Genomic DNA, 72,089 nt, shown 5'->3' on the forward strand with positions numbered 1-72,089 from the left:
TGGAGACAATACAGCCTGCTAGTCCAGATTTTCCAACATATTTGAACACCCAAGGATAAATAAAAGGATGTATAGCACTCACTGTGAAGCCTTTCAGATATGTATTTTTATCTTTCGGTACTTTAACATAACAAATTGTGATACCTAGCAGAAGCAGCATGGCTCAGGAACGGCAAGTTGCCCCGAACCAGCAGCAGGGTACATGTGACTCAGCTGTCAACAGATGACACTCAGTTTCATTTAGAATTTATCAACATATTGCTGTCCACTGCTGTACAAAGAGCATGGGTCAGTATTATATTTTGAATTCCAGATGGAGCAGACTGGGGTTCCCATGAGATTTCAAGCAGAAGATTTTACCTGAGTGTTTCATGAGTGAGCTGTAACTTGAGGAGAATAATCACAGCTTCCTCAGCCAACCACAAGTCTTGATAAGTTTGATGAAGCACCTTATCTTATGTTTCTCATAACACACTGAATGATTATGACAATAAAGATATGAGATAGTGCATGATTACTTGATATTGTGTCTTAACGTGTATTTAATAGATATACAAAAGGACACAAATCTCTTGGTTAAAATGAAATTTTTTAGCTAAAGCACTCAAATGATGGCAAGAACCCAACGTTCATCAGCCAACCATATTTTACACAAAATGAAATGCATTAAGGTGTGCCACAGTTTTTACTGCTGTAGTGAAAGCAATAGCAAGATAGCAGCTGTAGGCAGGTTATCTGTATCATTTCATAACCTTTTATTTCATATTGGAGGCTGATTAAGCAATCAGGACAAATGACTTGATGCTGCAACAGTGTGAACACCTAAGAAACTGTAGACAAAACTAGGAATGACAAGATGTTTTACATGAAGATTCTTTTATGTTAAAAACTGACATTTCTGAAGATACTTAAAGTGCTGATTGGGAGAGTTGTTTTTAAGAAATTATGGACCAGCCAGCCTATAGTTGCCTACAGATTAAACCAGCAAAGAACCTGGCAGGCTGATACTCGGAAAGTAGTAAGTCAGTGAGATTTGGACTGCAGCTAGACCTGCAAATATTCAGCCCCGATTGCATTAGGATGTCTTTTGCAAACTGACCTACTCTGGGATTTTTTTGCTGTATCTTAACGTATCTTAACACATCTTACATAAATCGGAATAGAAGTCATTGCTTTCACATGAAGATTTATGGTCACTAAGTCCTGGGAACCAGAACCACAAGCAACAATGAGCAATTGAAAAAATTAAAATGTTACAAAGGAGATGACTTGTTTCCCAATTGGATGATAACCAGAGATCCACTCATATTCATTCAAAGCCTTCTCAGAAGTATTTGTTCCCTCTTGACTGGCCCATACAACTCATCAGAAACTGTACAAAATGGGCTTTTTATTGCTTGCCACTTCAATTCATGAAGCTGAAAGATCTGAGACAGAGAAAGTGACTGCTGCATGCACTGATGGGCCTTAGCCTTAATTAAGGCCTTCGTCATATGAATCAATGATCTGATGCAGAGGCTGGTCAAGTGATTAAATCAGTAATTCGCCCTTGAAGAAATCTAGGAAGACCAGTTTCCACAGCCTGAGCTGTTCCTTATATCAAAGTTATTCTTCTGAAAGGCACCACAGACACCTCATTAGTAGCTGCAGGGAAGTATCCAGCCTCACAGGCTCTCCTTCGCTCCCCAGGATGATCACAGCTCTTACTAAATAACTCTGTTGTGTGCTTTACCACTATGGCTAACGTGTGAAGTGACGGCCCAGTCTGGGTGTGCACAGAGCCCTCGTGTCACAGCACTTCGAACACAAACCACCCGGATGGACCTTCTCTTTGCCTTAGTCCAGTCACAGCAAGTGTGAGGCTGAGCTAAAGGACACGCCTTCATGCCATGCAAGTGACAAGAAACAAAGAGGCTTGGGCATATTTGGGGAGTGCTTTTTGATTTACCCAAGTGATGACAAGGGATGATAACTCTGCAAAGCCGTTCTGTTGCCATAGTCACTACTGGTGTTGACACTCCTGCAATCGGAGCAGGAACTTCTGGGTATATAAATAACAAAAATATGTGGGGCCTGATTCTCCTGCAGCTTCCACCAAAGGCACTGCCGTTACTGTCATGCGTTATTTCAGATTAACAAAAAGCTTAGGAGGAGAATTAGACCCAAAAGCGGAGAGTGTGATAAATACATCAAAATTTTCAGGCACTTAATCTTTTAGTAAATGCTACCAACTAAATATGCAGCTCTTCAAAAGTCAAAGAGTCAGAGAATAAAGCAAAAGTTTTCACTCAGGAAAGACACTTGGAAGTTCCATGAAGAAAGTGTAACTGGTGGCACAGATTCCAGGAACGGAGCTCTACCCATTTACACTAGAAGAGGACTGGACCCAGTATCTGGGTCTGTGTTCAGCTCAAGCTTCCTCTCACAAACTTTCATCATCCCAGTTCTGCTGGTTCAAGAGGATCCCTTTTTCAGAAACCTGATACTTCCCAACATGAAGCTTTCATTGAGGGCACAGGGAGGGAGAGGAGATTTGTCTTTTCCTTCGTCTCCCCCAGTAGCACACTTTGGTATTTTGCCTTGGAAAGAAATTTTTTGAAAAATTTTGGAGAGACTCCTGCTGCTTAGAAGATCATACAATTCATTTTATTAGCAGAAACTATGAGCAACTAGCACAATTTCCTACAAGAAGCTGGCAACAGGCATCCCAACAACAGCAGTCTTTCTCAGGGAGCACTAGAGATAAAAGATCTGTCTTGCTAGACATATTCTTTCCCTGATTGTAAAATGGACAAAGAAAAGTGAACTAGAAAAAAAAAAAAACAGTTTTGACAAGTACTATGCTCAAATTGGCAGTTTTCAGAGAGAAAGACTATAATGCTACTTCACAAAATTCTGTCTGATGTGACAATTTGTAATTCCCATGACATATAAAGAGGCTGTTTAAGCATTTGTAGATATATACTCCTTTAGACGGTTATAAATCACATGGAAGCTTTCATACATTAAAGAAAACATTAAAGCAATGGAGTTAAGCCACTGTAGCACAGTCGTGGAATCAGAATCAAGACCAAGTGGGTCTAAATTTAATAGGATTCTCAAAGTTGTGTTATATGATAGACTGATAAGCAAGCTTGGAAAATATATCTACACAGTAAGTAATTTGGCAGAACAGGAGCAGGCACAACTAGAGGCCTGTGTTCAAAGGCACCTAAAGAACCGATCACTACTTTGGACCCCACCAGTCTCTGGAGCGATTTGCAGAGCTTTCAGTATATACCTGGAGCCAAAATTCAGATTTAGTTTCATCTCAAAGGAGTCTAGGTCATACGCTCCAAAATCTCCATAAAACCAAACCGACACACATAAACATTCCAAAGATACACTGCTTCTCCAAATCAGATCATGAATGTAGGCACAGTCAGAGACGAGATGCAATTACTGTAGAGTAAGCAAAAAAAGTGGCTAAAAATATTTGCACACAGAGTAGTTAATAATAGTTCACTATACGCCTGAAGACTGTATTGAATAGAGATCCATGAAAAACTGTTCTGGATTTAATGCTGTTTGATATTTTCATTAGCAGCTTATATGAAGAAACAGAGAAGATGCTTGCTTTAGTTAGCCAATGACACAAAAGAGGAAAGGTCTACAAATATGCTGGATGTCAACAAACTGGAGAACTGATCTGAAAAATTAGCCTGAAATTCATAATGGACACCTAATTGAAATCATTATCTACAGAACTATGGGACATGGACCTACTGGTTCAGTACCAGTTCTGGAGAAAAGCATTAAGCAACTTTATCACAGGCTAAACATAATTTTTTTTTAAAGTCACCTTATGGCAAACAATTAAAAGTAATGTCAGGATGTACAAGTAGGAACACAATGTAAAAGCAGGTGAAGCTGGTAAGGCTGCACCAGGTCTGGAACAGAAATGCCCATCTTCAATCCACACATGTTCCCATACACACCATCCTCTGTTGTCATTGTGGTAAGTAGGTACTTTTAACCTGCCTAACAAACGTTAGCAGTAACAATAAAGCAAAACAAAAGTAACAAAACTGACCCGCACAAACCAGTAACAATAATAATTGATGACTGCATTATTTCTGCAAAGCTACTAACCATCACAAGAGGGCAAGTAAGGAAATGACTTTACCTGTCAGCATTGGTCAACTTCCCTCCTGCCAGACGCTCATCAGCCTGCTGTGGTAGCACCTATAATAATGGCCGTGTCTTTCAATGTATTTTCTCCTTCCTTCTCTAATCTTACTCATTATGTACACAATTCTTGGCACGATTTTTCCTAAAAGAAATTGAAACTGTAGTGTCCAAGAACCCCCAACACCGTTCCTAAATCTTGTCTTTTCCTAGGCTACACATTTCTGGGGGATACTTCATGACTTTATGCGAATGCCAGAAACTCTGCAAACGATTTCTTAAGCTATGACTAGCTATTTTAGACAACTGCAGCGGAGGCTTCAATGCATGCTGCTCACCAAAGCAAGCCCTGCCTCCGTCCGGGGGCTTGGCACTCCAGGATCAGGGCCAGTTTGGGCAGGTGTTGGGCCTTGAGGAGAGCTCTTTGAGACTGCTAGGAAGACTCAGCAGCCACTCTCCCTTTTTCTCTCTGGAGAAGCTTTTAAGGTCCCTTGGTCAGTGCAGCTGCATTGTAGCCATGCTCAGTCCTGGCTGGTGTGCCCCCATGATTTGCACCTCAACCCTCACACCCTGAGTTGACTCCTGGGCTTGACCATGGACGGGCCTCATCACCTACAACCTCTGGACCATGTCTGACCCTGGCTACCACATCCAAGCACAGACTGAACCTACCATTCACTTGCTGACCTGACCTGTCTGCTTGATCTCAGACCTGCCATGTCACTATGGGCTAGTCAGGCACTCTGGACTCTTGGCTGAAGATGTTATCATCACGAGAACTGCTCTGCTTCCATTTCCAGGTGCTGCAGGATGGCACCCTTGCTGGTGCGGACACTGCCTCTGTGTTTACCACACTTGGCTCCTGGCTTCCCTTCCTGCTGAAACCTGTGATACTGTGTTTTGTTTGCTACAGTGATTATAACCACCACATATATGGGAAGACTCGGAGAAATGGGATGAAAGGCTCACGGTTAGGGAGTAGTGTATGGAGAACCTGTACAGTAAAGTGTATTATCAATATGAAAAATGCCCACTCTGGTAAAAACAGAGGGTAATTTTTGTGTGAAAAAGTGTTCAGATTTTTAAATATCAACTTCAGGTGAGCATGAACTCAATTTCAAATGGTGTCTTCTGCAGAAGAAATATTTAATGTGACACAGAATTATGATAGATATGACTATTGCTGAGTACCTCATAATTTTTCCTCAAGGTTCACTTCTTTCACAAGCCCCTCTGATGCACAGTAGAAGGATTGCAACTTTGGAAAAAGATGACACTTTTGATAAATAAGTTCCATATATACTGTAAATTGCCACTAGCTTACACTGTCAATTTCCCAGCTGTGGTCTGGAAATCACCAACCCAGGGAGCCCTCCTAACGCTACACAGACTGGAAGACATTCTATTAAACGGTGAAAGGGAGGGTGTTTGGAGGAAAATTGAGGGGTCCTATGAGGATTTTCCTCTGTGTGTGAAGTGGCTGACTGGATGAGAATGCAGATAAGTCAACAGACATAGGTTTACAGCATTCTATAATTACAATTTCTTCAAACAATGCAAGCTGGTGTTACCTCTCTATATGTAGTAAATAAATAAAAAAAACCCAACCCACAACTCTCTGGCCCTGCCTATGTTAACAGACATACGGCATCTCCTAATTTCCTGTGCACTAATGCTGGGTAAGTATGCATTCAGCATACCATAGCATGGTTTCTACCTAGCTAGTAGCTTGTAGGGCTTCCTTGAATTGAAACTCTGAAAGCTTTCCTGTTTGAAGGTCAATGAATGAGAGGGTGTGAATCACTTTTCGTTCTGCTTTCTGACTTTTCAGACTATTTTCAGTATGCCCTCTCCATACCTTTTACTCATTCAGGCACTGCAACACCTAGAGAATTACAAAGAAAGCTCAGAATAGTTCATCTTTTATTTTCTAACTCCCAAGTTACAGTTGTCTTCAACCTGCTGTGACAAACATCAAAACCAGATTTTTATTAAACAATCTGATTTTAAAGGTAAGATTTAAAGGTGATATGGGCAAATGTTTGTGAGGAACCACTTCCCTCTTATCTGAAGTTAGGCATCTAAATACTTCAGGAGTTTTGACTGTGCCAGCCTTTTGTGTTTTGCCAGCAAGCTACATCAGACAGAACAGAAAGCAGATATGACAAGTAACCGGATTTCTCCAAACTGTTAACGGGGTGGTATCTGTTCACTACACTTTAATTTCTGTTTCCTGGGGTTATTAATGTATTGCAGTTAGCTTCTAAGTAGTTCTAAGAACAAACATTACTCAGGCTGGCATGTAATTATTAATATTTAACAGCTGTAATTTTTGATGATAAAACATTATTAAAATAGCGGAAGCATTCACAATGGCTAATCTCTCTCTTCCCTCTGTAGTCAGTGCAGATAGATCCTCTAGAAAGTGATTTAAAGCAGAAAGTTAACCATATTGTCTTTTACGGATGAATCAAATTCAGGTTTAAACTACAGCCAGACTTGGGCCCTGCCTTTCTCTACTGACTACAGAAGGAGCTAAAGAAGGTTATTTTCCCAGTTTGAAGTAAAACCGAACCAATTTTCTGTTCTGTAATTTTACATCTTAGCTAGGCTTCTTCTAATTGTCTGAAATTAACGGCATATTGTGGAGAAAACTGCTCGTTCTCAGAATGATAAGCCCAATGTTTGTGCTCCATGCCAAGGAATGGTATGCAGGGAGGCCCTTGCTTATACTTACTGCCATAACAACCAAGGTCAGCCAATTTCGTTATTTGCCCCTTAGAGGGTCGGAAACGGAAAAACGTAGAGGGGTCACATCAGTGGGGAGGAGTGGACAGGACAGGTGACCCAAACCTGACCAACTGGGGTATTCCATCCCATCTGCCCCATGCTCAGTATAAAAGCTGAGGGATCAAAGGGTCAGCCCCTTCCTGCGATGGCCGACGTCCAGAGAGGACTCTGTCTGTTCATATGCCTTTGATCCCAAACCGTGTGTTCCTGACTCCAGAGCTGGAATCCAGTTCCCATCCGTTGCTGAGTCCAGTCTGGGACTTCCCCAGTGCCTGCTGGTGATGTGACTGTCATCCTGGGAGCTTGATACGGTTTTGTATATATTGTATCTATTTCATTATTTTCTTCTTTATTTTTATTTTAATATTAATTCTTCATTAAAGTAGTTTAGTTCATTCTAAACTTCTAAATCTCCTTATCTCTTTCTCTTCCTCTCTCCTCTTTTGGGGGCGGAGGGGGAGGGAAGGGCCATCTGTCAGTCTGGTTTTGGTAAATTCGGCCGAAACCACGACAGATTTATTGGCGCCCAACATAGGGCTCGATGACTGTGGTCTGATAAGATTGCCTGAATAGTTTGAATTCCAGCTTGCTGGGGGAGAACCAACAGCTTACATCATGTACAGAATATTGTATATGGTATTTTTAGAGAGCTTTGTATGAAGTTCATTGACGCAGTGGTGTTAAACTGGCCGAATACATGGAAAGGTTTATCTGTTTTTTGTGTTTGGATGTGGTGGGTCAAGCGTGCTGTATTCGTGTGGATGTGCCTCCAGATGTATAATGTGGTCACTTGGATTGCTATGATACCTGCGCATCTTGGGCATCATGTGATGGATTCTGTTGCTAATCACACTTTCGATTTTTGCTGGGGAAAGTTTACCTTGCCTCTTAGTGATTATCCCAAAGCGATACCAACGGAATTAGGGGATGAGAAACCTGTGGGCTCTTTGGAGAATGATTGTGATTATTGTTATGGTCACTTAATCGTGATAGTGCTGTCGATTTCACCGAACGTAATGCAGGCAGTATTTGCTACGGAATACCAGTGCAGAAGTGAGCGTTGCGTGGCAGGCACTATTGCTGCTCAGACACAAACAGAACCAGCCCCAGCTCCGGCTCCGGCTCCAGCCCAAGCCCCGGCCCCGGCCCAAACCAAGCCAGCGGCATCGGTCGCTCCCCCGCCCGCAGCGGCACCGGCCGAGGCCACGCCGACACCGGTGCCAACGGCATCGGCTGCCCCCCCACAGCCACCGGCACAAGCCGAGGCTCCGGCCCCGGCGACAGCCACGCCCCCGGCCACGCCGACACCGGCCCCAGCGGCAGCGGTCGCCCCCCCACCGGCTCCGGCTCCGGCCCGGCCCGCACCTCCACCAACACCGGCTCCGGATCCGGCCCCGGCCCCGGCCCGGCCCCGGTCACTCCGCAGCCGGCGGTAAAAGTGACTCCGCCGCCCGCACCCCTCACATCTCCATCGCCAGCCCCTCCCCCGCCCGCAGCTGCACCGGCCGCTCCGGCCCCGACAGCCAGCGCTGTCACCGCTCCAGCCCCCAAACCGAGCCCTGCCGCTCCCCCAGCGCCAGCAGAACCCGCACAAGTTGCTCCGGTGACCAGGAAGAAGAAAAAGAGGTCGGCTCGGTCCCCTGCCCCTTACGACAAGGACATGCCCAAGCTAGAGAGCTCGGGAGAGGGTTCCTCTGATGAAGATCCAGGAGAGGGTCCTTCTGGTGTAGATAATGGAAAGCACCCCCTTCCAACACAGTCAACCTACCCTTCTCAGGTAGATAGGGGAGAGGGTCCTTCTCACCCAGCCTCGATACAGGATGATGCCTCAGATGTAGATGTAATTATTAACTCTTTTTCCTTAAAGGATTTGCGAAATCTGAGGAAGGATTTTACTCATCATGATGGGGAGCCACTTCTCTCTTGGTTGCTCCGATGCTGGGACAGTGGAGCTAATTCCATAGACTTAGATGGTAGAGAGGCCAACCAGCTGGGAAATCTGGCCAAAGAGGGAGGTACTGATAAAGCGATTGGGAATAAGGCAGAGGTTCTCAGTCTCTGGAGGCGACTGTTATCAGCTGTAAAGAGCAGATATCCCTTTAAGGATGATATCCAGTGCCGTCCGAGGCAATGGAGCAGCATGGAGAAAGGTATTAAGTACCTGAGAGAACTGGCTATTCGAGAAGTGATTTATGGCGATTGGCAAGTGACTATAAATCCTGATGAAATGTCATGTCAACGACCTTTGTTGAAAAAGTTTGTGCAGAGTGCACCATCAGTGTACTCCCACACTTTGTCAACAATGGTCTGGGGAGCATCTGATGCTGATACACCAACTGTAAATGAGGTTGCTGATAGGGTACGACAGTGTGAAGATAGTCTCTCTCGTCGCATCGGTGTTGCAGCAATAGAAAACCTGACTAAGATAGTGGCTGAACAAACTGAGAAGATGGCTGAACAAAATAAGACACAAACTGAGGCAACAGAGAATATAAGCAAGACACAAACTAAGACACAGACTGAAACAATAGAGAACATAGCTAAGACACAGAATGAGACAATGGAGAAAATGACCAAGGCAATAGTTGAGCAAAACGAGACAATTTTTCACTTGAAAAACTTTCTGAGATTGGGAAAGAATCTTACTCTTCCCCAGCTCAGACCCAAGTTGCAGCTCAGGCTCAAGTCCCTGCTCAGACCCAAGTTGCAGTTAAGACCAAAGTCGCAGCCATTAAGAAAAAACGCCCTTCTATGAGACCAACCAAAGGGAAACAGGACTCGCTCCAAGGTGGCTCCTGTGGCTTTGCCTCTGCAATTATGGAGAGGACATGAGGAGATGGGATAAAAAACCTACTTCAGCCCTACAGTCACGAGTGCTTGAGTTGCAAGGTAAAGCAAACAGAAGAAAGGATGATTACATGAATATGGCTGCTCCAGTTCAGAGTATGCATTGCCCCTGTCCAGACAGGAGCTCACTTTGGAATTGGAGATGCTGTCCTCAGCATTAGGGTTGCCCTGCCTCCAGCCAGGAGGAGGAGAGGGATAACCGAGTTTATTGGACTGTGTGGATTCGATGGCCTGGCACAGTAGAGCCACAAAAGTATAGAGCCCTGGTGGACACTGGTGCACAGTGTACCCTAATGCCATCGAATCATAGAGGGACAGAATAAGTCACTATTGCAGGAGTGACAGGAGGATCTCAAGAACTGACTGTACTGGAGGCCGAAGTGAGCTTGAATAAGAATAAATGGGAAAAGCATCCTATTGTGACTGGCCCAGGTGCCCCGTGCATCCTTGGCATAGACTGCCTCAAGAGAGGGTATTTCAAAGACCCGAAAGGATATCGGTGGGCTTTTGGTATAGCAGCTGTAGAGACTGAGGGTATTATACAGCTGTCTACCTTACCTGGCCTTTCAGATGACCCTTCTGTGGTAGGATTGCTGAAGGTTAAAGAACAGCAGGTACCACTTGCTACTTCCATGGTGCATCGACAACAGTATCGCACTAACCGTGATTCTTTGATTCCCATTAAGAACCTGATTCGTCAGCTGGAGACCCAAGGAGTGATCAGCAAGACTCGCTCACCCTTTAACACCCCGATATGGCCAGTGCGAAAGTCTGATGGTGACTGGCGTCTAACAGTAGACTATCGTGGCCTGAATGAAGTCACACCCCCACTGAGTGCTGCTGTGCCAGACATGCTAGAACTGCAATATGAACTAGAGTCGAAGGCAGCCAAGTGGTATGCTACAATTGACGTTGCTAATGCCTTTTTCTCTATTCCTTTAGCAGCAGAGTGCAGGCCACAGTTTGCTTTCACCTGGAGGGGTGTCCAGTACACCTGGAATCGACTGCCCCAGGGGTGGAAACACAGCCCTACTATTTGCCATGGACTGATCCAGACTGCTCTGGAGAAGGGTGGAGCTCCAGAACACCTGCAATGCATTGATGACATCATTGGGTGGGGTAATACAGCAAAAGAAGTTTTCAAGAAAGGTAAGAAAGTAATTGAGATTCTTCTGAAAGCAGGTTTTGCTGTGAAAAGAGGTAAGGTCAAGGGACCTGCACGAAACATCCAATTCTTGGGAATTAAATGGCAAGATGGCCGTCGCCAGATCCCAATGGAGGTGATGAACAAAATAACAGCTATGTCCCCACCTACTAACAAAAAGGAAACACAAGCCTTTTTAGGTGTTGTGGGTTTCTGGTGAATGCATATTCCAAGTTATAGTCAGATTGTGAAACCTCTCTATGACGTGACTCGAAAGAAAAATGAGTTTGTGTGGGGTCCTGAGCAACGACAAGCCTTTGAGAAGGTTAAACAAGAGATTGTGCGTGCAGTAGCACTTGGACCAGTCCGAAGAGGACAGGACATTAAAAATGTGCTGTACACTGCAGCTGGAGATAATGGCCCTACCTGGAGCCTATGGCAGAAAGGACCAGGGGAAACTCGAGGTTGACCCCTGGGATTCTGGAGTTGAGGCTATAAAGGCTCCGAGGCCAACTATACTCCATCTGAGAAAGAAATCTTGGCAGCGTATGAAGGAGTTGAGCTGCTTCAGAAGTAATTGGTACTGAAGCACAGCTCCTCCTGGTTTGCCAGTGTTGCCAGCCCCAATTGCCAGTGTTGGGTTGGATGTTCAAAGGTAAAGTTCCTTCTACACATCATGCCACCAATGCTACCTGGAGTAAGTGGGTTGCCTTAATTACACAGCGAGCTCGAATAGGAAATCCAAATCGTCCAGGAATTGTAGAAGTGATCACAAACTGGCCCGAAGGCAGAGATTTCACAAGGCCACCAGAGGAGGTGGTAACACGTGCTGAGGAAGCCCCACTGTATAATGAACTCTCAGATAATGAGAAACATTATGTTTTGTTCACTGATGGATCTTGTCGTATTGTAGGAAAGCATCGAAGATGGAAAGCTGCTGTATGGAGTCCTACACGACGAGTTGCAGAAGCAACTAAGGAGAAGGTGAATCAAGTCAATTTGCAGAGGTAAAAGCTATCCAGCTGGCCCTAGACATTGCTGAACAAGAAAAGTGGCCAATACTCTATCTTTATACTGACTCATGGATGGTGGCAAATGCTCTGTGGGGATGGTTAAAACAATGGAAGCAGAGCAACTGGCAGTGCAAGGGTAAACCCATTTGGGCTGCTGAATTATGGCAAGATATTGCTGACTGGCTAGAGAAACTAGTCTTCTTTATTTTTATTTTAATATTAATTCTTCATTAAAGTAGTTTAGTTCATTCTAAACTTCTAAATCTCATTATCTCTTTCTCTTCCTCTCTCCTCTTTTGGGGGGGGGGGAGAGGGAGGGAAGGGCCATCTGTCAGTCTGGTTTTGGTAAATTTGGCCGAAACCACGACAGTTATCTTCACTAGACCAAAGAAAGCCTTTAGGAACATCCTTATATCATGCCTGATTAAAACTACTGAAGATGAGCAGTAGCCCATGGAAAGATTGTCCAGAAAGCCAAAAGAAATTAAGATGTTAGATTAACAGGCAAATGGTCCAAGCCAGAACAGTGTGTGTGGTTTAGAAACAGTTCCTCTGTTTTCCTTGCTCCTTCAGTACCATATTAACCCCTATTTACGCTACTTATGTGCAAGGGTTTCTTCAAGGCCAGGCTAGCGCATGCTACTGAATATTCTTGGAAACAATCCTCTGATGTGGTTGGTTCCAAGAAGGTTCTTCAAAAGTGGGTGAATCTGGCTTTCTTTCACCACATTCTGCCCTTGCTCTGATGGGCCACTGGAAACAGGGACGTTGAAGGTCCCTGTTGCCAGCTACCACAAAGCAAACTCGTAGTACCTGGAGCTCAGGCTGAACACAGAGTGAGCAGGTGTGCTTTGTTCTCGAGGGGACAACTGTGCTGTGCAACACCACAGACACCGGGGTATCAGTGCAAACATGTTTTCAGTGAACTTGGTCACACACCTCTGCAGCTGGCTAAAAGTTGGAAAAGGTCTTTGGTTCTGCCTCTCCAATAGCAAATAAAGAATGTGAGTCTTCTCCTCCGTTATTGATGGGGAGTAATGGGAGGTTTGGCTTAACTGGCTTTAGCAAAGGTGAGGAATAAGTCAAGAAAGAAATCAATCCAGATTTTTGACTCCTTATACAAACGATCAAGTTAGTAGGGGAGATCAGCCTTCTGTCTCTCATGGCCCTCTTCCGAAGGAAGTGGCTGAAAAAGGATTTCATAAGATGGTTTACAGGGAGCAGAGAAGCACATGTTTCAGATGTTCTTCTGAAGGTCTGAAGACAAAAATAAGCCATACTTTAGAGTTTGAACACTTCTATGAGTAGGTAGCAAGAAAACAGTGGGGTTTGCATTGGAGTTTTAAATTTAGGCACTTACTTCTTTTTCTGGATTGAATTCTAAGGAGCTAAAGGGGATCAAGGAAAGACTCCTTCAAGACCTCCCAGTCTGAATAGAAGAATTGTAGTGCAGGTGAGAGGATATTTATTTTGATTTATTTAACTTCCATATATTTTGAAGAGTCTCCAGTTCTTAAGTCAGGGTCTTCCATTTGAAGACAGTAGACAGCTGAAGCCGACAAGGATGACCGAAGACAAATCCTAAGCAAAAGAATATAAACAGTCCTTCTATTACAAATTAAAATCACAGGATTTTTCTCTCTTCCTTGCCCCCTCAAAAGTTGTTGATTTATTGCCCTGAATTTCCAATCAAAGCATTTCATTCAAAACTGAGAAGTTAAATAGACATTGAATTAATGATTTGTGTAGGAGAACTTACATCTAGAAATTATGGCAAAAATGCAGAGTACACTGCAAAAGGAGCAAATAATAACTTTCTAAGAGGAAGCTTGATAAAAATCAAAAAGTTAGTAAAAATGTAAAGCCAAATGTTTCTGCTCTGTCCCATCAGATTAGTATTCCTTCAGACTTTACTAATATGAAAAATATAATTAATCATTTAAATCATAGAAGACTACACTTTCAAAATTGATAGTTTACTTATTGCTAGAAAACATGTTTAGTTAGAGCTCTGTCCTGAGACATGCCAGTGGAGCCTTCATGTATCAGTGTTTGCCCAGCCAAAACTCGTATTTGTTCATGTAAATGTCCAGCTAGGACACATAAATATTGATTTGTTTGCGTAAGGAAGATATTTTTGCTGGCAAAAATTTTTGAAAGTGTGGCCTAACATCTAGGCCCAGACTATTTAATGGCCTTTAATAAAAGAATGTTAGCAGGCAATTATTTTTTGAAGATTGTCAAAATATAAAAATTTTGAAAAATATACGTTCAAATATTCAGATTTGACCATTCTGAAACTTGAGTACAGCATTTCAGAAAGAATAAGGTTTCACAGAAGGAGAGAGGGTCTCTATTTAAAGCAGGAGCCTGTGAAAATGAAGACATATGTTCAGTTCCTGTTACTGCAACAAACTTTTCTGATGCTGGGCTGGGCAGGTACCCTAATCACTCCATCCCTTAGCGCCCAGCTGGAAAAAGCGGGAACGCTGGCGCTTGTTTTTCCTGTCTTGCTTCATTACTCTTGAATGTCTTTGGAAACAGGGCTGTCCCTGATTATGTATAGTTAGCATTTGCAGGAGTAAGACCCAGGCCTCAACTGGAAGCTTCAGGAACTACAAGGAGCAGAACTGGACAGTGTGCAATTAAAAGAGTAAAAACTTTCAGTGCAGCATTTCTAAACACATTTCCTTAAGTGCTCTTTAGAAAAGGGCAGAGGGGGTAATTCTAACTTTCTTTTTTTAAGTGTCAATGACCCAAAATATTCACAATTTCTTCTGAAGACTGAAAAATACAGAACAAAAAAAAATTCAATACTGTAAGTATATTTCAAGTATTTTAAAATTTAGCTAGTACTTTGGCTATTTTACAAAAATAAGGTAAGCAAGTTAGCCTTAAGAACCATGAGAATAAGACCACATTGTGCTGCTTCTCTTCTAACTATTGTGGTATTGAAAATTATTTTTTTGACATGAAGCTCTGGAAGGATATGTTATAGGGGGGAAGCAGGTACAGATATTTTGCTCTTTTGCAAAGATTTGCATGTGAAAGCAGGAGAACACAGAATGATGTAAGATAAAAAATTTGTCATTTCTGTCAAAGAATGTAGCTATTCCTTTGCAGCCAGGACTGATGATTAATCTCTTTCATAAGTCTTCCACAGCAAAACGGCAATGTTGTGTCACAGGTAAAACCACGGCTTTTCTTCACATTTCCAAGCTTTAATACTTGTAACTCAGCATCTTTTTCATGGTAAAAAAAAAAAAGCACAGTTTGAGACCATGCACAATATTTGTCTTTTAGGTAAAAATGAGCCATGAGAAAAGGAACATCAAACATGCAAATTGTTTTGAATCGTCACAGAACTGAAAGGCAGTTATAACTAGGGCAGCACAAACAACTCATTAATGTTGGCTGACCATCAGCCACTGGCTATTTTTTTTCCACAGTGAAATAAAAGAGCAAAGGCTGTTCCATTTCAAATCAAATGAAAGTGTTAAGTTCGGGTGGGTTTGGGATTTTTTTTTTAATTCTTCATCTATTTTATTATTGAAGGTAACTAACTGACATTAAGATTTTGAATAAAAATTAAAATTTCTGTTTCAAAAACATCAATATTAACTTGATAACTTCTCAGTTAAAACAACCTGTGTTCACAAATGTTTTTATTTACTCTGTACAAAGAAAACAATCAAAACTGTTTCACTCAACTCCATTTGGCAGCTCTTGACATCTCTTGGTTTACGTTACTGGCACAGAAAAGATTCATCAGCCTCCAAAAGCTCATGAGATTTGCTTCAAACCATTAATGTAAATATTTATGGCAAGATTACAGCTGTTTGAAATCAAAGGAAGTCTGACCATACTCTTCATGAGGCTGATGATATAATTTCAAAGTGACTGAGCCTTACTGAATTTCAGGATATTCCAGTGCTAGCAATAAGCTAGACTCACCAACACGGTGGCCACCATCTTGTAGAGACCAGCACCTAGAGGGGATTGAAGACCAACAGTCTACCCAGACATGTCAAGTCCTCAGGAGCAAGAAGCAGCAGTAACCAAGCAGATCACATCCATTGCTGTGCTGGGTAGTCAGTGTCCTCCGTTCTGACCAATGAAGCATTCTGATGTACCTTTTGAGGTTCAAGAACTCATCTTCAAATAGTGGCACCGGTATGGTCATTGCTGAGAAATCATTCCGTTAATGTAGCTTTTCCTGTACAACTGTGCTCTTTCGTGGCCTTTTTTGATACTGTAATTATCAAACTAAGACCTAGATTTTATGAAAAGGGTGCAGTTTGCTTTTTGCTATGCTTGCTTAGAAAACAAATCCTTGTTCCAATAAATTGACAACCAGCTCCCATGGCTCCCTGGTTCACTGTGGAACCAAAACATTTATGAAACTACCATTCCACCTGCCACCCATAACTCTCCCCTAAATCATTCTGGTGAAAGCCCTGTTTCTGTTTCCTCAGAAAGTAGTCGATGAAGAGCTGAATTAACTGATTTTCAAGTCAGCAGAGGCTTTTGAAACAATCATATAATTCCACTTTTGGAGCAACCACATCATTCTTTTTCTTCCTTTTCCCTTCTTTCCCCCAAAAGGGCTGAGCTGAAGCAGCACAGGTGCCTGAAGCATTAGGCAAACCTTGGAAGCCGTATCAGGCCATAGAACAAAAAAGAAAATCTGTATGATAATGTTCATCCCTTATTTCAGAAAGGGCTGTATTTTGCCTCCTATGGAAAAAGCTGTGCCATTTCCAGCCAGAGGTTACAGAAAGTTATACAAACCTCCTGGTTCCACATGTGTCTGGGAGGATTTTACATGGCTAGCTTATACCCGTAATTTATTTGTTATTTTATAGGGTTTTTTCTCTTAAAGCAATTCCTATCATGCTGCCCAGCTCTTGCTATTGATTCCAACCAAGCTCAGACATCCCTTGGGTAGAAATACAGAGACAGACCTGATACATCAGTTTAACGGCACCCACATATCCTTTCTGTCATGAGGACCTGTGTGTGACCTGTCAGGAGCAGCTCCCTGTCCCATTTTTGCTTCAGAGCTGTGATAAAGGTCAGAGACAAAGTAAGCAGGATGTGTCCTGAAAGGTCGTTTTCTGATCTTAATTATTCTGATGTAATTCCATTGAATTATAGGTCCCATTTTTGCCTGTGAAAAGATGATCTAAGGTCTACCTTGAACCCTGAATTTATAAACATGGCTTTCTTACTCCTCCGTCCCATTTATCTAATGGATGTCTTTATAGGACTTCAACTACCAAGGAAATTGGTACACTTTAAAGAGTAGAACAGAACAGAATTTCTTTTCTTATTTTTCTACTGAGTACTGAGGAAACAATACCAGGCCTAGTGCTAGCCAGCAGTGTTCAAATTATAAGTTGCATTCCAACTTTCAGGTGAATTTCAGGTACTCAACATGTCTAGTAAATGATGGATTGCTTATTTTATGCCCAATATAGGGGTGTAACCACAGGGAACAGAATTTTAAGAATCTTCAAGAAAATGCTCACACAAGTGTAGTAATCCATGTGTATTAAAATATACCACCAGGGAAAATATAGATTAAAAAAATTATTTAAATGTAATAGTATATACATGGCAAATATAACAGTATATGCATTGCCATTTACATGTACTTTTAAGAATTTAATTTTTTTTCTTTTCAGTGAAAAATAAATGGACTACTGATTTCAGGTAATATCTTCTGATATCAAAATAAAGCAAGAAATACTTGCCTGAAAAATAGTTCTGTTTAAAATTATAAACACATATATTGCTTGCTACTGCCTTAAACCAGGTAAAGCAGAGAGGGGTATGAAGGACTCTTTCATACAGATCATACTGGTTCCTTCTTTGTTTCATGTACAAATTCACTGGCTTCAGTTGCTTTCAGGTAGTTTAATTCTGAGCAGAACTGGATCCTCACTCCATTGTCCTCAACAGGACATCTTCTTAGTCTACAGCAAACATTCTTGGCCACTCGACATCCCTTATTCCAAGCTATATGAGTCCTTTTCATCCAGACTCCCCTCCCTCAGATTAATCTGTAGGCCCATATCAAAAAATGCACTGTGTGTCTATAGTCAAGTAACCAGTTTTTTGTAATTCAGAAATCTGATGGCTTGCTTGGCTCAGATAGGCATCTGGAATTGGTACCAATCCACTGGATATTTTTTAATTTTTAAAAAGTAATTCACAAACCCATAATTCTAATAGATCTTATTTCTGTTTGTAGGAAATGGTCCAATCAAAAAATTCACATTCAAACACTGACTACTGTTACATATGCAACAATTGCAGCTATTTTAAAACAGGCTTTATGTAAAAATATAGTGTATGTTCCCTAGATGCCACTTGTTCACAAAGTGATCTGATTTATTAATATGTTCTGACCTCCATACTTAGTAAGTGAAGTTCAAGGCCCAGAATGAGAGAGGAAATTAAATAATAAACGAATTAGAGCAACAGAAGTACAATAGTGTAAATATTCAAGACAGAAAACTCCATTCACCTAGCTTGTATGATCTTTTTGAGTCTCTTTTTCACATCTTTTCATGACAAGTGTGCTGTAGGAATCGTTTTGAAAAATAGCAAAGTCAGTGAAAAACTGAAGAGCAGTTTTAGTGTGAGGGTACCAGTCATACACACTGTAATTCACATTGAAGTCATGGCTCCCAGATTTTTCCTTAGCTTGATATGATCACTGTCATTTTCTTCCATTAACTTTGGATTTGGGCCTCCATGTAGGAACAGAAGTGTTATTAAATTCTTTATGTCACATACCTACAAAGAATAATAATTAGGGTTGACACTAGAGCAAGAAAGGTGCTAGAGGACCTGGACTGCTCTAACAACTTTCCACAGTCATATTGTTCTTGAGACTTCTCAGACTAGTTCACTCTGTGTCATTGTTTCTTACTGTGGTCAGTCACACATTTAAAAATCATGCAAAGAGCCTACTGAGAGATGTTCAATTCAGCTTTATTCTAACACCACAGCACTTCAGCCCATTGAAATGCTCAGGAATCCCTACTTTAACAGTTATTAATCTTCACTGAGTGCCCTGAAATCAGAGTTTTCTTTGTATATATCAGCTCCCCCTCCTCACTAAAAAGTGTGTCTCAATACCAGGAGTTCCTCATCCTTACTGGATGTGCTCATCATACATCTGTATAAAAAAGTCCATAGACCAAGCTACAGACATGCTCTTCAGAGATTGGCAGTGGCTAAATAGAGAAATTAGAGAAATAGACAATCATGTTCATGCAGCACATCTTAAGTTCAATTGTCCGCAAGGCATTATTAGCAAGAAATGTATTACATTAAAAGTATTAACACTGATTTGTTGGTGATATCAGATTATTACTAAGCAAGCTTGCTCAGCATCTTCTCATAGTTTTACATATATTTGGAGTTTCTTGCTACTTCAAGCATGGTTTTCAACCATTCCTTTATATCATGTTTTCTGTCTATTTCATGGTAAATTGATCATCAGCATATATCAGCACAAATTAAAAGTCAGTAAAGGCCATCTACACCAACGAAAGAATTTTGCAATTATCATTGCACTTTTTCCATTCCCATTTTAAAAATTACTTCCTACTTTATCATAGAATAGAATCATAGAATTATTTAGATTGGAAAAGACCCTTAAGATCATCAAGTCCAACCATTAACCTAGCACTGCCAAGTCCACCACTGAACCGTGTCAGTAAGTGCCACATCTACACACCTTTAAAATACCTCCAGGGATGGTGACAACACCACTTCCCTGGGCAGCCTGTTCCAGTACTTGACACCCCTTTTGGTGAAGAAATTTTTCCTAATATCCAATCTAAATATGTCCTGGCACAACTTGAGGCCATTTCCTCTCATTCTATCACTTGTTATTTGGGAGAAGAGACCAACCCCCACCTCATTACAACCTCCTTTCAGGTAATTGTAGAGACTGAGTGGTATCACTCCATATCAAATTAGGCAGAGATTTCATTCTTTCATTATACTCTGAAAGAAGAAGTTTAATACTTTTCCTGGAAATCTAAATTTTTCATTGTGTCCACAGTACCGTCTTAAGCTATACCATCACATATCTTCTTGCAATATCATTGCATCAATGCATCAATATTCTTGCATCAATCAAAAATATTCTTATTATATTCCCATCTTTTCTCAGGCAGTTGACAAACTGAAAATATTTGAGCCACAACAGACCTATTTTTTTATAATTCCTTCACATTCTCTTACTAAATCCTCTGTGAAACAGTTAAGCATATATAAAACTAAAGTTAGGTGGGATCTTATGAGGTGAGAAATTTCTTCAGTAGTCTTTTATTTTGTGCATCTGAAAATTCAGGGGTTTGATGCCCACTTTGCATTTACTTTGATTTTTTTTTTTTCAAAATTCCTGACACAGGAAATAAATCTGTAGATCTTTGACTTAGCTTACACCTTCCTATGTTTTAACAGTTCATCAGAAACCTTGTTGTTCCTTTATGCTCTGGTTTCTTCCTTATGCTCTTTACAAAGAAAATGCTTCCACAAGTGGATCAGCTGCCTAGCACGTGCCTCTGAATCTTTGTTTTAATTCACTTTACCACTGAGAAACTCATTAAAACAATCCATCTATTCTTTATATGACTTCATACCTTGTGACAGAGCTACAGTATCAATGCCCGCTGTGCATTTCAATCAATGGTTTTCTAAAGCTAGCTCTTGGTGACCAACATTGTGTGATTCTCACCTGTTCTTTGTAGTCTTTGCTGCAGTTGTGTCTCATCTTTTATTTTCATTTCTTTAAAGGAGCAGTTTTCTCTCTTACACAATAGTAGCCTTAACCACAAGTAACTTGCCTTAGTCTGAATGCTTGTTTGTTTTCTTATGTAAGTTTCTTGTTGATCTAGTAGATAAGAGCTCCATCTCTCAACAGTAATATATTCTTGCAAATGCCATTGTGAGTACAATGAGACGGTCTCCAGATCCGCAAAGCTGATTAATCTGATTCCACTGTAAGCAGCTGTGTCAAGGTATAGTTACTTCTTCTTTTTCTACTTTAATACCTTTGTGTAAGGATCATTTTAACATCAACATTGGGAGCTGATATAGGTTTCTTTGAGTTCTCTCTAGACTTGATTTACTATTTCTTCAGTGAGAGCACACACGCTGATATCAAGTTTGCTCACAGCTTCCTTCAGAGGCAGTAACTGCACTGGCAGATTTAAGTACTCAATGGTTCCATTTTTTTTTCCATTCTGCTGAGATTAGGATGTGCTTTTGACATAATTACTCAACCATATTTGGCTGGGATTTCTGCCTTTGATGAGATCCAGATGTTCCACATCCTCAGCTCTTAGTCCGTTTTCCATACCTGGGTAATTTATCTGTAATATTTGTTTGGCTTTATATCAAAAGGAGAAGAGTGTTCAGCCTTTGCCTGCTGGCCAATCTAGAAGACCAGATCCTGACTCTGGCCCATCCCCTCTAGCCTGCCCTGCTCAGGAGGCTCTGCTTGCAGCACAACATGTTTGGCAAAGCTCCCAGGGCCGTGGGAACACACAAGAGCCGCCACCACGACAGAAGACTAATTTAGAGGAACAAATAGATTCAAGGAAGACCAAAGCAGTTCGCAAACAAGCAACAGACAGAGGCAGAGCTAAATTTATCAAGCAACATGTTCTGTCCACTCTTTGCTCATTCATCTCTAACGACTCTGTGACGATAATTATATTTTTCTGCAGTGATTGTTTGAGAGTACATTTTTATGACTGTATCATGGAGCAACACTCTAACTCCCCCAAAATAAAACTTTGTTTGTTTGGGTTTTTTTTGAGTAATTTAATTCCAGATGAAAGATTTGTCTTCTCCAAAGAAGGCACGGAAGATCCTTTCCAATATTAATAAAAAAGTGTTATAGACTAGATTTTTTCCTAACTCACAACATGCATAAAATCATTCTTAATATAATCATCTGTTTTATTTTTCTATAATAAAATGAACTTAAAAGCAAATTTAAGATACCTATGAAGGATAACTTCCTGTAGCAGAAAACAAGCAGGACACTCGACTCCTTTGAAAAGCAGAACCATATTCATTTACCATTTTTATTTATGTCCTCTAAGTTAGTCTTAATCCAGTCATTATTCCGAAACTAAGAATAATACTTTGCTAGATGTGCTGCAAATCAGTTTGTAAAATAATAAGTTATAATATTAGAATTGAATATTTATGGAAGCTAGTAAGAATAGCTCAGAAAGCCTGACAAACATGTAACTGTTAACCTAAAAAAAGATAAATTGGATACATGAATGAAAGCTGAAGTTTTAAGTGGCCAATGAAGAGTCGTAAGTAGCAGATGAGTGATGTCCCACTTAGTTATTTGGCTGTAGAAAAAACTACTTAACATCATCTACACTCATACCAATTAAACAAAAATATTATTCAGAATTAACAGAGAAATATTTTTAGATTGTTCTGAGGTCACACTGCTAGAATTTGATGCACAATTAAAACTTCTCACATTTTGTTCCAGACTATACTCACAAAAATCCTGTGCCCCTACTGAATTTGTCAGGGTATGAATGTTCACAGCTTCTGAATACTGTGTCCCCTACTATGTCCCAATATAATAATTTGAAACATAAGAATAAAGTCCGGAATGTTTATTAGGAAATAAAATGAAAAGAAAATTGATCAGCAGGGTATACAGGCAACTACCAACTTTTACTCTGCACTTAAAGGATTAGATTCCCCTAAGATACTGGCATGTTTGGTCATGCAAGGCAATATATACCAAGCTCTTCCTGAAAACTGATGTCTGTTTTGAAAACTGGGGCTTTTGTGAATCTCTCCAGCCTTTAGCTGATCTCATTCTGGAATATCTAGAAGAATGTTTTTCCCTCCCAGGCCTCAGCTGCCCTTGGGTGGCTTTGCTGCTCACCACCAACAAAACTATCAACTCATGAGCTTAAATAAATGGGAATTTACTGAGACCCAGCCAAACACTAAAAACTCACTCTTAGCTCACAACAATCAGAATTTGTAGAACATGTAGTGCAGTGAAATGCATGCATTTAGAGCCTGTCTTTTGATTGTAGCTGAGACAATAAGAGAACACATGTATCAGATATTAGTTGTTTGACTTGAAGGTGTACTCATGCTGCAATGATGAGAGAGGAACATTACCCTCAAGACACTGTCCACACCATCCTCGAAGTCAATGGCAACAGTCCAGTGGTCATAAAAAGGGCCAAGATGTGTCAAGAATATTTTTCCGACTACACGATGACCTTTTCATTTTCTTCTACATGCTTCTCATTACAAAGCAATTAACAAAAGAAAGGGGACATCATAAAGTGGTTGGAAAAGAACTTAAGAATTAAACGGCAATTAAATATATGGCAAGAAACTATCAATTCACCAAGAAAACAACTGACAGGATTAAAGAGTGAAGCAGCAACACATTTAAACTACAGCCCTCAGAAAGTATTAAAAATGAAAACACACCTCATAAATACATGTTTGGATTCAGATGCAAAACTATATCTGCAATGATTCAGTTACCTGCCAAGATTATGTTACTGGATGATCAGCCTCCACTAGAATTTGGACATTCAGTCATTTATTTTGCATGTTATTGCAGATTCTGACTTCATGGTTGCTGTGTGCACAATCACTTCCCTGTTGTTCAGCCCTACAGACTCTGACAATAACAGAAATCAAACTTCAGCAAAAGTCTTTGAAGACCAGTAGAAGACTAACAGACAAGACATTATGAGTGGCAAATTCAAATTGGCCTCAAAAGCAGTATTTAGGTGCTAAAATTTAGGTCCACCACAACATTGTTTTTATATCATGAATGTTTCTTCATGTGGCAGCAACACAAAACCTGTCACAATAGTATCTGCTTTTAACACAAGCCGCATGAAATCTGGAAAAGTAAGAACAAGCAGAATTAAGTGAAAGAAAGAAAACAAGATAAAGAAAAATTGCTTTCTCCAAAATACCTCCAGAAAGACAAGAACAGGCAAAAATTATGTATATAACAAAGGATAGAGAGCACCAAAAACCAGCATGAGAAGAGACAATATTAAAGTGGTTACTAATAGAGAAATAGTAAGACTTTATCAGCTTAATAAGCTCTCAGAAGGCAAGTTTAGGGCCAGCCAAGGATACGCAGGGAAAGACTTCTCAAGTAGATGAGAAATAAGGCAAGCAATGTACGAACAGTTTCAAGAGCTGCTAAACAAACTCACACCACCCCCCTCCCCCAAAAAAACCCTAAAATTCTCATGAAGAGAAATGTAACACATAACATCTCAAAGTAGCAAAAGAGTCAGTAAAAAAGATTACAGCTAAAAACCTTACAGCTGAAGAAAATTGTAACAGAGGACCAAAGTGCTGCTGATCTGTCAGAAGCTGCAGTGTTGGGACATTGGAAAAAATGTGGAAATTCACCACAGGAAAACATTCCTTAAAAAAAATGCTCTAGAAAAATTCTGATATTGAATGGGATGTATTTCTAATAAGTATTAAGATTTGCCAGAAGTCAACTACTTGTTGCCTTTAACATTATCCATTAAAAAGAAAAAAAATCGTCACATTTCAAAGAAAATCCTGAAAGGGAAGCCAGTTGGTGGAAGATAAAAATGGAGGTAAGCTAAAGCAGACTTCCATAAAACAGCACTGACAGGGAGTTTATGGCCTTTACAGCGAGGGACATGCCAGAAGCAACACAGGACACACAGGTGTAACAGAGCTATCTTTGTGCCCCAGTAATGTAACAGTAGCACAGAAAATTTCCATTCCTTTTCTGCATGCTAGAACTTTCACCTGGTGTGCAAATGAAACCTATATGATTTTTTTGTGTCATGATAGCATTTATCTGGGAAAAAAAAAAAAGAGCCTTCCAAGCTTCTGCATCTCTTTTGCAGTGTATAAGATAATGATGCAAAAAATGCATCGTTGAAAAAACTACCTTATTGATTTTGAAGTGTGGTGTATTCCTGGAGGCTGAAACCAAACTCTTGAGAACAGGATTGGAGTCAACATTGTTCCTAAAAAGCAGATTCAGCTTTAGCTCAGTGTATCACTCTTACTTCTTTTCAAATGCAAAGGTCCAATACAAAGTCACCCTGAGGGATGGGATTTGTTCCAAATAGAATATTTATTGAGTTATCTTCCTATATTGTGTGCTTTACATATGAGATTTTGCAGTTTTATCTCTTCTTATCAGAATGCATGTGTGCAACAGCTCTTCCACTTCATATTTCACTGAAATTTGGTATATTAATGAAGCACTGTCTGTATGTGTTAGCTAAATGGGCCAGAGCAATGTTTAGGCACATACTTGATTTTACATCTGAGTGACCTCATTAAAGTCTACTGGTTTCCTTGTCTATTAAAAGTTACTGTGTCCCAAGTACCCTGTTGAACAGGAGTCATAAAGAGGGCTATACTTGATGAACAAAGATGGTACAAGATGTAGGTAGAATTAATTCTCTGTGGAATATATAAATCTGTATGTCAGATGAGCAAAAGAACTGAAGGTAAAGTTTCCATTTGTTTTGTTCATTAAATCACTCCAGCTCTCTTTTCATTTACTTTAACACCTTTGTGTGAATTTGTAAATTATTTCATATTTCTTCTTAAAAGAAAATTGCTTACAAACTTCTATTCATGCTACAGTTTATGCAAACAATATTTTGCACACACATTGACAAAAGTTTATGCCAGGGGTATTTTACATGTGTGTTGCAGAAGTTGATGGTGATCCACAACACATTTTTCCAGGAGGGAAATGGCCACATGGCATTTCAGGATGTGACACTGTTAGTTGTCATTGTTAATGAGAGTAATTGAAGTAGGAAAAAAGAGTCAGTTACTACACATAACACAGTATAAATTCCTGCATATAAAGTTTTATGAAAATGTTTCTTGTGCTATAATCCGCTAAAAATCTTCATTAAGAGAATAATAAATCTGCAAAATAAAAATTTTAGAAGATAAATTTGCCATGTAACTTTAACCAAGTTCCATTGTGCTTTCATGTAACACTGATTAAGTAAACTAATTAATTTTATACCAGCTTTTCTTCTAGATTTGTACCTCAGTTCAAAATTCAGCCAGTTCGTATTCACTCAGTCAGTCAGTGAGGAAACCTACAACATTTTGAAATTAATTTCCCATAAGCTCATTAATGGTATTCATCACTTCAGCTTCTGAGTGCAAGTTAATGTTTTAAAATGTCAACTAATTTATCTTCACAGCATTCCTGTGAAGAGACAGGGTTGACTGTCCCCAATTTACAGTGGGACAGCAGAAATAAAGGGCAATTAAAGACAAAAACATTCAGTAAATATAGATGTCCATTTTGAGATGCCTCATATCTGGATTTTTAAGAGCCCTTGGTGATATATAATTGTAGCATTTTACGTATCCAACATAAGGATCCTGTTGATTCCATCCCATCCACAGACAAGAGTATAAAGTGGTAGAAGAACAACTTTTAAGTGACTGTGCACAAAACACTTGGTTTAGGGAATTCTTGCATGTCTACAACAAATAGAATTCAATTATCTGAACAGCATCCAACTCTTTTAGAGGAACCTTTGTTTTGCACCCTCCCACAGTCGCCTTGTGCATCTTCCAATTTCTGCAACAAATGAAGAAAGCCCACAGAGAACAGAGCTGTGAAAGCCTTCTCTCCTATGAGAGCACAGTCCATCATGTGTAAAAAGGGGTAGGGGAGCAAAGAATGGACACACCATATAACTGGAGACTCTTTCAAAATTCACAATGAGGAAGGAGAAAAGCACTTTTTTTTTTTTTAATAGGGTGATTGGGTGTAGAATTCTGCTGTTGTACAGCTTTGAGACTTGGAACAATACAATATGTTTACTTACCTTTGTAGGACAAGCTTATGCTGTTAAATTAGATTTCAATGATAGTGATTTGTTAACACAATAAATGTATTAAACACATTTCAGAAATGTATCAGCAGATATAAGATATGGCCTTGTCATAATCTGTAAAATAAATCATGCAGAGCCTCTCTCGTATTGTACAGGAGAATAAGGACTAGTTTACTTCCTTCTATTTACTCCTAAATTCCTAAATGGAAAATTTAGGTCCTTGTAACTCTTTCAGTAATGACGCAGGGAGTGGCTGCTGCCTCCTGGAAAGGAGACTGCTAGAATATATCCCACCGGAAAAGTTTCTCTTTGATACTGCAATATAGTCTAACCATATTTCAAAACATTTAAGAGCCATTCTTGGATTGCACAAAAATTATACAACTTTATATATCAAAAATACAATCTGGGATGATAAGAAAGGATTTCACAAATATCTTTTTCTTTTTCTTCTTTTTTTTTTTTTTTAAATATGTGTCATATACCTATTTTGACTGATGGGAGCAATAACTGAGCATACATATCGGGGGCCAAAAAGTATGCAAGTACATAAAATCTGTATAATTCAGATTAGCTGACTATTCTTCTAAAGATGATAAATACAGGGCAAGGGATGTATTCCTAACACATAAAGAATTATGCACCCATGGTAGCTATGTAACAGGGCTCTGGGGACAGATGCTTCCTGAAGCCGCCTGTAACACTAATTCCAGCAGAAAACACTGTTCTCTGTGGGAACAGGGCTACGGAAACCACGCTTTAAGAGGGCAAGAAGTCAGATACAGGTATGCTGTTGGGGCTGAGTGTAACAGTCTAACAACTAGAGAGGAAAATTATTTACCTGGGCACTATAGCTGCTTCTTCCAACCCAAGTTTGAGGACAGATTCTAACACTTTTTAACGTTTTGATTTCACATACGCTAGTAGCAACTGCACACTTACTAGAGTGATACATACTTTTAGGAAATGACCTTGCTCAGCCCTAAACCAGTACTACTCTGTTTTAGACATTTTCTTTCTCTCTCCCTCCCTGCCCCCCCCAAGTTAAGAGATCTGTTCCAATTTTGTTGTGAGCTTCTCCATGCTGAGTCTCCTCTTGTGATTTCCCACCTGCATTTTTCAGCCTTCTGCCTATCTTTGACAGACAAGGGGCCCAACTGGCTGATTACATTAACAAGCAGAACGCACAGTAGAATCAGGAGTAAGTCCCTTGATTTTAGTTCATTTCCCTCATCACATGTTCAGCATTGGAGTTTCTTCATGGTTCACTACTGAGCACCTTCTTCTTAAGATCCAATTCAGGTCTGCAGCTTAGAATAAAGATTTCTTCATTATTCACAATTTCCCTTCCTCAGACTGTATAACTGCCCTCTACAAAATCATTGTTCATGGCAGCTTTTCATACTATTAGGCTCAGGCTGTGAGTTCTAGAAGAAGGAGACAAGAAAACAGCTTCTCTCCGAGGCAACAGGCAAAGGGACTGCTGCAGCCATATCCCCTCCATCGCTCATGTTTATCAGAGTTGCTAAGGGTACAGAGAAAGTGAGCCCCAGAGGATCCAAGATAGCCGGACCAAGTGAGAAATTGCTTCTCTTTCTCCTTCTGCATCACCAACAGCTATGTTTTCTGTTTCCTGATTACTTGGAATTGTCTACAGTTCAGGCTGCAAAGGTGTCATGGGGAGAAACGTCTCACGGCAGTGTCTAATAAACAGAAAACTCAGACCACCTTGAGGAAATAAGGTTAAGTTTGTGGCCTGATGTTAAAGAAGCACCTTTTAACCAGTAAACGAAAACAATCTGGTAGAGTGATCTCTGAGAGACCACAAACATGGAGGTCCTAGATATCATTCTCACATATCTACTTTAAAAAGCAGAGCTGCACTTTAATCAACCAAGTTTGAATGTTTGTTACTCAGCAGATGTCCACATATTTAAAATTTCCCCATGGGTAAAAGAACTATGTGGTTTTGAGTAACAGACGAGTTGATCCAGGGTATTTTATTATTCTGATCTAGCCTGGTGGTCTCTAGAAGAAGACAATTCTATTTTCAGCTTATTTTCTTCCTTCTTAATCTTCCCACAAGCCTTTAAATAAAAATTACCATCAAATTATGTCTATTACTGGAGAGAGCATTTCTGGGTTTTTATGTCCTTCTTTTATCTTTACAGTTGCATCCAGGTATTTCTCTGGTCTTCTGGCTCTGCGTGTTTACAAGTTTCCACATGAACATGAGTTTTCTACAGCTTCCAGGCGGTTCATATTGTTTCCTATCATTGACAAAGACTTCAGCCTCAGCCAAACTGCTGACATTGGTTCAGAGCCAACATATATGTGAAAGTACTAAATGAAGCAACACACTCTCTATTACTTGTTTCTACCAGAAGTAAAGTACCCTTCTTGTTTTGGGGCTACATATGTCACCAAACTCCTGCCAGAACAGTTACACTACAGGATCTAGTTAAAGTCAGTTTTATATATGCGGTTCTTAAAACCCAACTAGGAAGACAATCCAGGTCAATCGTAGGCTGGGTCATGAAGACCTTCAGATCCAGTATACTTCCTGATCTGGAAAACAGTAGGATATTTGAGGCAGTTTATTTCAGCAGCTCACATGTCCAAACTCTCTCACACCTGATTCCCTCATCAGACTGTTTCTAAGATGTTCGGTCTCCTGGCAGTCCCAGCCAGAGAAACAGCCATGATCAGAAGTGGCAAGGAAACGCTTCCAGAATTCTAATCTACCTCTGCCATCAAAGCAGGGCAAGTCTCTTTGCATTTTAAAGAGGACAGAAAGAAGCCCTGCATCTTTGGGTCTCTTCCTCTTGTCTGGAATAGAAGTACAATAAGTCTAAATGTACTTCAAAAAGCGAAGTAGGGTGAAGAAAAATGTTCTTCCAGAGTCCTATCTGAATGTTCTGCTTCTTAATCTCCCTACTGCTTTGAGCGGGATTTGGGAGAAACGGACTTCCACAGAGTGGGGAACTGGGCAGAGAGGCATCTGATGAAGTTGAACAAAAGGAAATACAAAGACCTGCCCATGGGGAGGAATGATTCCATGCACCAATACACACTGGGGGCTGACTTTCTGGAAGACAGCTCAATCAAGAAAGACCTTGTGGTCCTGGTGGACAAGAAGTTGATTGCAAGCTAGCAATACACCACAGCAGCAAAGGCAGCCAACAGCATTTAGGGCTGCATCAGGAAAAGCACTGCCAGCACATTGAAGGATGTGACCCTTTCTTTCTATTCAACACTGATGAGGCCGTATCTAAAATGCTGTGTCCAGTTCTCGGCTTCCCAGTACAAGAGAGAGATGAACTTACTGGAACAAGTTCAGTGAAGGACTGTGGAGATGATTAAGGGACTGGAACACCTCATATGAGAAGAGGTGAGACTCTTCTGCCTGGAGAACGCTCAGGGGGGAATCTCATCAATGTGTGTAGATACCTGATGGAAGGGAATGAAGAAGAGCCAGACTGTTCTCAGTAGTGCCCAGTGACAGAACTCAAATATTCAAATATTGGTTTGGACATTTGGAAAACTTTTTTCAGTCACTTAATAATTAAACAATTCAATACATTTTTTTAATCTTTCAAAATTACGATGACTGCAAAACATTCTTTTTAAGCAACTTTAACTCATTTAACCATATGTTGCATTTGTTTTTAAAACTGTAACTTTCATTTTTAAACTATGAGTGATGGACTTCTGTCAGATAGTTTTCATGAAGGTAGAATTTTTCTTTCCTAACATCTTAACATTTCCCCCCTTCTAAATTGAAGCAAAATCAATGTTTCCCCTATGACATTTTTTTTAATTCACTAAAGATAAACTTATATGAAAAGTTTTAATTCTGACTTCTTTTTTTGCCTAATTTATAATATCAAGCACAATCCTGAATGAAATGTTGTTCCAAAATGAAACACTCAAATATTCTGTCATGACAAGATTATAAAAAAGTTATCAAAAAGCTTTGTTTTGATTGAAAGCAAAACAAACAAAGTATAGTCAATCCTGACACATTCCCACAGAAGATTTACAACTGAATTAATTGCCATTTTCTCACTGAGAAACATTCTGCTCAAAATTTCTGAGCCCCTCTACTGACAAGTTCATAGAATCATTGCTCTGTCCCAGGCAACCTACCATACATGCAGGCATCCTGTTGAGCTGACAAGATGTCTTTTGAGAGTGCTGACATTTTTAAGGTGGAATCCCACTTTTATATTCCTGTCACAAAGGCAGAATAAGGAGGAAAAGCAGAAAAGCTGTTCACAGAGGGGTGTCTCAGGTGGACAGTTTCTCCTTGTGCTTCCCCTGAGACAATATTTTTACCCATTCTTTTTGCTCCAGACCATACCTAGCAGTAGCATCTAGTTCTTTAATAGATCATTTAATGTTATTGCATGATTACATGGAAGATTTGGATATTCATCACTTAATAAAAGTAACCTGTGGGCAGAAAACATAGTGGAGTTGATGGGGTGGTTTTAAACTGGTATCTTTAAAAATGTTCAAAAACATTTCTAAGATGTTCAAAGGGTACTACCAGAGTGCTATGATTTAACTGTGAAAGTTTGCTGATGCACACCAGGCTTCAGTTCACCATGTTAAAGCATCACGTGTGTTTTACCGTAACTTACACAATTTGCTGCTACTGATTTTTATATTCACATTAGCATTTGAAACGTGATGTACATTTGAAAATTAATCTATTGTTTATATTTTAACCATTTTAGATCAATGAAGTTATAAAAATAGCTGAGAAAGTACTGCCCTCCAGTACCAGAAAATTTCTGGTTTTCTCCCCCCCTCCCTTTTTAGGATGACTTGCTGTAAAGACCTCTGCCCTTACCACTAGACACAAAGGTTCCTGCAGCACACCATTGAAAACTGAGTGGTAATGTTCACAGAGAATCTCTTTAGCAGATTCACTTCACACTTGTCTGAAGTCTTAAATGCTGTGTTGCTAGTAAATTTTAGACTATTATATGACCACATCAGAAAGGAGAGTCCCAGAGAAGCTGTAACACCAAAGATACATATACATGGTGTATACCATATACACATAGTGAACTGTAACTGGCACGACCAAAAAACTTTAGTTACAACTGAACCCAAACAGGAAACTAACACAAAATTTGTGTTGCTTTGGCTCAGTTATGTGTAATTTTGCATGAAGTACATCAGTTTATTCAAGCAGAAGAGCCTCTACAGATCCACAGATCTCAACAGATATGACAGAAAGAGCTGAATATACAGTAGTGACCACTACATGTAAGCATTCTGAATACAGCGAACCCATGGTTGTATCTGAGATACAGGTTTCAGAGCATGCACAGGTAATAGGCATACAATTTTGTCTCCTATTAGGTGGAAACTTCTGACTTTATATTGACTTTATAATGGCAAGTAGCAAGATAGAAAAGAAGAGTATTGACAAAACAGCTTTTATTTTCCCTTGATGTCATCTGGTCATGTCACTCATCACAGTTAAATCCAATCTCTAATTACAACAAGCTATTAAGAACAGCATTCATGAATTTATTTCATGGTGCTGTGCCAAGCCTGCATTTGAGCTCTGCCATTTCTGCTCTAGTCATTTCTAATTCTACAACTATCTATGCCTAATGTCCTCTTCACCTCAAAAGCACTGGGGTTGTTGACAAAAAGTGTGTGTGCATATGCTATGCATAACATCATGAAATGCAAAGCACACACTTTTTCTTGTCTACATGCTTATCATTACATTCATCACATTTTTCTACTTCATTTTTGATCCTATTATATTTTACAATTTCATCTGTGGAAAGGACTGATGTTTGAAAAAGCAGGAATCTTGCACCTGTTGCTCCATTTACACGTGTGGAAGATGACTGCAAAATACCAGGAGACCACAATATTGTCAATATGAAAATGTTTTACACCCACACTGCATGAGCAGAGGGAAGCATAGGAAATGACAGTCAAGGAACCACTGTCTTCTGTTTTGCATCCTTCACATATTGGGCCCCATAAGTCATTATGAACTCATCAAGACTGCCATGTCTGTGAAAGCCCCTGCCAAATATGCAGCCACTTCCAAGGCTCTTTTATACAACCAAAATTTTAGAAAGGAACAAAAATATAAAGGGGACTCCGCCCATAACATTTTAGTGCTAAATAGTAACATTGGGTGCAATATTGCGTATCCAAGACCAGTAAAGACACAAAATGTCTACCAGTTTAACGGGACATAGCTTTATTACGATTGTATGTCAGGAATATTATTATGAAACATAAAAACACAGGCTTCCAGATGCTGAAGTGCACATGACTTTTTAGTGTGTTTCTTAATGAGGGTAAACTAAAAATTGAAGAAGTGAATGTTCGTATTTAGCAATCATTGGTGACAGCATGATCAGTGTATCAGTTTAGTTTAGAAAAATTCAGTTCTAGATATTTTTCCTCCATTTGCTCACATTCTTCTGCCTAGATGGTAGCAAAACCACCAATTTAAATTAATTTTATTGATCTTTGCTCTGGAGTTAGAAGGTAATAATTTCAATCTCAAAACTCATATACATAATTTACACTCACAAAACACAGAATTAATTTATTTTAGACACCAAAATTATCCCTGATTTCCCATTCTTCTCACTCAGTTTTTGGGTTGAATCACTCGAAACATGAAAGGACTACAACATATAGTGAAACCATTGATTACAACTGAAAAGTAACAGCTTTAAATGCTTTCTAGCTGGTGGGGATCTCAACAGAATCCTTTGCAGTGGGGGCATGGGGGGCATAGGCATGAATGAGATTTAGCAGAGCAATGTCATATAAAGTATGAATAATACAGGTTATGAAGTGTCAAGATAATAAGATAAATGTGAATGCACAAGAACTCTAAAACACTGAAGTTAAAAGCTTAACTTAAATCCATTAGAAACACAAGAATTTACAGAGAGTCTTTTACAACATGTAACAAGTTACAAGATAAAGTGATTGCTACAACGTGCAGCCTTTGGTGGGGTTTTTGCTGCCTGTCCTCAGGCTCACAGCATCAGGCATGTGGCAGTTCTGCTGAGAGCAAAGAAGCATGCATCTGGAAAATTATATGCATATGTATATGTATATGTATATGTATATTAAAAGTTACAAAGTCCTTCAAAAGAGCATGGCCTTTTTTTCCTGCTTTCTGAAGTATGAGAGCAAAATAGTCTCGACTTGTTCTTATTGTCTTTACAATGAATGACCTATAGTGCTCTTGTTTTGTCCAACATTGTGTCTCAAATCTCCACTCCTCAATTCCACCACTACATGTCAGCATTAGAATAGAAAAATGAAGAAAAGCAACGTTTATAAACTTGGAAGGGGGAAGAAAAACACTGAGGTGGAAACCATTACATCAGAATTTTCTACAACTCTTAATAATATTTTCCTCCTCTGTTAAATAAATTTTCCAATCATCATACACAATGAATATGTACAGCTCACGTACTTGGGTCCTGCTATAGACAGGGACCGCAGATTTCTGATTTTAATTTTCCTTATTCAGTCAATGCTTCTGACATAGAGAAAAAAAAATGAGAAAAAATATTTCACTAAGGCTTCATTATTTGACCGACTAATAATAAAATAAATAACTGCTCACAGATTTGGGTGGGTACATTTTTCAGATGATGTCTTCTTTATCATTCCTATTTAATATCTTTTTAATTTTACCCTAAACATGTGAAACAAGGACACAGCCACCAATACTCTCAGGAATATTTTCCAGTGCTCTGTTGCTCCCACTAGGCAGTATCTTGGCACCAATTTTTAAGGTGTTCCTTATGATTTTAAACTCCACCCCTCCCATTCAGCTTAAAAGGGATCCTACATTGCCAAAAGTTAATATTTTCATAAATGTTTCTCATAAACATTCACTTCCTTGCCTTCAACTCAACATTTCTGGGATCTTTTGAAATTATTTCTTCCTCATGTCTGCTGTGATCTTGAAAGCTGTTAACAGACTAACTGTGGCCAGAAAGAAAGATCATCCTTGTATGTACAGGATAAATTCTCCACTGTCTTTGCTGGCGTGGTTCCATTCAACAGCTCCTTTGGCACCCACAGTTCTCCGCCTCTTTACACTAGAGCTTGGCCTATGGCATAACTGCCCTTTCTCTCGTACCACATGCGTCCATTTTACTTTCTTCGTAATTTCTATATGCAATTTCTTAATACTTTAAGAAACAGGCATTAACTGGATGAAGGAATGATGATTTCACGCATGCATCCCAATCAAGTGTATGAGTGTATTCACACGAACACTTCCACTAAAATCAAAAAAGACTTACGCACGTTTGCACTCAAGGCTGCTCTACAGGCAGTTCAGCTGCTGAAATATCTTAGACAAACAAAACTGAATGAACTAAAAAGACCTTAGACCTCCCTTTCCTTCGACGCTCAGTTCCGTGCTGTGGCCTAGACAGAGTCCTCCCCTTGTTCTCCAGGTGTTAAATCTTCTGAGTTTTTAAGCCTACAAACAAGTTACTTCCTTGCCTTTCTACTTGATTCTTGGCATTAACGTTTCACTTCCAACAAGAAAAACACTATGTAGTTTCTGTAACAGCACCTAGTGCTACTCACTTCCCCTAGGCGTGCAGGTTGCAACTGCTGGTGTCCCCCTTTCTTTTTCAGAAAGGTACCTGTGACGCAGTGGGCAGAAATTCCTTCACATGATTTCTCTTTCCTTTAGAAAGCCTTCAGTTGTCCTTGTCAACATCTCCTACACTTCAGATACCTCAGTCCTCCTCCCATTCATGCTGTAGGTTGCAGTATTTCTTCAGTGACCCCTTTTCCTCGTTACCCTAGGGATGGTTGCCCAGGCTTCTCTAAACAGGGATATAATCATGTTCAGCTGGTTTTTGCGTTTCTTTGTCTGAAGACATGTTCTCCCTCAAGTTAAAAAGTATCCACGAACATTAAACCAGCTCAGACCCGACACATCCAGCCAAAGTCAACAGAATACATAGTCTTTAAGATGGCAAAAAGGGTCTGTCATACCAGTCTGAAGAGGTGTGTGCAAGCACAGAAGCAAAGGGATTAAGTTCTTCTAGTGCTGTACCACATGAAGCAACTTAATGCCTCTGCACTGCAGCAGATGCTGGGATCAGCTGGACAATGCTGTCTGGTCACAATGAAGAGAGGAGGTGCCAGCACAGGGCCATAAGTTCACAGAAGTTCCAAAGCAAGAGAGAGCTAGTGAGGAGCAGGGAAGAAACATGAAGTCTTATGAGTCCATATGGACATGGCGTGTGATGAATCATGCGGTGAACAAGATAGGAATCATCTAATGAGGGCTGCACAGAACACAGACAGCAGTACCTCCTCCCAACCCAGGTATCCCACATTTCCCTTTGGAAAATAGCTGCTAGCTAACGTCTCATCGCTTAGAAAGGGTGGGCAGTAGGCTAGGACGTTCTTGCCTTTCCCTATTTTGCAGCCTTTCTGCTTTTACTTTCAAATCGAAAGGTGCTTCCTTCTACTACCATGCTGGATCCAATACAATCCCCATTTTTCCTTTTCTCCTCCATCCTCATCTGAGGCTCTCTATTGCCTCTCCTGCATTACAAAATTAGAACAGAACAGTTGAGGCTGGAAGGAACTTCTGCAGATCATCTAGTCCGCTGTTCCTGCCCAAAGCATAGTCATTTACAGCAGGTTGCTCACAGCTGTGTCCGGTCAGGTTTTATGTATGTCCAAAGATGGAGACTCCATAACTTTTCTCAGCAACTTGTTCCAATGTTTGACCAACCTCACAGTACAAAAAAAAAAAAGAATTTTCTTGTGTTTACATGGAAATTCTTGTATTACAATTTTTGCCCATTGCCTCTTGTCCTTTCACTGGGAACCACTGAGAAGAAGCTGTCCCTGAGGTTTACATCCTCAACGAGTTCTTTCTTGTTTGTAAGTACGAGGTGCAGCTAAGAGCCTCCCCTCGTCATTTCCTCAATCACCTGTGTTGGAAAGTTGTCATTAATGTACTCCAGAAACCTCCTGGATCATTTTTGCCCTTCTCTGTTGTCCTTCCATCAGATACTGTGGTAGCTAAAGTCCCCCTGTGAGCAACAGGGCCTATGAACATGAGGCTTCTTCCTGTTGCCTGAAGGAGGCATCATCTACTTCTTCCTGACCGGGCAGTCTGTAGAAGACACCCACTGCAACATTGCCCACATGTCTCTGTTCTCTAATCCTAACCCTAAGCTCTTGACTGGCTCATGATCCATCCCAAGGCAGACCCTATGCATTCCCACCACTCTCTTACATGAAGGGCAACTTCCCACCCTCACCTTCCCAGCCTGTCCTTCCAAACAGCGTGCATCCAGCCATGGCACCACCTCGTTACCTCAACCCTTAGCCTGAGCAGGACAGACAGCAGCAGGAGCCAGAGAGACTCCAGTACCTTTGTCTTCCCTTTACTTCTGGTGTGTAGGAGAGGTGTCCCCACTGACCTGGCTTTACAGCAAACATGGCTGTGTAAGGGAGTGTGTTTATATGTGCCTTAGAATGGCCAGAGGGAGAACTGGTCATCCAGATGGGAAAGACAAAGATAATGCAATATGCTGTGTATGGAAACTCATATTCATGTCGAAAGGAAAGTAAGGTACACAGATGGAAACATCTGGTACAAAAAACACACCAGAGAGGGAACTAGAGTGATACGTGTTTCAGCCCTTTGTAAGGTCTGATCCAGACCCCTGGCTCTGTAGGACCAAAGAGGAAACACAAGATGGGGAGGAGAAAAAGGAGTGGGGATACAAGCAGGATCAAGGGCAGATAGAGACAGACACCAGAACAGAAATGCTATGCCCGATTTCTTGCCCCCTGAGAAAGACAGTGCGTCTGTCAGCGGACAGTTTACAAGTGGAGTTTAGAATGAGCTCCGGTTGCCATAAAATTGCCAAATACGTTCACCCTACCCCCATCCATTTTAGCACCTTTAGTAATGGAGCAGATGTGCATGCCCTGCAGGCCAGGCAAATTGGTCACGTGCCATGTTTTGCACAAGAATACAATTTGATCACCAGTGATTTCTTATGCAAACATAAAAACATAAAATATGGTTTTGGGTATTTCATTGGGAAGCTGCAGTGAGTGCAGCAGTTTCTTCTCAACCTGACGCACTTGGGAAAAATTGCAGCCACACAGTCTCAAAACATGAGTCACAAACCAAGTGGATTTCTCACCTCCAAAAAGCTTCAGTGGCAGTTTCTGCAATGTGAAGCCAGTGAGGACTTTTCAGTGGCAAAGAGCGGGGCAAAATGGGGAAGTTTACATACTGAAGGCACTCTTACGGAAAGCCTATATGTAGAGCCATTTTTACAAGGCCTTTTAGAGGCTGTGTAATAATAGTCAGTTAAGAAATGGTATCTGGGCCACATTATCCTGTTTGTTCTCGTGGTCAAAGAATAAAATGCCTGAAATTAAAGCCGCATTGTTCCATTTGGTGTGCACATAACTAGTTGAACCATACAATCAATTAGTCATGGCTTTATTTTTAGACCTTCATTTCAGGTAGTCCTGCAACTATCCGCTCTGGCAAGACGATACATGACTAGGGAAGTCAAACCTTGCAAAATAGTAAGGATTCTACATTCTTAGTGGGAGAGAGCCTTGGAGAGCACTCATACTGTCATACTCTACATAATCCTATTTCTCTTGCTGCTCCAGATACCATCTTTGTGACTTCCATCAGCTCCTAAAATGGAACCAAATACATGGAATCAACTTCTGTGTAAAAGCAACTCCTAACTGGCAGAGGACAGTTAAAGCAGCCTTTACATTATCAATGCACAGAAGAATCCCTTATTAAGTCTTCTACAAACCCTCTCTTTTTTTCTCATCCCCTTTCCCTGTAAATAGACCTCTGTCTTACAGATCACTTCCAGATGACTGCTATCCTCAGATTTTCACTGTCTGCTTTTGGGTAACTAGCGAGATCATCTTTGGACTAGGGTGTCCAAAAATGTCCTCAATAGTGGCACCTCTGTTACTTGTGAAATCAATTACATTTCTGGCTTCATTCAAAGATTTTCCTGGAAAAATATATTGCCTTTTTACCAGCTCTGGAAAGAAGCAATGTATGATGTGTGTCTTGCCATACCATCCATGTAAACTTACCACAATATATAGCAATTTCACATCTGCAGTTCCAACTATCCATTTTAAAACAAATGCATTTTCAGGTAATTCCAAAACCTTTGTTTTCTGCAGTTAGAATTCTTTCTCTGGTAAGACAAGGAAGCACATGCCTAACCAAAGTATGTAAGTAGTCCTACTGCTTTTCATAAAGATCTTTACATGTGTAGAAGCTGGTATCTTGGTAACTGGATCTCAAGGGCCAAATTCTCTGCTAATGTCGTCCTGTAAGACCACATCCTTCAATTCAGCTCCACTGATTTATAAGTCCAAACTGTATAATGAAATGTAGCCAACTGGAAAGTAGAATATAAAAGCATCATGATGCTGTCAGCTTTACAGTAGAAAGCCTTGTAGTTAGCATTTGTTTGGAAAAATAACAAGCCCTGAAGATGTTGGCTAGATTTCCTTAACAAGTCGTCTTATTAATGTCATTCCTCTGCATGGAGAACACTGTGTTAATCCTGGGAGTTTAAACAGAACCAAAATTGTATTAAAATTTTTCATTTGTCAAGGTCTTTTGAATAAAATGAAGGCTGCGATGACAAGACTGGCAAGTAGGTACATGGTTCTCTCTCAACCTGCAGTTCTCCACAATACTTCCCTACTCTTACAAAGCCTCAGGATCAAGGATGCAAAACTGCAATTCCTGACTAGTTATCCAAGAAATTACTGCTACTGTGCCCAGGTGATAGTTTCAAAGAGCATTATTTAGAAGTTCAAAACAATAACTTTCTTGAAAGACCAACAGATCTGAAGTCACTTGCTGGCTTGCTCTCTGCTTGTTTCTTTCAACTGGGGTTTCTGTTTGTTTCCTTTGGCTCCATTTCTTGCTTGTTTGTTTCTCATTGTATAACTTTTGTCCAGCAAAGCCTCAGACTGACTAAAACTCTGCAATATCCACAGGAAGGTGAAAGGGGAATGCACTGCAATGTTTGGACTATGTTGGAAGTGCTGTATGGAACAGTATTTTTGCTTGCGGTTCCATGCAGGTTTGGTACAAACGCATATGGGTTGTCTTGTTCGTAAAACTATTCAGCTCTCACACGTTTTCCTATATCACAGGTGACTCCAATGTTTAATATAACTCTAACGTAAAGAGTAGCATAGCTAGCTAAACAGAGATGAGTACCACTCCAAAACAAAATCTGTTTATATTTATATTTAACAACAGGAGGTGTATCCTCCAGTCTGCCTGGAAAGCGTATATGCTCTATTAAGGGAGGTTTACAAAGGCTTTGACAATTCCTATGGTAACCCAGTAGAAAGGCTGTTACCATGGGGACTAGCCAAGCCTATATAAACCTTCTGTCTTCATTAGAGTATCTCTGAGACTGAATACTTTAACAGTTACTGTTCTGGAGTAGTTAACAACAATCTCTGCTTTGGGAAAAGAATTAATTCTTTCTTTCTGGTGGAAGTCCAGTTATTTTGTCAGCTTTCAATTAATACTCAACAGCCTGAATGCCTGTCATATTCCAATATAGTGAATACAATAAATAGTGATATACACTTTTAAAAGCACTCTGATATTACCATCCCCAGTATTATAGTATACGCACATTATACATTTGAAATTGCAGTTAATTTAAGCATAAGGACAGAGTAAATCATATTACTTAAGTTTAAATCAGAGAACTCGCATGCACCAAATATCTTCTATCTGTGTGTATGTGTAGTTGGTTATCTTTGAAGGTGGCATTCTGCTTCCCGTCCAGATTCCGTTTCTTAATTACTCACAAGTCCTTCTAATATAATCTACCAAAACAAAACAAAATAAAGAATATTTCTTTTGAATGTAAATGTTTCATGCTTGGTCTCAGCCAAATTTGGTTTTTCCTTTCCTTTCCTTTCCTTTCCTTTCCTTTCCTTTCCTTTCCTTTCCTTTCCTTTCCTTTCCTTTCCTTTCCTTTCCTTTCCTTTCCTTTCCTTTCCTTTCCTTTCCTTTCCTTTCCTTTCCTTTCCTTTCCTTTCCTTTCCTTTCCTTTCCTTTCCTTTCCTTTCCTTTCCTTTCCTTTCCTTTCCTTTCCTTTCCCTTTTTCTTTCTCAACAGTTTCTCAGTTATGCAGGTGGAAATAAAAGCTTCATTTCTTCCATGAGTTTTTGTTTCTTCCATAAGTTCTACACAAAATGTTTATACATTCACAACTCAAAAATGCCTGAAGGAAGAAATTTCAAACTTCATCTTAGCAATTTCTGAGTCATCATTAATTTTCCCACCTCTTTCCTATATATTGAGACTAATTTCTCCTTTTTATGCCCTTTTCCTTTGATATAAGAGCCTTTCTTACCACCCTCCCTCCCATAAGCTTGGGATATTATTCTGGACGTAAAGATGTGCTGTCTAAGCTACAATATGCAGACCTCAGAGTAAATAAATCAAAGAAGCAAACAAATTAAAATCTCTGAGTAATTCTTAAAGAGTTTTAAAATGTGCCCCTAATTGCCTTTATCTCCAGTTGCAGTGCCACGTGCACTAATGCAGTATGAGTTCTTGACTTGAATCTTCATATCAGCTTGGAATAGACTAAAATGAGTTCTCTCTGCCTTAAAAAAGACAACTGTCCAGGTGCCCTTTATGATAATATTTGAGACCTTTCCTAAAAAAAACCATATTGTATAGCTGTGGTCCCCTTGAAGTTCAGTAAGAGCCCATTTCTGCTCGATTTAATAACGGAAATTTCTCTTTAGGGTAGGAATTCAGCATTTTTCAGCAAAAAAAACAGGACTAGTTTGTAATACAGCTTTCTTCCACATTTGCAGATTTAAAACCAGCACAGAATATCACAACAGCCCTCCATTTTGGATGGATAATGACAAAGATGATGATTGATGCACCCAGCCAAGACCACTGTATCTCTGTCCACTTCATGAGCTGCTGCTAAGAAGCACCCTCCAGTCTGGGATGTTTAGAAAAATCAAGGCTTTCATGAATCTATCGATGAGCCCAAATCTTGATCAGCCTACTAAGAGTTGTGCAGACTTAGGTTCTTCAAATAAGACACTGCTTGGACTAATCTGTCATTTATGCAGCACATGTGACAAAAGTTCCATCACGCTTCACAGCTTTGCTTTCTGTAAAGATGCTTTGGTCTCCCACTTGATGTTCAGTATATGATGAAGACAGAAATTAAAAATTGTTCTGTCATTTTTTGTGTTTATACCTCTCTTTCAAGCACTACCATGCTCAGAACGGCACCACACACACACCACCTGGAAGACACATATCTTGGCATTTGATCTTAACTGCTTATTTCCCAGTATGTATTTAGACATATGGCCAAAGGCAGTATCTGAATGAAACACTTGATTCCAAGTAGCACTTGATTACAGATTACAGGGTCTAAAGGCACCTTCTAGCATGCAATAATCTGATGCAACTCCTGGATCTATCAGACCGCTTTGTATCATAATGATTTTCTTCTTCAGATTAATGCTGAGGTTCAAACACATCATTAGCAAATGCTTCACGTACTCACTTCAAATCAGTGCAGCAAACAGGACGATAGAGAAGGCTTACCTATTTAATAACTTTCTGATTGTGGATATGCAGTGCCTTTTTAAAAATAAATGGTACCTCATCAGGAAAAATTAAATTAAAAAGAAAAAAAGAGAGAAAAATATATAGCAATAACAGCAATGCTAGTGTATGTCTCAGTCCTTGTGACTATCCAAGTTTTCAGGCTAGACTGGTTTTCAGAACTGTAATATGATTAAAATCCAATTTTGAGTGACTGCACTACTCACTGAATCACTTTAGGCACACAGGCCACTAGTTATGTATTCCATCCCTTACATTTACATTTTACTACAGTTGCGCACACACTCATGGCAGCTGCGTATGCCAACTGGACATACAAATGCTTCCACCATTCTGAAAAATCTGGGTCTGAACACTCTGTGAAACAAGACAGAATATTGGTTCACAGTGCACTGCTGGGCAAGCAGTCTCTGTATTGCGTTGAAGCATTGTCTGTCTGTATCTCCCTGTCACCATACCCTGCAACTTCACAAGCATTCAGAGTAAAATGAAATGATACCCAAAAGGCATTGTAACAGAACCCCTGCGAATCTGAACAATTAAAGCAATTCTTTTGAAGATGAGCTCTACTAAGGAGATGCAACATTTTACACAGCTCTTAAGATACCATGTCTGCATGCTGGCATAACATTTCTGTATTGGACAAAGACTATGCAATGAACTCTTGCTAGGTGCATGAGATGGCATTACTTCTCAAATTCTCATGTTATTTGCTGAAACTATGTGTGCTTAAAGTGGATTTTAGCTTTTCAGCTCATCCTTTCTACTTCGTTTTCTATTGGGCACTGAAGTAACAACATCTCAGCAAACTCAAATGGTAACATTTAGACACCAACACCACTACCGGCACCCCTTTGAGCAGAGCCCCGTGAATGCCCCTGAATCAGCAGCGTACACGCCAGCTGAACAGAATAAGGTCATTTCTCTCCCTTGCATCTCTTTCACAGCAAGTAATTGCTCAAAGGAGCAAGCCTCATTCGACATTCTTGCAGTCAAGAAATCATTGCCAATTATTGCAGTCGTGAATGATCCCTGACCAGACCAGAGAAGGCTCCTTCAGCCAGCCCCACAGCCGTACATCAGGCGCAGGATATAGATGTTAGAATCCAAATGGCCTAACAGCATCGTAAAGGGAGAAGACTGGGTGATGAGTGATACGCTCGTTCCTTCTGCGTGGTGAGACTTACAGCTCGAGATGATTCAGTTAGGGAGTATGTCAGCAGAGAGTTTTTAATCTTGTTAAAGCAGTCTTCCTTCCTATTGGATACCTACCGGCAGTCTCTAGAGAGATGACTTCTTCCCAGTGCTGCACAGGATCCCACTGCTTGCTGTGCTGGAAGGAATGTGTCAGAACTAATCTTACAATAACAAGTTGCACTAACTGCTGACATGAATCTTGGCACTGACGTAAACCTGAGTTGGTTAATTAGTATTTATGAAAGATGAAGTGATACCATTCTTCAAAAACTGGTAACATGTCGATAATCTTTTATCGCAAACTGATATAAAGATTTCAACCAAACTAGGATTACTTGGAAAGAAGAACAGTTATCTACGGTTTAATAAAGCAGAGAAGGGATTTGGAGAGCACAGCATTATGCAGAAGTAAATACATACGCTTTGGCTTCATGATGTTTCCTATTTAACTTCTTATTAAAAGCAATTTAGTGTTGAAAGTAAAATTCAGCTCATCATTATGAATGTGTTCGAAGAAATACATGACCACCACCATACTTTCAAAATGTAACATTCTAACAGCGATGTATTAATTGACCACATTGGCAGAATGGGGAACAGTATTTAATATCTCCCTAATTAAAAAAGAAACACTTCCATGTTTCATAGACCACTATTCAAAATGCAGAACTTCATTTTCATAGGCAGCAGAAACTTACAAAAATACATCTAATTAGTCTTTGGTAGATTTCTTTAAATTGATAATTGATGCTAAATTCTTATAGATAAATAACAACATACATATACACAGACACAGCATATTCTTCTATCTTCAAAGAAAAAATCCATTAAAAATTGTTATTAAAAGACCCCTGGGGACATTTTCAGGTGTTTTTCTACTGCAATAGCATTAGCTCATGATAAATTCTGCTCATAGCTTCAAGAATGTTTAATTTCCCACAGTCAGATTGCTTTCTTCCATTGAAAATCCCAAGGGAAGTGGTTTGAATAAAGGGATACTCAGCAACATTCCTCTTCTGCTGTATTTTTTAAGCAGATTTGTGCATATCTCTAGGGAATGACCGGGGACATGGGGCTATCCACAAGAGTGGGAAAACGTTTGAGCAGGAGTATTTAGCACAGTGATGTTCCATGTTAGATTTTTAATGAATCTACACTGGGAACGATGCAGACAGCTCCCAAGTATTGTACTTGCTCTTCCTCCAAGCTCCTTTTCCACACATCTGTTTGTGTACAATGCTGCTGGAGGCCTCACAGAAAGAGTCTGATATTATCATAGTAAGTGACCTTTCCACACCTCCCTTTTTTCTTCTGTACAGAAAGGGAAAATCTGTGTTTGTCAGGTACCTTCCTCACATCTCCCCTACCTGGACCAATCTCAGTTTTCCATTCAGACTTCTGCACAGTTTGCAAAATACCTCTCTCTCATTACTAACCTCCTTCCCAAGGGTCACCATTCTCCACGCGTACGGTGCAATTTAATCACGTGTTGAATTTTGTCTCTGCATAAAGACTTTAAAATCACTAAAAGACAGTCTTTGCTGTAATATGTGTCTACAATAAAAATACATACATGGCACTATTTGACCTTCTCTTATCCTAACTGCTATCACGGTGTAAGGATCACATCTTACTTCTCCCTGGAAGTCCACCTTCCTAAAAGTCTCTTTTTTTCCCCATCACTCTATTTCTCAGTGAAAGTCATTGTCTGCTCTCCATCTTCCTTAGGTGGTCTGAGAACCAAAATGTTCTCACGATCCATTTATTCTCCATCTCTTAGCCAAGATCCTCCACTTTCATACATTGCCTCACACTTACATGCATTCTGTCCACTTCATACATTTAGCTTCTTCATGTTGGTCCGTAACCTACTCACCCAGTCAAGCACAGTCCATTTTCATTTCTATTATTGACTTCAAAGCATCTCACAGTCATATACATACATACATACAGATACATTTCTTAGACATGACCGAAAGCAGAAGACTTCATGCATGGAAGCACAATACTACACAAAGTTGAATATGGCCTCGTTATCTCACCTGAGATCTACTTGCACCTGAAGTAATGTTCAGGTATGAAGAACATTCCTGTGGCTATGGAGAGAACACCAAAGGACCTACATCACAATAGTGATGTGACACTCTTCTCTGCCCCTCACTGTCAGACTGGTACCAAGGGAAGCGGGGCCAGCACTAGATGAATCCCATCTAGATTTTTATTCCCAAAAGGGCAGACAATGTTTAAGATGGATGCACAAAGGAAAAGCCTAGTTCTTACCGATGACTGAAAAAAAACTATTGAGTGCAGCAGGCCTAGAAACAAAGCAATCTGTTACATGCATTTCTGCCCTGCACTACTTCTTCAGACACTCCCCCAACTCAGATTCACAGAGGGTAAAAATCTACCAGAACCCTGGAAATTAAATAATTTTCTGGCATCTCAGTATTTTAGCTGTAACTTCTTGACCAAAAGGATGCATCCCAAAGGATGCAGGAAGGCCTGTAGGAAGAAAAGGCAATGGACTTGTCCCCTCTAGCTGTGGGGTTAGGATCCCATTTCACCTATCTGACAGCCTTCCACACCAAGACTCAGAGCATAAAAGGCTCTCAAAGTCCTCCCAGGTCGGTACAGCTTTATGCCACCCCCAAACAGGCGGGTGGTTGTCAGGCACAATCTGGCCTGGACTGTTTTTCATTGTATAAAGTTGCTATGGTATCACCAATTAAAAATTCTAAAAAATAATATGCATCTGTACAGCATGCTAAAATAACCTACCAAATGACACGTCCTTTCGTAGAAAGCGATTCTACTAATTGCTGAGGGGCAGATTCCTCCACTCTTCCTCTCACTGAACAGTGCCTTCAAGCTGCAAATACTCCCACTGCTTTCAGCATTTGCCAAGCCGAAGTTTTCCACAGAAACCATGAGTCAGGCTCCGAAAATCAGGAGACAGGCTTAAAAAATCATGAAATTATGAGATTTAACTACAGCAGGTGAGGTATTTTGCCTTGACGATTGGATTTGGCAGAGCAGGCATTCAGCATAAGAGTCAACCTCACAGCTAAAAAGCAGGTGATCAGCAGCTTCAGCAGAGAGTGATCCCAGGCACATCTGAAAATATGTGGTCTAACACTTCAAAAGCTTTCCGTTAGTGTCTAGCAGAAGGAAACTGAGATCCTAGTTTTCCCTGATCATTTTCTTCCCTCCCCATTTTTATCTTCCTCATTTCATCATTTTTCTTTCCTTTTTCTTTCCCTCCACCTTACTTTCCAAATGCGTTCCAGTAGATTGGTCATTGAAGGAAGAAGAGGAAAGTCAAGGCTCAGATAGGAAGATTGTTCTGGTAGCCAGGGGTCTGAGGAAGCCATGGATGGCAGCACCAGCCTGTGAAGGCAGCACTGGGCCTCCTGGGAAGGAAGGTTTTGGTGACCAGAAGTCACCAGAGCCTGGCGCACACTGTACAGCTGAGCAAGGCAAGGGTGCCTGATTTCTCAAAGCTTTGTTTTCCCCTCACTCACCCACTGACTTAAAATCAAGGACTCGAGATCAAATGAGTTAAAAACTGAACTTCAGTCAGCCATATCTGAGATGAAAGAACTAATGATCTGTTTTCCCTCTTCGGCCTCATAAGCTGCTCCTTTGCAGTGGAAAACTCAAGCTCGTGTTCCCAAGCTGAGCACGACACTCAACTGAAGTAGCCCTGGGCACACCAGCAGGCCTTACTGGCCCTAGCTGGCCTTCACCGGGCTTCCCCCCATGGTTGGGGGGCTCCATGTATCTACAGGCCCTTGCTGCAGCCTGAGCTATGTCATCGGGTAGGCCTGTCCTTAGCTGTCCCTGAACCTCACCGGGTCCTAGGTTGACGTTAGACCTGACTTGTTGCCCTGGTTTTACCCAGCGATTACTGGACTGTTGGCAGAACCTGCCACGGTCACCAAACTGCCCTGCTTTGGACTGTCCATCCTCAGGGACATCACTGTTCCTTCTCAGTGAGGTCAGTGTCCCTCCTCAGTGATGTCACTGTTGCCTGACTCCAGGCCAACTGTATGACAGAAAGGCTCGTGCCATAACCTGGAGCAATCTGAAATTAACCCCAGCCTGGCCACCTGTCAGGAGTCCAAAGGCAGCTCTATGGCAGCCATGGACAGCAGAGCTGAGGACCATCACTTTTTCTCTGACGACAGGCACAAACATGGGTGTGAGTACTACATCCTGAACTCCCCTATGCAAAGCAGAAAAATCAGAGGACAGATTTAGAGGTCAGACCTGATGCAACTGGGCCCCTGTGAGTCCAGAGAAGGGCAACAAATTTGGTCAGGGGCCTGGAGAACAAGTCTTATAAGAAGCAGCTGAGGGAGCTGAGGTTGTTTAGCCTGGAGAAAAGGAGACTGAGGGGAGACCTTATCGCTCTCTACAACTATCTGAAAAAGGTTGTAACGAGGTGGGGGTCGGTCTCCTCTCCCAAGTAACAAGTGATAGAATAAGAGGAAAGGGCCTCCAGTAGCACCAGGGGAGGTTTAGATTGGATATTAGGAAAAAATTCTTCACCAAAAGGGTTATCAAATATTGGAACAGGCTGCTCAGGGAAGTGGTTGAATCACCATCCCTGGAGCTATTTTAAAGACGGGTAGACAAGGTGCTTAGGGACATGGTTTAGTAGTGGGTTTGGCAGTGCTAGGTTGATGGTTGGACTCGATGATCTTAAAGGTCTCTTCCAACCTAGACAATTCTGATTCTATGACAAGAACCTGCCTTCACTTACTTCCTCCCACTGTAGTGAACCTTTTCACCCCCATATGTATTACCAGCAATCTTTTACACCCTCCACCAGAACAGTGAGCTAGAAGGTTGTAGTGCACAGAAAGTGAATGAGACCTCAGCACGTTCCCTCTTCAACTCAAAGCTTTCATCTTCCCCACACAGAAAAAGCCTGAAAGCTCTGCAGCATCAGTTTGTCAGTGAGGGACAATTTAGCTTCAAGAAATAATCAGCACTGATTAATGTCATGAAGTTTGAAAGCGAAGCCCAGAAACAAGTTTTATCACATGAATTTTATGAGGTTCTATTAACTAAAGACACAAGCTTTTATATATGTTCATGTTATAAGTTTTCTACCTATTAATTTGACTAATTAAATTCATATTTTATTTCATAGTTTATTAGAGTTTATTGGACTTTGGTCACAAACATGGTAATAGTAGCATTTACATAAGAGAGCAAACAAGTCCAAATAGGCACCTGGATTTTGGCAAGAAAAACATGAATGTGTAAAGTCATAAGATCAAAAAGTGTTGCTAAGTATGATGAAAAAGAAAGACTGGTCATTTTCAAAATAATATATTTGTTGTTTTTAAAACTGGTGTTGAGAAGAGCTAAGTGAATAACTGTCTGTCTGGGTGCTGCAAGTGGGAACATGTCTAGATACTATAAATTTAGAGATGAATAATCTTTCTTTATAACAAGTATAAGAAAAGTACAGAAAAGATGCTCCATCTTAAGAAAAGTCCATATAAGCGGAATCAGCTTCCCTATGAGGCAATAATTACTGCAAGCTGCAAAAATAGAAATAAAATCTCTGACGAATGGCTGGTGTATGGATTCCTGTTACAGTTTATTTATGCAGACAATATAGTGTCTGGGATGAAACAGCTCTGTTGGCAGAACAAGCATGAGCCACTGTATGTGGGCTCTCGGAGCACTGCATGGGAGTGTTTACTTCAGCTCTCCTGGAACCATGCAGAAGTGACGTTATCATGCTAGAGCCTGAAATAGGCAGTGAAATCGCCAGCACCGAGAGAAAGCTGAGCGTGTGGCTGAGATCTTCGTCATCTGACAAAAAAAAAAAAAACCTAAACAAACTAAGGGGAAAAAGTATTTGAAACCTCTTCCTGAGCAGATCTCACTGAATTTGAATTCAGAGGGGCTACTGGACTCAGTCATTCCCACTTTGCCACTGTGACTGTTTGCCTGTAGCATTTTCAGCAGGACAGGGTAAACCACATCTATTTTCCTTTTCATGTCTGTAAGTTTATATTGCCTTATTCTTCTAAATGGCAGTTCAAATTGTACTGAATAGTGTCAAAAATTCCCGTATTCCCCAGTAAGAACAAAATACTCTTCTCTGAGACAAAAAAATATGGATTTTATACAAAAGTTATAAAGAACCTATTTTTCCAATCTAAAGGATGAGCCTAAAATTACAATGCACTGATTAAATATGACCAGTTTCAGGTCTGGAAGATGTGCTGATCCATTATGTTAAAATCCCCCATTAGTCATCACATAACTCTTACAAAACAGTGGATGAGGACAAGGACCAGACTCCAACTCATAGCCTAGCTCTTTGGTCCTGCAATCCCTGAGTAAATGACAGAAAATCCATTGGCTTCAGGGACAGAGCATCATACCCTGCCAACAGGAATCACACATAGGTGTTTTCTGTGAAATCACAATCTTCTTTCACCCTCAGTGTTCAGCTGTTGGAATATTTTTCCATGTGTGTCCCAGTAACATATTTCTGAAATACCTCATGCAAAACCTGAGCATGGGCAGAGAGCAGCCACCCCTGGGCCTGTAAAGCCTCCTGGCATATCCAGAGATGGGTTCAGCAGTGAAGCAGCTGAAGGAAGGGAGCTATCTAAGCTAGTTAAGTCTTAAAAGTTCGCTGAAGTGATGTTTCATTCCCTTCCACTGAAGTCAGTTGGAGTCTTCCCATTGATTGCATAACAATAGGACTGGCCTTTGGGGGCTTTGGTTTTGGGGGGATTTTTTTTGATACCCATAATCTCACCAAAAGCAGGCAGTGATTATTATTTTATCAGTTCTAAATTTCAAATTTTGTCCCTCTTCTCTCATCTGGCATTCCAGAGCATGCAGCTACTTATTTTTTCCATTAAATACTCAGAACAATTATATCAGAGTCTATGTCGCAACCCCAGCAAAGATATTGGCGGGGGGGGAGGGTATGGGTATGCAAGTGGAGGTGTCTACTTTTCCTGGGGGGAAAAAAAAAAAAAAAAAAAAAACAAACAAAAACCCAACCAAACAAACAAACAAAAAAAAACAGCATGAGGAGGAATAATTTCTCACATTTTCAAATTCTAATATTTTATGGTCCTGTGTTAGTAACTCTGAGTTCTCTGTGCAATGTTTTTGCATTATGTGATTCTCTGGGTTTTTTTCAATATGTGCAGTGAATATTATTAAGAGTTTTAAAACTGAAGGGAATCTTTCCTGGGGAAAAAAATAGGAATTATTCTCATTTTTAACTTCTACATCCTTATAAAAAGCTGAAAAACTGCTATACTTTTACTCCATAGCAGGAAAATCTAAGTTAGTGTCTTCTCATCAAATTTATCTATATTTTTAAAAAGTAAAGGAAGAAAATCTGTGAGGCTAGATATTATGTACATGCTGAAACAGAAGTCAGTAACTGTTGTAAAAGCATCTTTCTATCTCTTAGAGATCCAAAACAGAGCTATTTTTTGAAGACTGAAAGATCTTTATAGTATCTATAGCAGCAGTAGAAGCAATGGCAGCTGATAGCACCAGCCAGAGCAGATACAATGGATGAATGTGTAGTGTCAGTGAATGTTAAATAATAACTCACGGTAATTTACAATAAATTAGATGCAACTGCAGTCTAAAACCTATATGAAGGAAAGAAAAAGATTGCTTCTCAATGCATGCTTGACATATTGAACAACAAAATAAAATAAAAATACTATTGTCTTACTTTCATCCATATACATCTAATTATGTGCATACAACTAGATACCAATTTTAAGATAGTGGGCTTATTTCAGGATATGATGTGAAGATCCTTTTTAGGCACTTAACTATCATTTCTGTTTCTCCAGGTGTTCCTATTGAACATTATTACTATTAAAACTTCTTAAGGAGTTTTTAAAAATTCCCGAGTTTATATATTCACGAAGTATGGGATTTTGTATATATCTGGTTTTGAGCCTTTTAATCATGCAGTTATTATCTGAATACTTTTAGTCACTATGCATTAAAGAAAAAATATCTTTTCTGCGTTAATTTAAATATATATCAATGATTCAACTTCAGCTGAATCTTCAGTGCTGCATTTCCTCTGTATCTTTCATGACATTACAGATGTGTAGTCTCAACTTGTTTGTTTGCTTATTCTTAACAATTTTTAGTAACAGAAAAAGATGTATCATAATGAGTACATGAAGTGCTGTATCTAGCATAAGCTATAGCTTTTCACAATTTGAGTACAATGTTCCCTCGGGCATCCCTTGGTAAAATACATTAGTATTAATACCAAAACCTTTAGACAAGAAGGCCGAGATTGATCCGTTTTTCCTCTTATGCTGACTGTAAGAGCCTGATTCATTTCCACATGGCTTATGCCTAGCTAGTTTTACATTTTACTAAGGCTATTGTTGTTGTCCATATCACTTGTTTGTCCTAACACAGATGACACAGATGATGTTCTGAAGGCTATAATTTAAACATCACCCTGGTCTTCCTTAAACCAGGATACAACCAGATGGTCTTCATCCCTGATCTGATCGCAAGTAAGCACAGCTGTGGTGGCAGTGTCTATATTAGACAACCTCAGGTGACAAGGTGGTAGTCCTCTGTGCATATTGCTGGCTCTTCCTGCTGTGGTACAATTTCAGCTGATAGCTGTATGTAGACATTTGACAGGACCAGTGGAGAGAAATTACTGAGGTGGGTCTCAACTGGCAAGAGATGTAATGACAAAGATAAGCTTTCACATAAAAACTCTTTGGAAACTCATCCAGGGAGGGCTTCAGCTACTTTAGAGAATTTCAGGACAATAAAAGAAGACCCCACAGAATAATAAGAATGTCAGCATGCCCTTTGCTAACAAAAGAGCACCCATGGGGATAGCTAACACTGCTCCCATTACCTGTCCTGGCCCAAAACGGATTGTGCATGGGCTAGAATTGTGCATTCAGTTATCCAAGTTGCACATAGTCTCTCTGACATAAGAGGTTTGAAATTGGCAGTATTGCTAAAACAGAGTGGCAATACAGTCTCCCTACCTGTGGCAGATCCTGGGTAAGCGTGAAGTCACTGGCCTCGGCCAGCAGAGGCTGGATGTTTCATGGTGCTGCAAAAGCACTGCAATGATGTATTAAAAACATTTGGAAACTGGAGAAATGTAAAAGTCTTCAAGACTCATGGGGAATGAGTAAAGGACAGGCTTCTACACTTTGGAAATAGCTCCAGATGACTTAAAAATTAACTAGGAAATCCCAAAAGTTGTAGAGAATTTGTAATACGTGATACAATTGATGGCTGGTGCAGCATTAGATGCATTTTTACAGATTCCTTTAGTATTACCCTCATACAGCAAAATCGTAAGAGCAAGAAAACACTGTTTTCATCACTGTTGATCCTTCCCATGCTCCCAAAACACAGACATTTTTCTTCTTGAAAACACAGGGCTTATTCCCAAAAGCTGAGATTGTGCTGCTGGGAGCTGCCACATGGGCTGGATAGGAAGCAAATCAACACCTGGAGAGAACTGTAAACGAATCATATCCCAGGGGTTGTTCCATCTTTTATTTTTAGATGACAGTGTAGTCAGAGGGATAAATGGTGAAATACTGTAGCATGTAGCCAGGAGCTAAGGCCACACATGCTGGAAGAGTGAGGTCGTACAGAGCAGTTGAGAAATGAAAGTATCCCTTGGAGAGGTAATTTTAAGCACTGATCTTACATAACAGACAGAAAGAGAGTAGGTGGTGCAGTCAGACAAGAGAAGAATCTAGTCCCAAATAAAAAAAAAATGTACTTTTTTCTTTTATTAAATACTTTTTTTATGTTTTAGGTATAGCAATCAAGACCGGACCAGAATAATTTGGAGATGATGCTAGTTACCCACTGTGAAAGGAGCAGAACATTGTTTTAAGGGGTTTAAGGAAGACTTAGAAGGATCTGAGAGTTTGTCTGTTCTAACACAGAGGCCCAAACCTCTGGGGACCTATAGTATAAATTAAATCAGAGACGACCTTGCATACTCTTTGTGAACGTTTCACGCTTCCCTGCTAGCTGCATGTCCTATAAGATGCCTTGCCATCAATGCCTTGTTCATTCCATTAATTTAGATTTTCACAAAGCCCATTTCAGTTGGTTGAAATCGGAGGTGTCCACGTAAAGGGGTATAAACTCTAGAGGCTTAGATATGAGTGCAGATTAGCTATGGGCAACAATTCTGAGAACTAAAAAAGGGAGCACTGCATCACCGGATGAGCTCTGAATGGAACAAAAGGATTAGCTTAAACACACGCTCAAAATAGAAAATAATTTTAGCAATGTTGTTCGACGAGGAGGCTTTTTTTTCTCAGAACTGATCTGCAAAGGAAAAACTACAGCAAAGCAACTTCTCTTCCATTGAGCTTTCAGGGTTTAATTCTCTTTCAGTGCAAATTCTACAAACTAATTTAAGTATCTCAAACAATGAACTGGATGATTCGACATTGTCATGTTACTGCAAGCATTGTGAATGTTGCCTTTTTTGTTGGAGAGCTTGCCAATTTACCTGACGTTCACACACTGCCTACTGGCCTGCCTGGCCTCTCAAGCAATGACTAAGTCTTTGAGAAAAGTTTAGAATTTGGAAGAGTGAAAGTGTAGTTTAACTGTGTGTATACTTTTCCTTTTTAGAAGGCATGTTGCAATCAAGACTGTAAAGGTCACATCCACTCCCTCCTTTTTTGTTAGTGCTGATTTGGGCAAGAAGACAGTCATGTTTGCGGGGCAAACTGCAGTGTGATGCAATACATGAAGCAGTTCAGAGACCAAGATCAAAAAGGTTGCCGACTGGGAGACTAGATTGACCATATTTATCCTATAGCATGCTGCTTCCTGGTACTTCTGCTTCTGGAAAAGCCCCAGACACGTGCAACTAGGCAGGGCTTACTGGAGCTACTGTATTTATCCAAAGCAGTTATAGGACACCAGTCACTTGCCGCCAAAAGTACGTACTGAGCTCAACATCTGCTCATACTTCCTATAACAGAGGTTTGGGAGTAAGGTTTAATACATGAACAAAGGTCTCTGTCTCTCTCCACTCATTCTACCCTATTGTCTGTCTCCAGGAGATGTGCACATGTTCACAGCCTTAGCATTTAAACTACTTATAAAGTCATCTTCGCTTTCCAGACTTTAAATAGCTGTCCAAATACAGTTAAAAGCTCTTTAATCAAGCCTACCAAATTCCACAAGAGTATACCTTGCAGCAGATGTACATGTTTGTTACCAGCACCTTATCTGATCGCCTGTGTTACTCAAGTATCTGGCAGTTCAGCCAGCCTTTAGAAAGAGAAGCGCACTAGTTATTTTCAGTGCCTCAGTACAACTTTTTTGATAGCTTTTAGGATGAGAGCAGATTTTAATGGACTAATGGAGGAAGCCAATTGTCCTGCAAAAGCCCAGAGTGTGTAGGACCACTGCTAAACTATCAGAGGCTAGACTTCACAGTTCCTTGATGCTAATCAGTTTTTTTAAAATCTCACAAGTTTGGCATTTCATTGCAGTCTTTATTTGTAATTGCTCTCTTAACTTAGTTTAGTTTGAAAGGGTATCTGAGAAGCGACACACTAGGACCCATTCAAATATGTTAGTTCAGAGAACTCTCGGAACTAGGGAAATAAATTCATCCTTTCCATTTTTCCAAGTAAAACTCAGTCCACCATCACTTCTGATCTAGATACCGTTTTCCTCATTTGCTTTAATTCTTTGTAGCAGCAGGGAAGATTTTAAAGCTGAGCAATTTATAGCCATAACCCATTGAATTACTTTCTGGTGAAGTGGTTGAGAAAATCTTCCTTTGGAAGAGCTAGTGACAGTGTGTACGTATTCCAAATCATAATGCATGCACCAATAAGTTTCTGGGTTTAAAAATGCCTTCCTTTACTTGTGTGTAGCACAAATGAAGTCAGTGGGGTTTCAAATGAAATAAAACTTGGCACTTCTTCTCAAAAAGACATATTTTGTTTTGCTAGATCTGCATAACTCAAAATTGCCTAAGTGAAAGTTTCTTGCACATAAGAGAAATGAATTTAGCTCAAGAAAGAAATTCTGTCTTTATTTAAAATCCCCAAGGCAAACAGGTGTTAGTCTGTGCAGAATTTGGCCCTCTGGGTCCTTTTATTCTACCCCTACATTTATGTTCTCTCAGAAACAATTGGGGAATTTCACCATCCACTCAGAGATAAAATATGATCTGTCACTCTGAGACCAACGCATGGATCTTCCAGCTCTGCACAATTGCCAGTCCTCATCAATGAAAGAAACAGAGAATAAATGCAATGCCAAAAAGACAGTCGAGAGCGCCATATTCTCCTATTCAAATTTTTCAGTTTTGCCTAAGATATGAAGAAAACCATGGAAGTATTGCAAATTTATTTTTTTTAATCACTGTTCAAGTATGCCCAGAAAAAAGCAATTGGGATTAAACACCCTATGCCTTTTATCATCCTGAGGTTGCTATTTCTTGATCTCTGAGGTCTTAGGCAAGAGCCACTAATGTTTGCAATTACATCATCTATTCTAGAAGTTGCAAATAAACATTTTTATTCACATTTACCTTAATATGGTGAGTTAAGAGTAATTTCAAGCTAGGTAAGTAATGACAATACATTTCTTACTCAAGTATATGGAATATAAGTTAAGTTGTATTACACAGGCACCCCATCTTTCCAGCAGACCTGCCACAGTGTTTAAAGCATAATAGTTTGGGACATTTTAAAATTATTAGATTTCTTTTGAAAGAACCAAGCAGAGATGTTAGTTCCAGACCACACAAGTCTGAAGTGTCTTCTGGTGGACAGCAGTAACCACGGAGGCTCTCTGGCTGCCTCTCTGAAAAGATTGTGGAGAGCAGATGCTCAGCCTCAAGGCTCCCCAGGGAGTTTGTCACAGACACCAATTATTATATTTGAAGAAGTGGGGCAAAGATAAATCTTATTTCTTTTCTGTCCTTAATTTCAAGATGAAAGCAAAAGGATGTATGGTCTAAATGTATAGCCAAAAACCCCCAAAACAGCAACATCGAAAACCATTTACCCCCTTTTCATTGCTACATCATTAATGCACAATGTAGATATGAAGGAAGAGAAGGTATCCCTTGGCGAATACTTCATTTTCATTGTGAATTCAAAGGAATACACTCGAAGTGTGTTCCTCAAATGCAGGAGAATGGGTGGGATCTGGTGGTAGCTGATGGACCAATGAATTGACTCTCTTACTGCCAGTGCCCACCAGGAGATAACATTGCAGTGTTAATAAATCATGCTCAACTCCAACTCCTGAATAACAGTGTGCTCTGCTAACTACCTAGCTATTCTCTGGTGGTCAGTAAAGCACATATACAATATTTTTAAGTCTTTGGAAAGGGCTGAAGCTTAAACAGCTTTAAGGTAGGCTTTCTTTTGAGCTGTGCTACTTTACCTCTCCTACTGCAGATCTGAGCAAATTACTTCAGTCTTTTGACACTTTGCAGGAATTTTGAAGAATTATTTTGCTAACCTGGCTTCTGTGGGTGCTCTCGTGTGCCTAATATCATAAGGTAACACCATCCTAAAGGAAGGATTTCAAAGGTATTTTCAGACTAATTTTTTGGAAGAGACTGCTTTATAGAAAATTTCATCAGTTTGAGCACATGTATAGGGATGTGACAGATATCCACACACATAGACTGTATAGAGAGTAACAGAGGCAAACACAAGGGCAGTTTCTTCTAGAAGTGGCTCTGTAGTAGCTGTGTTGTTCATGACATGCCAAGTTCAGGAGAATATATTCCAACAGCATTACCAGTCATTGGTTAGGAAACCAGGTATACCAAAGACAAAACAGTCATTCCCTAGTATTCTAAGAGCTTTCAGGAAGGATCTACCTGATCCCCACATTGGTCTTCCACAACCACTTGTGTAACAAGACAAGGATTTGGCCCAATGTCTTCTTAATTTTTATGAATCCAGCATTTTCTCATTTATTGATCTATGCATGAGAAAGATCATAAAGAGCAGTTAACACAACATCTTGTTCTCAGCTGTTCTCCTCACACTGAGACTACGTTAGAGTGTAGGAGAGATGAATGAAAAAAAGTCAGTAGGCAACTTTGAAATGTTTATTTTACACGTTGTGTTACCTTGTTTGGAAGGCTCTTCTGTTTGAAACAAAAGAGGAAAGGAGAGAAATACTATGAAGCTTGAGACAAGTTTACAGATTGGAAAATAGTTATCTGGGGATGTGAATTATGCCTAAATATGCCTGGAGTCAGTGGTTACCCTAATTTATGTAAACACCTTGGAGATTCTGGCCACAAGGCCAGTAGTTATGTGTACAGGGCAATAGGGAAAGAAGAGATGGTAGAAGAATCTACTTATGCCTCTTCTAAACGGAGAGGTAGGAGTGCCTGTCCCCCATACACAAGAGGTCTGAGCATAGCTCTGTGTGCTGCTGCTATACTCTTACCAAAGAGGTGAAAAACAGAAACTGCTAGCAAAACTGCAAAGGCTGGCTTAGCATAGCAGCAGAGAAAGGAGAAGGGAAATGGTGAGTAGCTAGTGCAGGGCAAGAGCAGCTCCAGCTGAAAGCTCACTGGCAGTTTCAACTAGACCTTACCCAAAAGAAGACTCTGCATCTGGCACCTGTCCATCCCAAACTGAAAATGAAGTCCTAGCAGAGAGGGTGGGAAGACACCAGGTGACCTATCATCAGTGCTAGTAAAAAAGCAGAGGAACAGTGTGAACAATTGGACTTCAGGGAAAAAGCAGCTTGACACTGCATGTTACCCTGTCAATCTACCCTCCCAATTATTTCCTTTTTTCTTTGACAAATTGTTGTTTGTTAAGTCAATTGAATCATGCATGTCAAAAAAATAGCTCACTGAACAACAGAAAGTTTAATTTCATTTTCTCAGGTTTTTTTTTTTGTTGGTGGGATGGGGACAGAGGCTCAAGCTGGTATTCTTTAGTATTTCCTCAAATATAAACCCAGTCCTTGTTGTGGCAAATCAAGTCTTATCAGAAGGGTTATAACTAAACGAAGAAAAGCTGCAAGGAGAACAGAGCAGCCTGCTCACCTTTCCTCCTTTTTGTCTCCAGTGCAAAGCGGAATAAAGTCACATCCCTACTCATCCTTCTCTGAATTCCAGCTCAGAATACCAGAAAAACTCCACTACATTTCAGAGTTTGATAGAGAACAGTTATAAAATCAAAAATATGTTTAGAGAGTAAGACGTGTCAAGGGAAATGCTCTCATCCATCCTCCAGAATGAGTCGTCTTTCCCATGATTGAGCATGTCTGTAATAAGACTCTGGCTGCGGAAGAGGGACACTGGTGCAGCTATTCTTAGAGATCAGCCAACAGGACTAACAGGCTTGTATGTCATCCCACATGGCTCATGAGGAGTTTGGATGCTGAGCTTATTGGTTCTGACAGAGACTCTATGATCTGTGTCAATGTGAGGAGCATGCTGCTTGTATCTGAAGGCAAAGCAAAAGGAAAATGCAATGATAGTTAACTGCTGTTCACAGCTGAGCTGAAGTCACAGACACTAAGCTTTACCTTCAACTAGAAGAACCCAGTCATGGTAGGAAACAGCAAAGCTGGTGTCTACAGAAAGCTATTTAAATCCCATTGCTTTCTTTGCTAAGGTATTTTGTGTTTTATGGAAAAGCAGGCAATAAACAACTCCAAGACTGTGCTTAAAATACATGGTGGTTGTTAATAGGCCTATCCCAAGACTAACCTTGAGAGTCCCCCATGGCATTGTATTAAAGCAATGACATAACCTCTAGCAGAAGCAGTTACAGAGCGTTTGGCTAAGTAATGAGCAGTCAGTATTTCTGGATGACTACTTCCTACCTAGTAAAAATATCAGCATACTGGATATTCGCTGATCAAATCATTGTCATAAAGGGTTACTTGATCCAGTTGTAAGTTAGCAGTTCTAGCACAGAATGAAAACAAATATCACCATTGATATCCAGGTGATTGTAGTGACATTGCAGCTACTCAGGTTTTACATTTGCTAGAAAAGCATTAATATTTCATCTTCCTTTGTCCTGAATCATCTGTGACAGAAAATTTGTGGAAAAGAGTCACACTTAGAGAACAAAAAGTAACAACTCTTGATGGCAAGCATGACCCATGCATCTTGCAAACTCTACAGTGAAAACAAACTGTCTTGCAGTAGTTGTACTTTTCAAATCAATAGGACAACTTACTAGTAAGACGGAAAGGAATGAGATTTATCTATATTAAGCTGAGCAATGCTGCACTCAACAGTGGGACATCCTCCATTCGAGGCAAATTGGAGAACACTTGCATTGGCAACCATGAGTAAAGCTATGTAGAAACTGTTAATGTTTGGCCATGCATTTCATGTAACAGTTACACAGGCCGTTGGGTGATGCTGAGACTGCTTCAAGTACTTCTTTGATTATTTATAAGTAAGATTTTTTTTTTAATTAAGACAATTAGGGCTTTCTTCATGGATACTGACCTGTTAAATTCATCTGGGCTAACTGCCGTAAGAAGCAGTATTATCCTCTACGTCGAGTCTCCATCAGGCCTCAGGCTTTATTTACAACTTCTTTTGCATGTTAACTGGCTTATTCTATATGGCTTATTCTTTATTATTTATGGTCTCTTCCTCTTTTGCCTTGTAGATAATTGTCCATGTTGCATTATGCACGATCCTTTCTTGGTACCTTAGTGAGTGATACCTCACTCTCTGACTAGGTGCCAAGTGATACTACACTCCCTGAATCAAATATATCCTCTCTTGACTTTGTCATGTCCAGGTCCTCAAGATCAGAATATGTCATGCTCCACAGCTGAGGCCTTTCACTTGGGTGGATTGTCTGAGCTCGACACAGATGATTCTGCCCTCTGTTCATTCAGACTCAAATGCCTAAGGATATAACCAGCTCATTGGCTAAACTTCCTACATCACAGGGGTGCATGGCTCAAACCACTTCAAGGGAAGAGAGGAGTACTTATTTGAATAATTTTGTACAGTGATGGAAATATCACAGGATTTGTTATGAATGGTATCAAGTGTTTTCCAGTTGGCAACACAGTTGATAGCAGAGCTGAGTTTTGTAATAGTTCATAGTTCTTCTGTAAAGACTTGTAACACACTTAATCTGACTAAAAAACAACCAACTTAAAATGGTCTGGATCCCATAGCATAGTCTCAGTAGCTGCCAGTATCTGACCAATGCTTGGAGATCTGACTCTATATCGCCAAAGCAGGGAAGTTTCCAGGGAGTCAGATCTGTTCTACAGCAGCAGGTTTAAGAGTTGAAGAGCATTTCTTCCCCAGCTGTACAGATAACTCCACAAGACATAGGAAGACCCTCAAGCAGTTATTACAGCTGTCCAGTTCAGCAACTGAATTCTGAGCCACATCACTCATCCACTTCTGATCCTAGACATGGTACGACCCAGTAATAAATGTAGACTGCCATTTTATTTAATATAAATTCTGCTCTCTTAACAGAAAATAAAAGGTTTCTTCTCAGATAGGTACATATTCTCTGTGTTTTATCTTCATTTGCCACCCTCTTTAAAAACACGGTAAACAGAAAAGCAGTATTTACTGACAGAAGTTGAAAATTGCTGATATCCATGGCCTCGTGTTAATCTATTACAGTTAAAAATCTCTCCCTTTTCCCCCAATTCCAGTCTTTACAGATGAAGGCAAACCATAATAATTTCATTGATTTGAAGACCACAATTTGGCTTCATGTATCTGATCATCAGTTATTAGCTTCTGCATAAACTCTTTTCTGATGCATTATATTGCATGAGAGATGAACCAGAGGTCACAGTAGTAGTTTTGTGAGGACACACAGTAAACCTTGGTGTTGCAGAAAGTGGTGCTACTGGTTAGAAGACAACTGCACAAACTACAAAATCCAATTTGGTTTTTGTGGACTATCTGTCCTCTCAAGTCTTATAATGGTCTTTTACTGCAATTCTCATGATCTGTGTTAAGGAGACAAGAGAGTTATACCGACGAGTCTTCCTGTAGAGGAGACAACCATTCACTAGCAAAGGCAGAACGACAGGATGACTTAACTCACACAGATTTTTTTATTTTTACTCCCTTGAACTTTTAGTTCTTAGGAGGACAGAAAGACCACAGAAAGAATTATGGCATTAGAAACTAAGGAAAGAGCAAGCAAGAGAAACATAAGGAGCATATGGGACTGATCTGTAGGCTAGACTTGGTCAAAAGAAGAAACTGCCTACAGAAGACAAAGGAGAGGAAGGAGAGAGAAGGAGAGAAGTTGGGGCAAAGAGGGAGAGAGAGAAAGAGAAAGAGATGCTGTAGTTTGAGGAGAAGCCCTGAGATGCAAAAAGAGAATTCTACTTGCCCTGGAGGACTCATTAAATTGTTATAAACTGATGAGGAAGCTGAGAAATTATTAGGACATATTATATTTTCCAGTTCTATAAATCTTTTATGTTTGCTACTCTAAAAAATAATTGTATTTAGAACCCTTTGCAATTCTCATTGCTTGTCTGCCTCCCCCATGAGATATATGAAGACACAAATGTAACCTCCAAGCACCCAAATGGCTAGAAAGATGGAAAAAAGTGAGAAATGAGAAAAACAAGAATTTTATTTTGAAGGTCTAAGAAATCTTAGTCTATGAAATGCCAGTTCCATGCAAAAGTGATAGCCAGAGAGGACTTGTACCAGAATGGATGAAGTAAGAGATTGCATGGTTGCCTTTTCCAAACACAAGATGTTCAAGCATGCATGTCCAGCATGATGGCACTCAAGCACAGTTATTTATCACTGTCAGCTGGAAGGATCTCTTGCAGGACTGTATGACAGAATCATCTGCATTAGGAACAATGTTGTCAGCAGGTCAAGCAAGGTGATCCTTCCTTTCAGCTCAGCACTGGTGAGCAGAGTCCATGTCTGGACTGCTACATCCAGCTCTGGGCTCCCCAGTACAAAAAAGAGATGGACTTACTGTAGCAAGTCCAGAAAAAGGTAGCAAAGGTGATTATGGGACTGGAGGAAAAGCTGACAGAGCTGGAATGGTTTAGCCTTGAGGAGAGACGCCTCGGGGAAGATCGTATCAAATGCATAAATACCTGATCAGAGGGTTGAAGAAAGAGTCAGACTGTCCTCAGTATTGCCCAGGGACAGGACAAGAGGCAATGGGAACAAACTGAAACATAAAATTCTGTCTGAACACCAGGAAACACTTTCTTACTGTGAGGGGGACCAAGCACTGTCATGGATTGCCCAGAGAGGTTGTAGAGTCTCCATTCATGAGATACTCAAAATCGAACTGAACTCGGTCCTAGGAAATCTGTTCCAACTAACTCATTTGAGCACAGGGGTGGGTCAAGGTCTCAAGAAGTCCCTCCCAACCTCACTGATTCTGTGGTTCTGTGACCTTGTGGCCTGTAGTTGCTACAGATGAGGTATAAAACTTAATTCCCAGCCATGGGAAGACTTTGTAGGACAACAGCATTTGCCCAAAGCATCCTTGCAACGCTGACCACCTAGAAGCATTAACGTTATGCAAAGCCGGCATGATCAGTTGGGAGGAGCAACACATCCAGCTCTCGCCACATGAATGAGCCTGTCGAGAGAGAAATAGAGAAGTACATCTTGGACAGCTTGTTCTCAGCTGTGCTGCCCTTTGGTGCTTGGGGCTCAATCTAAGTGATTTACTGCCCAGTGATAACAATTGTCCAGAAGTTAGACCTACAAAAATTAATGAATGCTTCATGACGTTACAAGTTTATTTATTCCCTGTCATGAATACCTAGCTTTACTACCCAAAACAATCAGTTCCACGAGATGAGTATGTTGCTGAGTTATAGCTGTCTCAAACAAGTGTATTTTGAGAGAAACACATAAAAAATTTGATTCAGAGTCTTCAATATTGAAGACATTAAATGAGTAGGACAGCAGTGTTGGTTGTTGTTGTTAATTATGAATTAATTATGAGTGGATAATTACAACTGAACCCAGCATTCTTTGTGTTGGTTTTGTACCGAGTAGCATGACTAAGCTAAGGCTGTTGGGATGCCTGTGCTGTTTTACAAGCACATTTTGACATCACAAATGTGGAACCACATACACCCCTCCCACTGGAGGAGATGGTGATTCTGTCTATATGCCCTGTCCAACGGCAAGAGCCCACCTCTGTACGGAGGCCAGTGCAGGGATAAAGGAAGAACTGTGATAACTTGTCATGGTACAGTCCTCATCACCAGAGAGAAAGAAAGGGAGCACACAACACTGGCTACTTTCCTCAAAAAGAAAATGTTGTGGCAACAATTTCCCTCACACCTGTGCAAGGATTTCCCAGACCACAGTTACTCCTCCTTTGGACTACTCCAAATTTGTAGCTATTCAACAGAGTAATAATGACACTGACCTGCTCCTAAAACATTAATGCAGTTTATCAGGCAGATCGGTACCATTGTCCTCATTTAGCAGGGTGGAAATGGAGGCAGAGGAACTTGCCCAAGGTTCTCCAATATGCCAAGTGGTGGTGATAGTAATAGAAGATACTTTGTCTGAATCCCAGCATCGTGTTCTCTCTATTGCACCACAGTCAGGATCCCTCCACATTTAAGAGAGATGTGCAAGTAGGAAACTCAAGAACCTGAAAACAGTTAGTGAAAAAAAAAAAAAAAAAAAGTAGTAGCAGCAGCAGAAGAAACTCATCTCTTCTACAAAGTCGATAACCAAACTACTATTTCAGGTAAGGGAGACAGTAGATGGCAGTGTCCCCCAATACTTCCTAGGGAGACACAGCTCTTACACTCAACATCCCCGCTACAGAACACAGACCTGCACCCCAGCCAGTGATAGACGCTAGACAGGGCAGACTTCACTCCCCACTGTAATTTAAAAACAGGCAGTGTCTGGAAGAGTAGTGCTCTGCAGCTTCTTAGCTCGTTTCTCCTTAGGAAAGCCTTGCAGCTCACTTTTCCTGTCTTGCAAGTTAACCTACTATAAATGACATCTGACAGATGACAGTAGAAGATGATGACCATTTCTGGACTGAAGGAAACACTGGTCAGTCAGCTCATCAAATATGTTCCATAGTAACAAATTATGACAGCTTTCCATTTTCTAAAGTCCTGACATCTGGCCTTCAGACACAAGGTATTAAAAAGCCAGGAAAAAGGTCCTAGGGCAGAACAGAGATCTGGCTTCAAATTATGTGTTTCTTCTGGCTTCCTGTGTCAAAATGAACAAGTCACTGTGTCTCTGCATTCTGGTTCCGCTGCAATGCAGAAATCTGTTTTGTGATATATACTAAACATATAAAAGAATTCCGCTCTCCCAATCAATGAAAGAATTCAGAATAACTCCAATGACTCAAAGGTTCAGATTTCTGTGGCAGATATGTAAATATCTGCTGAAGTCTCCTCACAGGAAATTGTCAATATTATTCCATTAACATTTGTAAGACAACCACCATAATAAAAGCCCTAAGAGAAACCTAGACCTGAGATTAAAAAAAAAAAATACAGAAGGAAGCACCATTTTGTAATAATTTTCTCAACAACAGATCAAAACTGTGGGGCAGATACCTTTCAGATTTCTCTGAAAGAAGAGGAGCACAACAAATGGACTCAATGGAAAGGTCAAGAATTAAAACATCTACGCTTCCAGTGCTGCTGGATATCCTGTTCCCTTGTAAAAATCAACATAGCTCTGTCAACCACAATATTGGCATATACATGCTGGTCATCTGACCTCTTCTCTGAGCTTTGGTATTATCTTGGGCTCTAAAGACCATTATTAGAGTGCTTTGCAGCGAAACAACTGCTGCAGTGTACAGTGATGTGAACTTTTAACACCTACAATGAGACTAGAGCGGGTCATAAACCTTGCAACCAGCCTTGGGCGCAGGGATAAAGAATAACGGCAAACTAAGCCAACCTGACAGGACATGCCACCAACATTTAAAATTAGCTTTAATGAGTCATCCAGACATGAGCTAGAAGAGGAGATCCCAAACCATCCACATTCTTAGTCTCCTTCCTCTAAAGCTCCAAAGTGATACAAAACCCTTAATTACAGCATGCTAGTGATCTGATTTTAATATACAAGAGATACAAAATGATAATTTTAACTATACTCAGAACATACAGTGATGTATCCCATGGTAGTGAAGGACAGTATATACAGGGATAAGGAGAAGCAGGAACGGATTTACAAATCAATTTTGATCACTATGTAATTGCAAAGCTCTTTCTGTTTCCAGCACGTTGAAGGAAAATTGACCTGCAAAGTTACAACAGCACAACATGAGGAATTTCAAGACTTCCGCAAGCAGGGTGGGGGAAGATTCTCCTGCAGAAACTGCCAAACTGCCAAATTTGCAGCTAAAGCCAGTTGGAGAGCCACCTCACATGATGCATCTTACAGTGTCGCTTTCAACGGCTCAGTCAGTGGTGTTATCATCGCTGCAGGGAGAAGGCAGAAGAAAAATAGTAAGGGCCAGGCAGCTGTACCTGAAGCTTCCTCTCTTTCAAAGAGCCAGAAGGATAGATTTCCCTTTGTGCTCACAAAGATTGGTTTCTGTGACCTTTGCCAAATGCCTTCACTCAATCATATATGGGCATGTCACATTTTGTGGAATGAAAGGTTTGCCTGGTTTGTATGTCCAGAGCTAGAAGTTTCCAGGACTAAGCAACCACTTACTAAGAATCACTGAAGGGCATAAAAAGAAGAGATTGTTCTACTATTTAGGAAGGAAAAGAGTTATTCTTGTACATTAAACTCTAATTTAGGAGTCTGTGTGGTACACAGGTACCTTTAGAAAAGGCACTTTGCCACAGACTGAACAAGGTATGAAGGGCAGAAGAAAGCTGTGTCATCAGAGAAACTTGACAAAAAGGGCTTACTTACTAAATTACCTTTGCTTAATGCTTCTACATCTTTAAAGGCATCATATTATAGCTATCCTACCTCTCAAGACATTTGTCTTTCTTACAATCCCAGTACTATATATAAAGCCAAGAAGACCTTTACACACTATATTTAGTAAAAAGCTCTCCAGGCCACCACTGTTTCTTTGCACCACCCAGGCACACTGCAGCACGCTGCTCCTTCTGGACCCTGATACCTATATCCTGAAATGTCCTGAATATACATTCTGCTGTTGTGGTTTTAGCACCAACTTAGTGAAAGAATAAGCTTTTATCAATGGCATCATCAGAAGTATCCCAGAAACATGCTGGCAGGTGTTCAGCACCGCAGATCTTGCTTAACTCATCAAGATGAATTGCCAAGTAATAGCTTATGCTGAGGTTCGAAAGTTGTTTCTGTTGGCATTTTTAGCTACACCGCCGGTGACACTAAAGACAGGAAAATGGTTCAAAGTGAGATTCCTGACAGGTGTTGGCCAGGAATTGGAATAACAGAATTTACAAACTTCTCACAGTCCTCAGTTTCCTTTAAAAAAGCAAGCCTCAAGTTCATCTTGATGTTATAGAAGCCAAACAGTGACTTTGAAGACTTTATGAAATTGATAGGCAGTCTCTCTGAACACAGGACACAGGGTGAAGCTCTGACTCAACCAGTGCTACAAATCTTTACCTTCTAGATGTGTCCATGTTTTCTTTTTCTCTCTGAGCTATCAGGAGAACACCTTATCACCGTCCACTCTTCTAACAGTCTGTCCTTCCAAGTCACCTTTCAGCCAGTGTCAAGCCCTGGCGAGTAAAAGCAGCACATACAACGTGACCACACAAGGCTCAGCTGTGCCCTCGAGCTTTGGTGTTTGCATCCAGCATACCTTGCCATCACACTCAGTGTCACATTTTGTCCTAGTCTGTGTGCAGGCATGCTTATGTTTCATGTCACATATAATAAAGAATATTTTTAAGAAGGTTTGTCCTGTTGTGTAACTGTTCCCATATACACACAGGTAATAGAAGCTCTTGCCACCTGCTTTCACAAAAGTCTGTATTGAACAGGGCTATGCCAATAATTGATATTTTTTAGTTCAGCAATCTAAGGGAAAACAAACAAAAAGAAAGAAGTTATTTTCTTATTAACCAAGATACACATTTTTTCTTCTTTAATTTCCCTGCTTCTTTCAACAATAAAAAGCAGCTATCACTCTTCTTTCTCCAAAATGATAATGCCCTAAAAGAACAGATCTCTACAGGTGTTATATTTTCCAGCCATCCTTTAAAGAACCACTACATTTTTTTGTTTTTTCTACGTGGTATTCCAGAAGATCCTGAAAAATATAATTCACAATTTCAAAGCAACATTCCTCAAAATCCATGAACAAAAAAAAAAAAAAAGAGATGATCTAATATTATGGCACCTTCCATCTCATCTCTTGGTTCTAACAGCATTCAATGTTTGCTCTGCTCTTTTACAAGTTTTTTAAGAATCTAGTTCAAACACATATTGAGAAAAATAGCTTGGACTTTTTTCTATTATTTTTTTCTACTTTTCAAACAAAACTTCAGGATTTACCTTAATTGTTTTGCTTTACACATTTAGCCCTAATTTGCAAACTGAGCTGTTTTAATAAGGAAACAGTGATTACTATCTGCAGCACGTAAGGTTCCAAAAGGCCCCCAAAAAATCATGATTTCACATTCTATATGTTATAGTAAAGCTACTGGAAGAGGCTGCCATCCTAGCTAAGGAGTCCACAGCCCTCACAGGCTGGAGAGAGCAGGACTGGAGAATGAGAACAGTATGAGAGGGCTAGTTAGAAGACTTTCTGCTCCTATTGTGAGTGTATTCCACTAAGAGTGAAATGCATATGAACACATTTATAATGTATTTTTACTGGACAACCCCCTGCCTGAAGTAGCAGTGTGCATTACTTCAACAGCAGCTGTGGCACTGTGTGATGCAGAAGGACTTAGAGACCTCACTGTCATCCCTAGCTGACCGCTGACTATCAACAGTTTACAGACCAGTACTAGCAAAAAATCATGTACCCCACTACACAAGTCACAGCGGTACAAACCCTGACAAGATTAACATCCTGCAAGATTTTCCTTGTCATTTATAAATCTCAAGAAATGTAAGTGTTCTATTCCAGAGAACCTATTAAAACCATATTAAGATACAGTTACGAACAGGATTGTCGTGGTATAAAATACCCACTCACCCCCATCTTTAAGATGACCAGCTTCTTTCAATCCTGGCAATGCCCAGGCTTTGGGTGTTTCAGATCATGAATTTTAACTTGATGGCTTGCCTATTAATCTATGTTAAATGAAATCAAAGCTAAAGCCCCCCCCCAGAAAAATTGCGATTAAGTTAATCTTTTCATTTCTTCCCTTTTTGTTTGATAACCAGTATATTCTGTTGAATAACCAGTGTATTTCCTAATATAGCTGCAAGGAGTTTCACAATAGCATTCATTCATTTAAAAAAAGGACAGAGTCAAAGCTCTACTGTCTTACATCATTTTCAATGAATGCTTTAGAGTGAAATGGCAATCATGAGACCTCCAGCCTACACAAGGAGGAAGTGGTTTTGCAGGCTTGCCAGATTAAAGAGTGACATCACATTATCTTCGTCAATGCTGATTCCAGTTCTTCGATAATCAGGCAAACATGGAAAGTGCTGTTCTCGTATCACATGGTCAGACATCACTTTCCATTCATTAGTAGAGTCAGCAGTGCTTGCCTCAGCAGAAGCCCTGCATCCTCTACTGTAGGAAACTTGCAAAAGCTGAGAAAATATGACAGAAAGAGCATCCATCTCTATTCTCGGGCTGATCTATTCAAGATGTGCATTCCAAAGCCACTTGCTATTTGTTTATGTGACAAATCGGAGAAAATTGAAACCCTGGCCTTGCACAGAAGAGAGTGTTATGTGCCATCACTTTCAATCCTAAACCAACCAGCAGCAACTTTTGCAATTTTGCAACCAAGAATTCAAGCAGTGCACCACAAATTCTTTGGTGACTTTTTTTTTTCAGCAGACTGCCAGTAACTCCCAGACTCTTACTTTCCTATAAGGTTCCCACACCAAAACTTTGCTGAAATGAGAGATAGCTTGGGTTCATAGCAGAGACATTTCAGAGAGCTTTCCAAGGTGATAAACTATACAATGTATCATTTCTGTTAACAGAAACTTGGGCTTAACCTGCAGCCCTTTCGAAGTGAAGAGACAAGAATGTCTTTCTATATACACTTATGTCTTTCTATATACACTTATACATAGGTCTAACATATTACATAGAACAGCCTTTATGTCCTCCTGATCAGTCTGGAGAGGAAATTTTCTGACTGTCACATATAGCCTCAAAATTAAGTTCATTACTGTCCCTTAGCTGAGGCTTGATGCTTCTTCTCCACATAGGGCACTGTGTAGAGATGCACAATGTTTATTAAAAACCTCTCAGTGCATTTTCCACATAACTCAAAAAAACATGCCAAATCTTTTACAGAAGAATTGATGTGATACATGCTCCAGGGATAGTGTGCAGTCCAAGGCACCCTTATCTCACACGTCTGCCACCTCTCATATGAGTAAATGTTCCACAGCAGAAACATGCAGAGCACCAGCACCACTGATGCTAGTACAAGGCTTTCTGCAGAAACGCAGGGTATTCACCTAGAACACAGTACTAGGCGGCAGCCAAGGTGAAGATGAGGCAGCAGGCTTCTCTTTTCAGTTCCCTTGCAGACTTTTTCTTTATTTGTTTCTACTCTTCAATCTAGAAGGCTGGAAATAGAATTCCTTCACTGTGCACCTGGGCTGAGAGAAGAGGACAGGCCTGGACATAGCAAGGAGAAGGTCTTCAGCTGGGACTGGGCCTTCAGAAAGCATAAGGTTATGATGCCATTCCATCAATCCGGAACTAAGGACTCATATTTCCTGCAGATTTATGCTTGCCTGTTTTTGGCCTCCAATTAGGCATAAGATGCAGATGAAGCTTTTTACATGGTCAAGGCTTTTCTAAAGTTCCTCTCTTTGACTTTCTGGTGTCCAGAAGGAGACCAGCTCACCAAAGTCAGCCCAGGTCACAAGTTAAGTTTTCTCTGTTTTATGCAACTTCATGGCTTCTGTAGGGAACACATCTCTTTAAGACCTCAACCTTTTGGTTGCATAAGAAGCTACTGAAGGAGAAAAGGGGATGGAGAAAGGGGGCAAGCACACTGTACAACTGCATAACCAGAATTTCCTTAAGAAACCAAATTAAAGCACTTGTAAAGTAGAAGCCCTGCAGAGATTCATACAGAGGGTATGAGTGCCTACACTGAGCACACACACAACTTTATATAAGCAGCACCACCACAAGTTGCAGTGTTGTGCAGCTCACACCTAGGCAGAGCATGGTTCCCAGCACTGACCCACTGGCTATGGGACAAATGAGAAATTACAAGACTCTGGGATGTTCAATCTCCTCAACCTCTTGAGTGTCATACCAAAATCTTCAAGTGACCAAGCCATTCAAAATATACAAAGAAAAGCCGTAGGAATCGGGGGTTGTATGATTAATCAGAGGTGGCAATTAATTCCCTGAAGTCTCAGTCATATTCTGTTATGGGCTGAGGCTGGCCTGGGTAAGCAGCTATATCTCAGGCCAACTCACCCAATGCCATCTAAGCACCATCTGCTGTTCCGATTCCTCCTACAGTAGTGCACTCATCTGAGCATATCTCATGCCATCACAAGGTTGCAGTTGGCCTGACTAAAATTTAAATTGTTTAAATTACACCTCATTTAAATTGTTTAAATGACACCTGCAATTGCTCACCCATGCCCTGGTTTCAGGCCTGAAACATTGCCACTTTATATCAAAAATTTCCTTGATTACTAGAAGACTGGCAAAACAAGCAAACAAACCCTAAAGTGTTCAGTATTACTTTTACAACGAGAGGATTAAAAACCTCATTTGGCTCAGATAATCTGAACTCAGTTTATCCTCACTGTTTAATCTCTATTAAGATTAGAGGTGAAAGACACCAAATCTTATCAGAGTAGAAGCAAGTTGTTCCCTGAAGTAAACTAAGTTCCCTTTTTCATTTGCACAGCTACGTCATAGGTGGTAGAGAAGGAAATCTCCCAAGCCTGTCAGGCCCAAAAGTGGTATCACACGACAACGCCCACAAGGTTAAATAAGCACTACTCTGATAAACCCCAGTCAAACAAAGGAAAGAATTACTGCTTCCTTTTTGAACTGGAAGTCCCAATCAAGATTATAATCCCCAGACACTATGCCCCAAAAATAAAAATTTAAAAAAAAAAAGGAAAATATACACAAGTATACATTGAAAAAAAT

Source organism: Numenius arquata, chromosome 4, assembly GCF_964106895.1.
Source record: "Numenius arquata chromosome 4, bNumArq3.hap1.1, whole genome shotgun sequence".
Lineage (NCBI taxonomy): Eukaryota > Metazoa > Chordata > Aves > Charadriiformes > Scolopacidae > Numenius > Numenius arquata.